Here is a 72,089-nt window from a genome sequence, read left to right on the forward strand (position 1 = left end):
TATAAATCCAATATCTTCTTCTTCTACCAATCTTTCTTTATTAGGAGACCCATTATTTTCCAAACAAACATATACAAACTTAGTGAGCAAGCCTGTTGTCAGTTACAGGTGTACACCCAGCTGGCTTCAGTGAACAGATGAGTAAGGAATTAATCCCAGAAGCAGCATTTACTTGGTGTCTATGGCAGTTCTGGTATGCCATCTCTGTGTACTCTTAAAATTCCTTATGCCTAATGGTTTAGCACAAATCTAAACCCTGTAACATCCTTAGCCATGCACTAGTTAATTGGAAAATCTAGAATATGTGAACAATGATTTCTATGAGATCAATACGGACACTGGGATTTTGCTATATCATGTAAGAAAAAAAGCTCTTAAAGGAATCACAGAGATAATTTGGATTTTTCTCCTCACTACTAATCTCCTCCAAGATTCTCTCATAAATGTATACCGTCTCCTGCCACATTCTTTTTAACAAACTTTCAACTACTCTCACTATTCCACATTTCTTAGGGCATGCTCAGTCAGCAGACTAATTTTCTAGACTTTTATTTTACATACTTTACAAAATTGTATTTCTCTGGGTATCAGGAAAGTCTCTCAAATACACAAACTTTTGTTAGAGGTAGCCTGGTTTTGCTTATTTTACTGTTCTGCTATTATTAATGGTGCTGGATATGGGAGGGCATGCTTCAGAGGAACCAATCAAGCTTGAAGCCAAGTAGAGAGTTTTGATCAAGAATAGCATTTCTGAGTTGCTACAAGCACTGCTTTCCAGCTGTTCTGTTCCTACCTGTTTGATTACCCACTACAAAGAATAATGTTGATTAAAGCATCCGCAAATGGCCATGTAGCCATAGTAGGTAGAGGAGTGTTCAGGGTGATTTCTATTTCCTATAGTCTATATGTAGTGTCTCATGAGTATATATTTAGAAAGGAACCCACAATTCTTTTCCTTTCCCTCTCTGCCATGAAGTTGCCTTAAACTGAATCAGACCACTGGTTCATCAGGATCAGTGTTGTCTACTGAGTGGCAATGGGTCTCAAGGAAAAGACTTCATGCCAAGCACAGGATAGGTGAATGGTACTAATCATTCCAATCACTCACTGGGCAGTCTTTCCTTTTGTTTGTCCTTAATCTACTGCCCATCAGCTTTACTGTTTGTCCTGAAATTCTAGTATTTTGAGAGTGGAAGGAAGTTATCTCAATCCCCATTCTACACTGTACATCATTTTACAATCTCTTTCACGAGCCCCTTCCCCTTAATCATCTTTTCTCTAACCATAAGGTCCCAGACTCTTCAAGCCCTTCCTCATAGCAAAGTATAGAGTACTAATGAAGTAGCCAGAGGAAGTACACTTAAAATTCATCCATCGGCTTGAATTCTACTATTCTATACCCAAGACTTGGGAGTCACATATTGTTTCCATAGCACTTTATGGCATGACAACATAGATCTCTGTTGGTAGTTCCATACTTGCAGCTTTCAGCTGCACATGCTAAAAAGTTCCTCTCCTAAAACTGTACACAACTGCAGGAAGGAAAGGCATTTCCCTTTGAACTCTGCAAACAGAAACAAGACAAACTAGAAACCAGCCTAAGTTTAAAGAGGTTATAAGATGTATACACAGGGCTCAATTCAACATGGCCCCTTTAGTTTGGGGACATGCAAAACAGCTCAGTATTGCATCGCATAATCATGTAAATACAGAAATGAAACCACTATCTTCCAGTGTTGCCTGCTACCACACACCTTACATGATCCCACGTTGCAGCTTCTGGCAGCTATCATACAAGAACCAAAAGGTTTCTGGTATAAAGAATATTCAAGCCCAGCAAGCCATTTTGTTCATGTGAGAAGTGCATTATCAGCCTTCCTGCTGTTGTACATAAGCATCCACCAGGGGTCAGTCATAGCATATCAAACTTCCACAGCATGGTATGTAACTTTATTCTTCTATCATAATAATTTAAAGCATTTATACACCGCACAGTCACTTTTTAAAAAACACATACTTATTAGTTTATCCATGAACCACATCTAAAAGGGCTTTGCAAAAGACTGGGCACACTGTGGGGATTTTCAAGCATAAAAATAAGTTTGAAGCCTTCTAAGAGATAGCCATTTGGAGTGTCTGTGACAACCAGTGTTCATTCTAAGTGTAAGCTTCCCCCAGAGACCTTTCACTAGCTTCAAAATATCCATATGTTTGGCATTAACTAAAGCTCTCTTGGCTGTGGTGAGCTTAAAACGCCAACATGTGCAAATAACATTTTCTCTAGAAATCCCACAGCAGGAACAGAATTTTAAAAAACAGAGAAAGAGACAGACACTCCAGGTATTCTAACATTTCTGAAATATTACTTATCTCTGGGCTTCACAATTTAGATATTGGAGTACATATATACTCACAAGGCTTGGGAACACAGGAAATTAGTTAGCACAGAGTTTACAGTGAGCTCACATTGCAGTTGCAACTCTAGGCTCGTCTACGGACTTCTTCCACAAATACTTTTCCACTTGGCACACAAAATGGTAAAATTCATCTACTCTAAATCTAACATGTTTTTCTCCGTACAAGATGGGAACACAAGGGGAGTTTTTTTTTCTTGCTCCAAATTCTATGGTACCCTACCTAAGAGTGAATTAAAGCAGTTATTTTAAAGATTTCAAGACTGCATAAATTAACTGATTCATCAAGGATACACAAATGAACAGCAAAATATACTGAGCAAATGTATTCTGATCTTGCATTCTGCCCAGAAATTTCACCTGCACCTTTCAACTGAGGTATTGTGTCATTCCAGTACTACAGTGATCAACATTATCATCAAATGTCAATTTGTAACAGACTGAGGTGAGTAGCCATGTTGGTCTGAAGTAGCAGGACAAAGTTTGAGTCCAGTGGCACCTTTCAGTTCAAGTTTATTCAAGGTATAAGCACATTTCTTCAGATTGCTTGCACCTTGAATAAAACTTTGTTGGTCTTAAAGGTGCCACTAGACTCAAAATTTGTTCTCTGTGTTAGGCTGCTATCTATTTTGTGTGGTGGTCTCTCAGACCTATAAAAAAAGCCCATATAGTACCAATATTTCAGATGAGAGCTATGAAATAAAGGTTTACTTCAGGCCATCAATAGAGTATACAGCTAAACCAAGTCTCATTAGCCCAGTCTTAACAAGCCAGATAGCACCTATGTGTATGCTGAAGGTCCCTGTTTCAATAACTGGCATCAGTTAAAAGGGTTTCGGGGGGGGGGGGGGGACTTTTATCAAATCAACCAAACTAGGCCAGCTGGACCAAAGCTGACTTGGTATAAGCTAACTTTGTGTATTCATAGAATGGTGTCTTTTTATATAGCTGCATTAGGAATAATGGAAGTTCACACAGCCTTAGTACATTTAGCAGTAGTCTCAGTTACTCCCATCATCTGGGATTAGTGGGGCTCAGCACCATGCTCCTACATAATTCTGCAGCCAACATTAGCAACCAGCACCAGCGCTGACATTCTCATCTCGGGAGATCTCCAATGTGTCAAAACAGACCTCCCCAGGTAAAAGGAAGCACAGATTCCCTTCCAGGTATAATTAAGATCAAATGAAACCTGACCCAGCTGGCAGAACACACTTTCAGGTGGGGGGGGGGGAGGGTAAACAAATCAAAAGGCAAGCTCTGCAACTCCTATAGTACATGGTATGTGGGTGTGTTCGGTATGGAAAGAGAGCCAGTTTGGTGTAGTGGTTAACTGCACAGACTCTTATCTGGGAGAATGGTGTTTGATTCCCCACTCCTCCACTTACAGCTGCTGGAATGATTAACCATAGTTCTCGCAGAGCTGTCCTTGAAAAGGCAGCTTCTGGGAAAGTTCTCTCAGCCTCACCCAACTCACAGGCTGTGAGTTGTGGGGGAAGAGGAAGGTAAAGGAGACTGTACGGCAGTCTGAGATTCAGAGTGAAGGGCAGGATATAAATCCAACATCTTCTAAAAAACAAAACCGCTGCAAGAATATGGCCTCCCTATATCGCACTCATGAAACGTGCTAAAGATTGGAATGAAACCAATGATGAAGCAACCTAAACCCTGTTTTTGTAACTGCTTCTTGATGAAAGCCACTGTCTCTGTTCCAACTACTAATCTGTTGAACAGAGTGCTGGCTTCCTAATTTTCTACCTCTCTTTAGACAAGACAATAAGATTAAAGCTTTGGAATAGAAAAGTTTTGCGCTTTTTTTTTTAGGAAGACTGAAAGTTTCCACATTTTGGGGGAGGGAGGAATCAATCTGACAGGGCCTACCACTATTGTAAGGGTGCACATTTAATACAAACAACTTGAAGACAATCATATTTATATATAATTCAATCAGGGATGGGATCCAAAACCATAACAAATCTGGCTCACACTCATGTACACTGGAAGCAAAGACAATGTTTTACACACATTATGTGTGCCCTTCATAATCAAATATAAAACTTAGGTCTTTTTGTACTTGTATATTTTAACCCAAATACAAATTGCCACATAGAAGTGGTCCTTAGGGTAAAAAAGCAAAAGCCATCTGCACCAAGAACAAACAAGATGCAGTTATGAAAGATCTAATTAGGAGGGACAATGCAAATTACTCCTGCTCCTATGAAACAAGAGATGACATGTCCAGGAGCCAAAAGAAGAATCAGCTCTTCTTGGACCTATTCCCATCCAGTTTCTTGCACTGCTTTTACTGGTCCAAGGAAAGGCCAAGATAGAGGAGAAAGCGACCGCAAGAGATCCTAAGCATGCTACTTAAGCTAAGTAATACTTAGAGGGAGCACTGGGTATGATATATGTACACGTGAATATATGCTTTACATATTACCTAGATACACATAAATATTTAATATATAAAAAATAAAGTGCTTTCTATTGGGTCCTGATGAAAGGACATTATAAAATATTTCACCAACTGCAAAGCAAAAAAATTATTACAATCAAAAGAATATTACATCCAACATACATGAAAAAGGTAACAATATTTACATTCTGCTGGGTGTCCCAGGACAAAAAGCATCCCTTCATATACATGGTATATACATTATATACTCTTTACTCAATATATTATGACAATATATATTTTAAAACCTTTGTTCTTGACAAAAAAAATACCTACAAAAACACAACAAGCATCAAACACACAAGTCCAAGACTAAGAGACAACCCATTCCCCTGGCCAAGGCACCCACTGCTGGGGAAGATGTGCCATCGCTCTTTCCTGGGGTGCAGTGCCTCGACATCCTGCAAGGCACTATGGGCAGCTGCTGTGAAATTGGCATCACCTGTGGTGAGCAAATCAAACACACAAGAGTGAAAATAGATGTCCTTCACCAGCATCTTCTCATGGCATTTGGTGGAAGCATTCTCCAGTGTGTACATATTCCGGGTTTGACTTGATGCACCATGAGTGAGGGCCTGTGCCATCACTGGTAAAGGGAGATGTCCACTGTTGTCAATGCGTTCACTTGATGGACAACCATTCACGCAGAGCTGTAGATCCTGGCTCTCTTCATAAGCCATGACTAGCTCTTCCGGCATGCGTATGGCTAGTGTTAAGTAATGTCCTAGCTGGCGTACAAACACTGTAGTCCCAATGTATTTGGCATGCATTTCCACATATCTGCCACTCACTCTCTCCACAATGCGCAAGCTCTTGGTGTCGCCATCACCACCACTTGTTGTGCCATCTACAAAAGCTGCTGGCAAGTCATCGGTCACTGCCTGATACACCTTCTGATCAGTACAGTCTTGGTAAGATTTAAAGATAATGGTTATCTGTAGAGCAGAAAAGGGCAGAGAATGGAGTTAGAACAACAGTATATATCACAGCTCTCCATTTTGTGTCCCAAAGATTTGTGAATTCCCCTGATACCTATTGCCTAATGCTAAAACTAAACTCTTCTGCATTTAGAGGCAGGCAATAAACCTCTGAATACCAATGTCAGGAAGCAACAGCAGAGGAAGCCTTGGCTTCTATGCCCTGTTTGTTTAGCCCTTCAAGGAAACAGCTAATCCACTGTGTGAGACAGAATACTGGATTAGATGGACCACTGACTGGATCCAGCAGGGTTCTTTTTACATTCATAAATTCAACATCTGCTAAGATGTTACTGGTAAGACAAAGCAGAAAAATGCACTCTCAGACCTATGTCTGGGATTTAAAAAAACAACAACCCAAAAACATACACAATATAGGTTCACAACATTTCATCTATGGATTATCTTGTACTCTGCAGCAAACACCTCCTAGATTTCAGAAGTCATAAGCATGTCTGTGTGAAGAATTTCAGAAGTAAGATTCCCAAAGCTTAGTCTTCCACTCTAGCAAGTCACACTTACTCAAACAGGACACTTTGAACATATAGAGCAGTAGAAGTACAATGCAGGAAACTTCCCAGGTTGACTGTTTTCAGTATAGTTGCCAGTTAACCAACTATGCAAAGATGGAAGCACATTCAAGCTCCAAAATTATTTTACAATACAGAATAATAAATTCCTTTGAAATGACATGAAAATGACCCTGTGCTATAGAGAACAACACTCCAATATGGCCCTAGGAAGGTACACCAACACCAGTTTATTGCTGCTCCAACATGCTCGGACTCATTTCTGGGCATGTTGGGATGAAATTACATGAAAGTCTGAGGGCACCAACAATTGCATCTATTGCTTGGAAGTATCCCTGCAGAACAAGAGTTCCCCATTATATAGTAAAAGGTCTATGCAAGCACTTATCTTGGAAAAGTGGGTTTGTGTTTTGGCTTAGGTAGCAATGGAATAAAAGATTATTCAGAAATTCATTTTCCTGAATGTCAATTTCAAAATCTCTCCCCTCTTCAAGAGCTATACAAGGTAGCAGGTAGGAGGCTACTTAGGATTTATATTTTCTCTGCGGGCAGAGCAATGCTATACCATAATCCAAGTCACTTTTCACCCAAACACACACTATTTTAAATATCATGAAGCCCATCTTTCAGCAGCCGGCCACAATCAGTTAACTTCCAAAAGGAATTCAACCAACTGATGGTCTCCAAACAGAGCAGGCCTGTTATTCATTCTCATAAAAAATGCAACTCACTTGGATGCCATGCCACTGCCTTGCATATTCTTAATATATGTTTTGACACTGCTAGGCATACACACAGAGAGAAACTGTCAGGACATCCTCCCCCTTTAGCTGGCACTAACTGATCAAATGCGGACAACTTCTTGCCTACAATTCCTATGGGATACATTTAGCCAGAAAGAAGAGACTGTGTTTTTTTCTCCAGAAGTTATTGTTATTCTGGCCATTTTACAGTTCTTTTATCCCTGCATATGCACGCCTCAACCTGAGTGGCTTGCATGTCAAGTGGCAAGCTAGGATAGCAGTCTGGTCATCATTTCATGGCTTTTAACTCCCCCCATTCTATAGTCATTTCACTAGATGAGAGAGGGTAGAAATTCAGTTATACAGCATTCAGAGGCAACTTTTAAGCATCATTCAGCTGGGGTGCACAAGAACCTGGTTTACTGTCAGGCTTGAATACATCTGGCTACTACCATGGTTACAAATTTACCCATGATAAATGAATAGAAGCCTGCTGGATGACCACTTACCTTCCTCCTAAAACTAGTCTGTTGTGCTTACATCTGTATGTTACACAAGAAGCCACAGTTACTTTTGAACTGTAATTATGGAGGCATAGTGTGGGGAGTACGAGTCTTGCAAGAAGCCAAATTGGAGCACATCCTAGGCTAAGTGCTAGCTCAAAGTAATGTCTGTATGTATGCAGCCTTATACTGTTGGCCTGGGAACTCTACCCTCAGCTTTGCACATCGAGGGCCCAAAGCCTCAACTGGCATATCAGACTTTGCATGCTAGAGAAGGAGTCAATACTGTGACCCATAGCCTTCCCCTATCTATCCCCCAAACTTCCATAATATCATCTTTACCTAAAGAGCCAGCTTCTACAACCACATGTCAGAATTCTTACCCATGTCAGCACCACTGGCATTCCAATCCTAGAATGAATCAGGAATGAATCAGGAGCTTGTACACGGCAGAACACCTCTTTCACTGAAGAGCTTTTTTTATAAAAGCTATTATGCTTCATAGGAAACCTTAGTTTTAAATTACTGTGCCCAGAACCTTCCAACGGGCACAGCAAAAACCTCATTTAAGGTTATCTCCTACAAACCTGTACAGAGGGCATAATGAAAAAGAACAGACCCTCTAACTCCATATCAGCAAGGCTGAATAATTCTTTAATTATCTCTTTCACACTGGACACAGGGCAGTTCTGAGCACAGGCCCATAACACCTGGCACTGCCTGGCCCATCCCCACCCTCTTACTGCTTTCTTTAGCCCCAACCCTCCTCCCAACACACATACACACCCCTCATTATTTTAGCTTCAGAGGCTCCCAGTGGTGCAGTCTGACTGGAATTTTCCAACAGTTTCCTTAGTTTAATCTCTCAGACAGCTAACTCAGGGCCAGCTGCAGTCAAGCAATCTGTTAAAAACATCACCATGGGCCACAGCTGGGACTGTTGGACTTTGAGGGAGAGAAAATTTACTCATAAGTCCTCTGGTTTTCAGCAGAGAGCGCAACCTTTTTTATTCTACTGGAGAAAACTGAAATTCTTTAGAATCAATTATGTGAGGGTTACAAGACTAAACTGAGCCTGAGGGAAGATATTTTGGAGGTTGCCTCACAAGCAGTTTGTTGTGTAGACAGTAGTTTCCCCCCTCCCCCAATGCACACAAACACAAAAGAGTGAAAGGCCTGATATGTGGCCTTTAATGGGACAGGAAATGGATATACATATCTAATAGTACTAAACACAAAGGTGCATGATACTGGAACCACTCTAAAGGCACACTAGTGCCACTCAGCTAGAGAAAATTATTTGACAGTCCAGCAGAAATAGCAGTTCTGTGAACGTCTGCTCACATCTAAGCAAGAGATTAACTGCACAAATTACTCCTAATGAGACACAAAACTCTCCCCCTTTCCTTCTCTTCCCCACAGCAGGGCTGTCTTCACTTTACAAGTGCAATAAACCTGACACTGTCCATGATAAAGAGGAACATTTTTCCAAGAAACATTCTCTCAAGCTTTCCCTGAGTGGTTTCTTCAGTTCTGTCAATTAGACAGCTAGCTCCACCACTGGAAGAATCTGTGGTTATAGGTTTTAGAGGCACGATTTTTAAAAAAGAAAGAAAAAGCTAATGCATACTTGCCTCTAATGATAGTTTTAAAAGAAATCAGAAAGGGGAGAAGAGGACAGTGTCTTCTGTTAACTTTGGGTTTGTGCTCACTCATAACGTGCAAGTTAAAAGCAAAGCAAGCACAAACCTAAATAAAGCCCTGGGTTATGTGCTGGATGATGTGATGAAGTGTTCCCATTGATGCCCCCAAATTCTAATCTCATGCCAAATTTCTCAACAAAGACAACACTACATTTTTTCCCCAACACAATGTGAAAATTTGATTATCCAAGCAAGTCAAAAACTGGAAAGACAACACCAAGGATCATGCCCACAAAAGGCCATAAATGCTACATTGTTTGCCTTTTTGTATGAGTGTTGCTCTTCTACACAGACTACACAATACACTCTTTCCAAGACTAGCATTAAAAAACTGGATATATTATGCAAGACAAATTTTAAAAGCCACCTCTCAACTTCATTTGCAAACAATAATGCAGTACTATGTAAAGTAAAGTGTGCCAGCACTGCCAGTTAAGAGAGTGTTTGGCCTTTAGCACAGCCCTGCTTATTTTCTTAAATATGTATCAGTGAGCTGCAAAACCACAAAGAAAAAAGGGTATGTTTGCTTCTGCAGGTGGTAGAGAGAAGTTTTTCAAAACTGAATACAAAGTTTTCTTTTCAGCAAACTGAAGAACAAACGTTCTTCTAACACATAGCTTTTTTAACAGCTCATCATAGAACCTTCATGGCTTTATACACAAGACATGAAACTGTGGTCCATAAGAAAGTAAAAGCTTTTAACTACCCTGTCAATCAAACAGCTGCACCTGCGTTTAACGGGGGCCCACATAGACAGGCACACAGCCAAATCATGCCTGTGGATACGTGGGATAATACCTGTACATATTTTTCTTACAATCTTAACAGCTGTAATGGTTAAAGCAACCATAATCAGAAGCTAACAACAGTGGTAGAGTAATCAGGAGTAGTGTGAATGCTGATAACTAGAATCATAGAGTCAGAGTTGGAAGGGACCTCCAGGATCATCTAGTCCAACCCACTGCAAAATACAGGAAACTCACACGTAGACCCCCCCCCCCCCCCAAGTTCATACCTCCCCACTAAGTTCTGCCTAAGCTCATGGAATCAGCATTGCTGCCACATGACCATTTAGTCTCTGTTTAAAAACCTCCAAACAAGGAGAGGCCACAACTAGCACTGGTCCTTTACTATCAATGATGTTAAGACCACAAGAAAACACATTCCTTTACAGAAATCGGAAGCCACTACAACCACTGTTAACTTACTTCCACTAAAACATTAGACCTCCCTCCCCTTGAAATCTGTCACATGTAGAGATGCGGCCTGGAAAAAACCCAGAAAAATTTGGGGAAAAAAAATTGGTTTTCCAGTTTTTTTCCTGGTCTTTGTTTTTTCCTGAAAAATTGGAAAAATATAAAAAAAGAAAAGAAATTGATTATGGAACATTTTATTTTAACATGATGAATGGTTTTTAAAAAATTGTATTTAATACTGTGGAGAGGAAATATGAATAATTTTTGCTTCTGGATTTTTAAAAATCATTTTGTGGAGGTTGTTTTGTCTGTTCCACATAAACTAGTAAACAGTTCAGGAGATTGTTGCTCCATTTGTTACAATTACAAATAAATATTATTTTTAAAAGTGAATTCTGTTTGTAATAATTGTTTGGATACCCTATATTTTAACATGCTAGTTGTGATAATTTCATGCCAAGTAAAATTGTCCATAGTCATATTTTATGTTCCTAAAGTAACAAAATGACTTTCAATCTGGAAAAGAAAAAAGAAGTGCTAATGTAGCATTTTTTTTTCAAATTTTCCAAAAATTTCCATTTTTTTCAAGAAAACCTTGAGCTTTTTCCAAGCTTCAAAATTTCTGGAAATTTCACATTTCTAGTCACATGCCATCACTGGATGAATTTATCTAGTTTAACAGGCATTGGTGGGTGGAATTCAATGTTTTTCTATCAGGTTTATGATGTTTGGTTTTTAGTGCTATCTGCTTTAGCAATACCACAGATATTGTATAACACCACTTTTTTTCTAGGGCACATGCATGTATATATTAGGAGAACAACACTTCCGTCTTTAAGAACTCACCTCCTGACTGTTAAGAGAAGTAGAAGTCACATACCACTTTCTAGCAGAGCCCCACAATAACTCTAGATCAGGGATGCACCAGTGGAACTTTGAGAGAGGTTGATAAGACCATCCCAAAATGGCTGCCACAGAAAGTGAAGCCAAATGCAATCCCCCCCCCCTCCCATCTCATTGCCAAACAACTGTATGGCAACTACACTGGACACATAAAGCCATCTTATTTAGAGTCTAGCCATGGTTCTGTCAAGGTTAGTACTACCTATATTTTGATTGGAAGCATGGTCCAACCACTGGAAAGAAGCGAATCTGAAAAAGCAGAAGGTGGACTCCAGAATGCCCATCTTCCCTCATGTAACACCCTGGAATTTGAGATCTGAACACAGCTTCCTCCCTGCTTTGCTGAAGAAGCTCAAGCAAGTTGATCAGGCCTGGAGGAAGAATTGAACCACACAATGGCTAAGGAAAGCCTGAGTGCTTACTAGTCTTCCTGATCCTCCAGTGGCTGTGAATGCTGCTGCAGCCACAGAAAACGGTTTCATCTGAACGAGGGCAGACAATAACAAGTCTGCCTTACAATGGCCCCACCCACTTTCTGAAAAGCTTGGTAAGTGCCAGAAGTAGTGGTGGGCACCACTGAGGAACCCTGCTCTGGATGGAGTTATTATGTATCTATCTTGCAAATACTACATACAATTACAGATAAAAGGAATTGTGATGGTGGTTGTTGGATATTCCGCTAGTTTACAGAAAGATAAACTTACAATTCTTCTGTAAACGACATGCTTGGGCTACTGTGTCAATTACTGCCCTTTACACACACCACTTTCACGTTTCATCTTGTGTTCACAGATGTGTTTCAAAGTCTCTGTACCTCCAAACACCATCTGCATTGCTTACTTGTTTCTCTGACCTAATCCATAAACTGCAATAACTTACTCTGGCACATCTGCTCTGTACCACACCATTTATTATTAATAGATAATATTGCTGTACATTTAAAACATCAATGCCTTTGTTAAACATTACAGCCTCCCCCCACTCCACTCCTACCAAACTACTTTGGCTCTGCTCATTTATTTTTAATGCTTCCATTCCACATGATCCTCCAAGCTCACCAGTAAAGTACACCAGTTATAAATCCCTGTCTCTGGAGGTAGAAATGGAACACAGGTGTCTGTGTTGCAGGGTAAACATGCAAAGTTCAAATCTATGCTTCATGTGGATCCAACTGGTGGCACTGGACAACCTAATTCAAATGTAGAGTCCATCTACCACAGCCATTACACAGTACTGAAACACTTCAAATGATCCACTCCAGCAATCTACCATTTGAAAGCACCCAATTAATCAGGCTAAAACCAAGATCTCACACAAACCTTAATTTCCATTTTTAGTGTCCCAGTTCCCAGGCTAGCCTGTTCTTGTCAGACCTCAGAAACTAAGCAGAGTTTGCCCTGGATTGTATTTGGACCTCCAAGGAATTCCAGGGTCATAATACAGAGGCCAACAATGGCAAACCGCCTCAGAACATCTCTTGCCTTGAAAACCCTACGGAGTTGCCATAATCCTGCTGCAACTTGACAACAAAAAGCAAGTGTCCCAAATTCCAACTGTCTGACCTTTCAGCTTCTCCAAACCTTCCAGACATTACAGCAGCTAAACCAATGGCAACTGGGGAGCTCTTAAATGCTCAGCTACTGCCCTACAAGAGAATCAGTTACTAAAAAGAGATGGAAGTAGCTGCCAAATTCCATTTTGCTAACTTCACTGACTTGCTGGCCTCTGCACGTCTAAAATTCTTTCCCAAACAACTACTGTATAAAATAGAAGAGGAGGCAAGACAAAAGAAGAATAATTACACAAGAGCTATGCAAATTTCTTTTAGTGATATTTCCCACATTGTGTCCCAAGACTTTTGCTAATGCAAGTTCTCTGCTGCAAATGCAACTGATATACACAAGCAAAATGCAATCTAAGAACAGGTCTGTTTAGCTGGCATATCAATAGATCTTTTCAAAACACAGTAGTTGCATAGACTGCTGAATTAGCAGTTTGAATCAACAGACAATACACTAGTATTTCAGCTTCTCGCATTTTCTGATATAGAACACGTAAATGTGTACAATGGCATTGTCAATGAGGCGAGGGGTCAGGATCTATCAATATAATGAACAGAATGGGTGTTATCAAGATTTAATAGCACCCAAGATGGATTATTCCAGTTTTTGAGAAGGGGAAAAGTGAGCCAGTGTGAAGAGGTGCAAGTAGTTAAAAAACAGCAGCTAGTATTTCAAGTGATACTGTTCAACTAGACAACCTTTCCTTTGCTCCCAGTTTCCACTTAGAGGAAGTGAAACCAACATAAAAAAGATAACAAAGACATCACTAGCAGCCTGGAGGCTAACTATTATTCCATCAGTCACTGAGAAAAGTCCCTTGAAATGCAAACACCTGGCCAGGGATGCAAATATCACATTAACTGTTAGGATATGTCAAAAGGATCCAGCCGATGTCAAATAACTCTTCCAGAGCCACACTGGTATGGGAAATCAGTGTGGACTGCAAGGCACCAAAGACTTATAGTAAACCAGACCATTGATCTAGCAAAGCCAGTATTGCCTAACCGAACTAGTGTCTCAGCTTGAGATCTTTCACAACACCTGCTACTGAATCCTTTTTTAACTAGATGCTGACCCTGAACATAGGACCTTCTCATTCTGTCACTGAGCCACAGCCCCTTCAAGGGTATCTCAACTGGGGAAGGGGTCCAAGGAACCAGGCAGCCTATCTGTACTGCTAGCATGCAGTAGACAATGCTTCACAGACTGAAATCTCAGTTTCACGGCCACCATCTAAGCTGCCACACAAGCTTTGCCATCTCTGCTGATCACCAGGACCAATCTTTTTGTGCCATGCCCTTTAACTCTCTAGGCTCAGAACTTGCTTCTCAGCCTAAGGAACTCATCTCTGGGATGAAGTCCCCTACCTCCACAGCCCTTCCTGATTTTCTCCACCCTGCATGTTAAATTGAATTAGGCTTTTGGGCTGACTACATCTCTGCGTCTGGACCTCACTTGACTGTTGCCTTGATTCCCCTCTGCACCTGTACCTGGCATCACTGTGTTGGTAACCTGTCTTGGATCAAAGTGTGGACTTTAGGGAAGTCTAGATTTACAGTCTAGCTCAACAAAGATTCATCTGCCAATGTGCCAAGTCAACTACTGCTGCTGTTTCAGGCTTACTGGGACAGGGGAAGTTTAAAATGCAGCTAACATTAAGTCTGGTCCAGCTGCAAAGAAGTGTAAGTGGAGGCAAGGGTAATTCTGAAGGTAGACAATGGACAGATCTCCTTCTGGTCTCAGTTTCAAAAGAAAAAGGAGAAGATATATTTTGGATAAACTGGTAATTAATACAACCTCTAAGGTATAAGGAAGAAACTCAAAGGAATTAGTAGTGCATGTATGCTGGCTTTGCAACCTGATCTGAGGCTCATCATGAGAAATATGAAAGCTGTCACCAGTATTCCTCCAAAGGGACTTTCCCTGCCCTTACCACAACAGACCCAAAGAGCCATGGCCCCTAATCATCAGTAAGAAGAGCAAGGCCCCTTCTGCAGTATCCTACAGGTTTTCATGCTTCAAAGCCTTCACATTCAAACCAGCCGAAGCAATCACTAAGTGAGTAGGCAGCTCCTGGCATGCAGGTCAAAGCCAGTCAGCAAGACTGACTTGGTGTTTGGCAAGAACAGGATAAGGCTTTGTTACAGGAGTGCAAGTCAATGCTTGCTCTTGTCAAGAGACTGGATTGGATTGTTAAGGGGCTGCAAAGCCAGTTTAATGGTGGTGTACCTACATGCAAGGTACTCTCATGCATGGGCTCTTTCCCCTACTGTTCACTTTAAAGCACAGACATGACTTTGTGCATATTTCATCAAAGATGGTGCTAATTACTCATATTTGAGTTAGAATTTTCAGTTCAAAGGGGTGGGGGAATTGAGGTCATTACAATCACGTTTCACAAGAAAAGATGTGGAATTCTGTGCCTTTGCAAACAGAGATACTAAAATCAGCGCAGCAAGCCTATGTCGATTAGAGTAGTTTTACAGGACCAAAACTAGTTTATGACCCTGTTTAGAATGTTAGCTGGATTAATAAGTACTCAAAATGCATCAGAAGCAGCACATTTCATGCCGGGGTGGTGGAGGAAAGAGAGCGCCCATAAATAATATACAATTCTGAGAAAAGTGATAAATGCCAGAAAAGGAAACTGATCACCCCCATCACCTTACAGTTAATTTTCAAAACACTGTTTCTTCATTCATGCATGGCCATTTTACTTGGTTCTACCATTTCCCCTCTCCCAACACTTTTAAAGATAATTGATACATGGGGGTAGAATATCTTTCCCTTCTTTAATGATTTGATTCCCAGCTGATGTCATGAAGAAATCTGCTGCTTCAACCATTTCAGCTGAAGTCACAGAACATGAAAGTGTACAGAGAATAATTCATTTAGTACAAAATACTGCAAATATCTCATCAGATAATTAAGTGGCATCATCTTCCTTGAGAATACGTTGGTTAGACATTTTTTAAAAATAATCACTAGAGATCCACAACACTTAAGGCATTCCGCTTCTTTCAATCTATTTGTAACTCTGCACTTGCAACCAGAATGAATAAGCTTGTACATTTTTATCTCACCCTTCCTCCAAGGACCTCAAACAACATCCACCATTTTTCCATTCTCATTTTGTCCTTACCACACCTCTGTGAGGTAAGGATGGAACTGGCTCAAGGTCCCCCAGAAAGATTTATTACAGAGTAAGAAATTTGAACACAGATCCCCAAATCCTAGTATAACACTTACCACTATACAAGACTGGTTCACCAACATTAGCTAACTCAGATCAATAGAAGCACCCCACTCAATCCTCCCTTTTCCCTTATGATGCTTGCACATTAAGAGGTGTGTAATTTGGATGGCTCTGTACAGCATTCTGAAATCTCACCGGGCCAAGAACAAGAATAGTTGTCACTTGCTCTTGGGTCTCTTTAGCAAGCCAACACAGCTATAATAACTAAGGAACCTTTGCTATCACAAAGCTGATCTCGAAAGCTTTCACAAAAGTTTTATCTACAAGTAGCTGCATAAAGCACAAATATAACCCAGAAAAGTAAACATGAGATATAATGTAAAGCACTTTCCATCTAGCATTGAAAAGTGAGTCAGAAGTCAAAGGCTTCAAGTAACACATTAAATCCTTCCAATGGTACAATCTGCACAGCTTCCATGGCAGCAGGACTGTTGTATGAATTCCCACAAAGGTGTTCTGATAAAAGCTTAATTGCCTGGCAATGGAAGCAAAACCTCTAGGCTTGTGAAGCTTCCAGGACAATCACCACTGCCAAGAAGCCTCTTTTCAGACATCCTCCAATGAACGCCTTTTTACACACATACCATTAGTTGCTTCTGTCCATTTTAACATCCTTGTGGATACAGAGAATCAGATTAATCAAACATGGATGACAGAACTTTTTTTCCTTCACTGTTGTTAAGTGGAAGGGTGTGGAACCCAGCACTTCTTCCAGAGTTTTGTGGCTTTGGTGAGGAAGAAATGTATCTCCACATAAGCAAAAATTACTCATTAGTCATCCAATTTATTCTCAGGTAAGTCGATCGCTCCAGTCTTTGCAGTCATTCACTATGAAAACAAGTGTCAGAAAATGACACAATAACTATTACAGTATCAACAGAACAGAAGTATAGTGTCCAGATCACGCGAAGTGATGGTATTGCTTTACTCTGCTCTGGTAAGACCTCACTTAGAGTATTGTGCTCAGTTTTGGGCACCACATTTTTCAAAGGATACAAATAAGCTGGAACACATCCAGAGGAGGGCGACGAAGATGGTGAGGGGTCTGGAGACCAAGTCCTATGAAGAAAGGTTGAAGGAGCTGGGCATGTTTAGCCTGGAGAGGAGGCGGCTGAGAGGTGATATGATCACCATCTTCAAGTATTTGAAGGGCTGTCATATAGAGCAGTGGTCCCAAAACTTTTTGGCACCAGGGACCAGCCGGCCCGCCCACCGCAGCCCCACGATGTTAACCCAGGGAAAGTGCCTTCTGGGCTCTTTAAAATATCACACCCCCCCGATCAGCTGATCAGTGGGGGAAACAACAGTGCCCTTGCCTCCGGAGGCAAGGGTAGTGCTGCTTGTTCAGCAATCACTCACCGCTGCTGCCGTGGAGGGGGGTGTGTGTGTGTGAGCTTTTAAAGAGCCCGGAAGGCGCTTTCCCCAGCTTAACATCGTAAAAACTGAGGGAGGAGGAGGCGCCGTGGAGGGGAAAGGCTGCGGGGTGCTACCGGGGGGGGGGGGGGGGCAGCAAGGCTGGCAGCCCGGTTACTGATGTATCACGGACTGGCACCGGTCACGGACGGGTACTTGGAAAACTTCTAAAACCATTCAGGGAGAGGACTCAGACACGGACCTTCAAGGCTCACTATTGTCAACTGAATACAATACTCTGCCTCATTGTTTTTATATAAAATATGGGCTAAATCCATATTTGAATGAAGAAAGATGTCATTCCAACCAACTAAAAAATGTAACTCAAATCACTGTCAAATATAGTAACACAAACCATTCTCTTTTCCCAATTTTTAATCTGTAACCAAGTTTCCAATATACCGTATTTTTCGCACCATAAGGCGCTCCGGAAGATAGGACGCACCTTCCTCTTGGGGGGCAATCCGCTGCCTCTTCCTCCAATCCGGCGCTTCCCCCGCGCCTGCTTGCCTGGCTCCATCTTCTTCAGGCAAGCGTGGGATTGCTCCACGTGGCCCCAGCGCTTCGCAAGCGCCGGCTGCGGAGGGGGCAGCGTGCTTCCTACTTCCCTGTGTGCCTGCCTTCAGCTGTGATGTTTAAAGCAAGCGCTGGGATCGGAGGGGGGAGGGAGCTGAAGGCAGGCACACAGGGAAGTAGGAAGCACGCTGCCCTCTCCACAGCTGGCGCTCGCAAAGTGCTGCGTTTGCGGAGGGGGCGGGTGCTTCCTACTTGCCTGTGTTCCTGCCTTCAGCTGTGATGTTTAAAGCAAGCGCTGGGATCGGAGGGGGGAGGGAGCTGCCCAAGGCTTCCCCCAGTTTGAAGCTCGAAGGCTGACCAAGTTCACTGCCTTTTCTGCCTTGTCTTTGCAGGATGCAGCACTGACAAAGCTGCAAGGAAAATGTGGAATGGACTCTCCATCAAAGCTGTGGAGAGGATTTTCCATTCAGATCTCTGTGTCCTGATAGATAGGGCCCAGGGACCTGGAGGGAAGATCCATTCCACATTTTCCTTGCAGCTTTGTCTGTGCTACAATGTGTTTCAGGTTCCTATATAGACACAGATGAAGCTCAGGCTTCCTGGAGCTGTGTCCTTACAAATAAAAGGTTGATGATTTGAGCCAGCTTGTCTCTGCTCAATGGACCAGACTTAATGAGTACTCTAACCTGGTAACCTACAACCAAAGGGGGATATTATATTGGAGCACCATTGCCAATCTGAGTAGACCTAGGTTGGGAAGGGGGGGGGGGGGAGAGAAGCTTGCAATGCCATTTCATTGTTTTTCCAGCCTCAGAGCATTTTATATTTTTAGTTTCTGCTGTGATCCTTGTGTTTTTTCATGTTTTATTTTTTAAAATGCATTATCAAATCCCACTATTCCCTCACCTTTCCATTTTAAACAAAACTTTGCAAGAGTTTTAAGCATGTCTTTAATTGTGGCTGTCTGTGTCCCTTATAAAGTTTATATCTCTGCTACCTCACATTACATTTTATGACACTCATGGCCCAGCCCCATAAAGTCCCATTTGTGTCAGATCTGGCCCTCCTAACAAATTAGTTTGATACCCCTGGTTTAAATGGGGTTTTTTAATCCTTAGAATCCTCATGTTCCAGTGATAGGTTTTAAACTTCCAGAGCAACTGGCTTTCTTAATAGTTAAGTCATAACTAATCTGTGTTAAGGTTATCTCAAATTTGTACAGAAAGAACATGATGCTGGAACAGACCAAGATTCATCTACTCCACTATTTATTTCCAGAATTCCAGTAAACAGCAGAATACTATTATCTACCTTCCGTCCACTACTGATTTAGACCATGCACAATGAAATCATTTTTCCTATGATACAATGTCCTCCAAGATAACAGGAAAGAATGCTTGCATCCCCCCCACCCCGCGCTTTCATATATACTTGGGAGTGGCCAAACCTGGTTAATTAAGAGCAACTCAGAAATCAGATGTTTGAGAACAGCAAGACATGAATGTCAGATGCTGGAGGGAGGGAGGGAAGGAAGGAACTTTAAATACATTCTTCTAAGCCACTGGCTGGCTTGGCATAGGGAAATGATGGACAAATGCCTTCTCCAAGCTGGCCGATGGGGCAGCTGGGGCTTCGAGAGCCACACAATATGTGTGAAAGAGCCACATGTGGCTCCTGAGCTGTAATTTGACCACCCCTGATATATATGAATCATTACTCAACAGATTCCAACCCTAAACGGTCCATCAAAGGTTCTAGATCTATCCACCTTCAAGAAACTAAACAAAAGAATGAATACCCTTCAATGGCCTTATGGACATCAAATCTGGAAGTCAGCTACACAATAGCTAATGTGTGCTTGCTATTGTCACTCTATCTCCCCAGGTATGCTCCCCACCCCCAAAGTGCCATGCTATGACCACTTGGGGTAGGGCCGCTGTCCTTAGCATGCCCACTTTTCCATAATTTCAACAATGGAAACCATAGTTTACAATAGTGTTGCCACCCTCCAGGCATGACTGTGGTTCCCCCTGAAATTACAGCTCATCTACACACTACAGCTTCCCTGGAGAAAACGTCTGCTTTGGAGAGCAGACTCTATGGCATTGTACCCCACTGAGGTCACTGTCCTCAGGCTCCATCCCTAAATCTCCAGGGGTTTCCTACCCTGGCAACTCTACCCCCCATTCCCCGCCAGTGGCTAGGGGGGACCTGGCAACGCTAGTTTAGAAACACTTGAGTGCTAGTGTGCTTGGCATAGTAACAGAACAGCTTTGTCTAGAGAATACAACTTTCTGAATAGATGTTGGAAAACAGCAAGATGTTACCTGAGGCTGTTCAGTCATGCGCATGACTTGTAGAAAGTACTTGCTTTGGATTGTGCTTGATTTACTATTCTTTTTAACCAAAAGGCTTTCCTATAAACAACATTTCTGCACCTTGAAATTATATACACATTTCTGAAAGGGGCATGTGTGTACCTTATTAGTTGCAGTAGCACTGGATCCTGGGACTACTGGCACATTTGTTACTTGCACTGACAAGTAGTTGTTGTCTATAAGAGGCCAGGCTCCTTCCACTTTACATGTCTGAAAGTGATCCCTAAAAGTCCGCAGATGTGGATCTCCAAACAAGCCACAGAAAAGATAAGTTGGAGGTATTTGCTCTCCTCCCCGATGGTCTCTGGCTCCCTGGCGGCCATTGTAATTACAAGGGTCATGGGTAATCTCAGGATTTGTAGAGGATGTTGGGCCGTCCTTGGAACAGTTTCTCTGACTCATGAGATCACTGATCCCCAGCACAGCAGAATGGTAGACCAGGTTTCCACGGCAGACTTTGGAATTGCGGTAAGTGCAAGCAGAATACGCACGCAGTGCTTTGCAGAATTCCAAATCAAAGCCATCAGTGGCAGAGTTTAGGTGAGCAGTTAATGACACAAAGTCCGTGGTGCACTTCTGGATTCGACATTGTGTTTGTGGCTGGCAATCCCCTAAGAACAAAAGAAGAAATGTAATTTGGCATAACAAACTTTTCTACAGCATGAAAAAGCCCACTATTTTGAAGTTAATCATACGTGGTCTCAGATTGCATTATACACACTGACTGGAGTTTATTTCTTTTCAACAAAGGCATGCTCAAGATGAGGTTCATGATCAACAAGCTGCTCAAACAAGTTGATGCCTACTACATTAGACAACTAATTCCCAATCGTGTGTCCATTTCCTCATAACCAAGGCCCCACTGGGTATCACAACATTTTTTCAGTAAGCATTCCTAGTACTTCAACCACAGGTGGCTTATAGGTAATATTTTAAAAGCATCTAATGCAGATTTTCCAATTTCAATTTTTTAAAAAAATTAATATTTTAAGACATATTAGCTATATGCTTCAAACATCTATCTCAGTTTAAGAACTAATGTCAAATAGATCTGTTTAATCTGTGCACACACCTCATCAAGATAAAAGCCCATTTTTAATACCCAGGAAGCCTAAGATTCCTGGGTGTAAAAAAAAAAAAATCTGGATTTTAAAGAGTGAGGTGGGTTTGGCACACACTATATACATATCTTTACACATTCAAAAGACTGGGAGGCTCTTGCTTGTACACCTGTGTATTGTGAGGAAATCACAATACAATCATAACAGAGACACACTCTAAAACCATGAAAGTAAATGGACTTAGAAGAGTAATTCTGCTTAGAATTCCACTGCCAATGTCTTTATTCTACTTGAAGATCTCAGATTTACACTAGCATTTTGTAAAGAATGTTAAGTGGGTGACAAAGTTACAGGACAGAAGAGGAGAAAGGCATGGAAATGGCACATACATAGTAAGAAGAAGGGTAAAAGGAAAGTGCAGGAACAGCAATCATAGGAGGAGCAAAGAGAGTCTTAAACCAAACCCTCTTTTGGTTGGGGCTTCCTACCTAAGCCTCATTCTTCTAAGCTTCACTGCAAGTCAATTAGGCTACTTTAAAAAGAAAACAAAATGGAGCTCTGCAGGATTCTCTGTTCATAAGCTTTCAGTTTGAGCCAACTTCGGTTCACCCAGCACTCATTACACTGTTTCTTCCTCATAGTTGAACACTATGAGGGGATACAGACTGGGCTTTGGGGCTCTTGCTCCTGTTTTATGGCATGGCCTTCTGGAGACTGCACGTCAAACACCTTTCTTTTTAGAACAAAATAGAAGTCAATTGCACCTTTAAGACCAACTTAGTTTTATTCGGAACATAAGCTTTCGTGTGCTCTTTAAGCACGTGAAAGCTTACGTTCTGAATAAAACTAAGTTGGTCTTAAAGGTGCAATTGACTCCTATTTTGTTCTACTACTTCAGACCAACACGGCTGCCTACTTGGATCTACCTTTCTTTTTAATTCTAAGGAGGACCTGCCAGGTGACACAGTGCATTTTAAGACTGTGGTATATCACTGGGTATTGAACAGAGTTTTGAATATGATTATTGCTATTGTTTAAGTTGTTAGCCAGCATGACTCTTTTTGAATTAAGTTCTTTAAAAAAAAAACTTACGATCCTCCAGACACAGAAAACCTGCAAATCTCAAAAGAAGTGAAATAAGCAAAAAAAAAAAAAGGCAAAAGTTGCACAGACTTTTAGAACCAGAAGCTGCAGGAATGGATATGCAGTTTGCTTTCCTTCCTGGTTGAAACCAGAATGCTTATTTTCTTTATGAAAGAGGAGACTTCACCCCACCCAACTGCCATAATTACTTAAAGACACGTTTAATATTTGTAAAGTGTAGAAATCACATATTGAAACTATGCTTTGTAGCCTGAGGGGAAAACAGACTCATGAAACACAGGTGGTAGATTTACAAATCCGTTCACATAAAACCATAGCCGCTACTAGACTCGTATAACATCATGATTGGCTAGCTTGATCAGTGGCTGTAAAAACCTCAAATTTTTCCACAGACTGAGGCAGATATAACTAGAAATGAAGTAACAGCACACTTTCTCCCAAACATACAAAGTTCAACCAAGCCTGCATTTTACGCAAAGCCTATTAATGTCAAGAAATCTGAGTGAGAGCACTGTCTCTATACTTAGCAGTCCTTCCCTCCTGCCTCTTCAGAAAAAAAGCAAGTGGACAATAGCCAATAAAGTCAGGAGGAAAAGTGGGCATAACACAATACCCTGGGAGGTTCTGCTGCTCTCTTTCAAAATGGTTACTGGGAATTTTACATTCTGCCAACAATACTATCTGTGCCCTGCAACTTACAAAGGACAGATCTATAACACATGGAGTCTCTTAAACTGTTTATACAGAAGTTTAAAATATCAAGAGCTTTAAGACTTTTAGATTTAACACGATATACTTTTCATGCCTGCCTTTCCTTGAAGTCCCACCAAAATTGACAGGAATAAAAATGATTTAAACTGTGCTAGATTGTGCTCCCATATTCAAAAAACAAAGAATTTTAAACTTTTGAAACCACAAAGCATTGATGTTTTGTTACAAACGTAGTCTCAAAAATGTTCTTCAGTACCTTTTAATCAGAACTGAATACGGTGATTCAAGAAGTTGATACAAAACCTACAGTTTAAAGAAACATCATAATAAAGTCAACCTACTTTGCCTGAGGAATTATCACTTATAGCGTGTGTTTTGACATCCATCTTTTTCTTCCCCCTTGGGCAGGGTTATCAGTGCTAACCAACAATAATGAAAATTTAAAATGGCTACTACTCTAAGTTGACAGAAAATCTCCACAACAAGTGGTCAGTAGCTTTCAGCATCCCTGTGAGAGAACTAAGGAACAGGAAACATATGAGATGACTATAGTGTATGTATAATCTGAAAGTAGTATAAACTAACATAAAATCTACTGCAGTCCTGATTGAAAGTCTAGCCATGCTCACTCAACAATTCAAAGACACTGCATTTCTATTACATTGCTTACTTTAAAATGTACATTTTAAACTACAGAGCACATTTTCTTATGTCACACTTCCAAGTAATATTGTAGTGCATTTTGTTCTAAAAGCTCCACTCTTGTCTATTTTACCCACATAACATCATGGCTATGTTAAATGAACATACAGTCCAAGGACTTCACATAGGACTCATGCTTCTCATTAGAAGAGTGTATTGTTTCTTTTAAAAGTGTAAAGATCAGTGGTGCTCATTTTTGTAAATAACTTTTAAACTGTAACCAATAAGAGTAGGCATCTGTGTTTCATGTAAACTGAGCACAAGCACACACACCCCATGCCATTTCAAATGCAGCCTTTTCCACAATCCTCCTTCCCTCCGCAATCATTTCCCCCTTGTAATTAACTTGTTTTCATGGACGCCAGAAAGCAATGGCAGCTTTCAAACTCAGTTTAAGCACAAAAATGCACAAGGGAATAAAAACTATGGTAATCAGGGTACTTGGATGACAGGATCTTCAGTGTGCTTGAAATGATTATCAGAATTATCAGGAATTGATCAGAAATAATTACTTATACTAGGATGTACAGATTGGTCCAAAAAAGAGCTAGCCTCTTGTTGCAAAGACAATCAAGACACTGGTGTCAGAGAACCTCCTTAGACTTTCAGGGACATTTTAGGGGGGACATGATGATGATGATGATGATGATATTAGATCTATATCCCGCCCTCCATCTCAGAGTCTCAGAGCAGCTCACAATCTCCTTTACCTTCCTCCCCGACAACAGACACCCTGCGAGGTGGGTGGGGCTGAGAGGGCTCTCACAGCAGCTGCCCTTTCAAGGACAACCTCTGCCAGACCCAAGGCAATTCCAGCAGGTGCAAATGGAGAAGTGGAGAATCAAATCCGGTTCTCCCAGATAAGAGTCCGCACATTTAACCACTACACCAAAATGGTTCAATAAAAAATAATCTGGCCTCGTCCTTTTATAGAGCATGTTGCTTCTTGTCTCTCAGACTCAAGTACATTTATACGTTTCTGGCCTGCAAAAAAAAAAACCAGGGGGGAACACACATATTAACAGGCCATCCTATGCATGTTTACTTGGAAGTATGAGCTACTGAACCCAGTCAAACTTACTTCCAAGAAGTGTACCTGGGACTGCAACCCTGGAACATAATCATGAAAGGCAAGGGAAGGCACAGCATTGGTTCTAGTTTCAGAAATGCACACCCAATAGCAAAATTTTAGTGACTGATAGCAAACATATTCAACCCTGGCTTGGGTTTCCTCAGTCTCAGATTAACACTATATCAACTGCAACTGAAATGTTAAGCATTTAGGTGCTTTTTTCATTCTTCAATACTATGAGCACAACCAGAAATACAAATAGAAACAAAGTAACTGATTTCACTTAGCAGGTTTTCCAAATAATTATTTTAGTATTAAATTACTACCTGGTGTTGTGAGACAAGAGTTTTAAGCCTGCACAAGTGAGAAAATAAGCAGAATATGTGTAATAAAACATATGGCTAGCCACTTGCAAAGGAGGAGAAAGGGCACTCTGCTGAATCCCCTGCAATATGCTATGACAATTCACTTAATTTCAGAGAGTCCCTGTGATGACCACCTAAAAAAAAAAGTTGTTTTGCCAATTCTTGTTGTCTGTCTAGTAAAAATTACCAACAAAAAACAAACCACCACTTTTACATGTCTTTTTGAAGTTGACAGTCTTGATGTGCCGTCTTGCACCTATCTGGTTGAAATATCAGGCTGTATCAGGGAGTTCTAGGTTGGACTTCCCCTCTGCCATGGAAACTTGCTAGATGAGCTTGGGCCAGCCCACCTCACAGGGTTGTGAGGATAATACAGAAGGAAGAGAATAAGATAAGCTGCTTTGGGTCCCCACTGGGGAAAGTGGGGTATAAATGAAACAAATGAATATAGAAATACGTTAGTAAGAATAACCATAACATCAAGAGCTGTTTTTAAACATCATTTAGAAGTTCACAGTCTTGATATATTATCTCACATATATTTCATGGTAGCAGTTTGCACTTCAATAGTATAAGTGCTTCAGTTACATTATAAGCACTTCAGTCAAAGGCTGTATTTGTAGCATTTCAACTCATAACAACATGCAAACATTCACAATACGGAGGCAGGTACAAGTGAGGACATCCAGTGGCAAGCAGAGTGACTATGTGTGAAAAAGAAAGAAAGAGGTTCCTACACCCATACATGCTTGTGACCTTGCTAGACAGTAAAACGCATGTATTATATTGAGATCAGGATGAAGTATCACAAATACCTTCCCATATAATCAAATAAGTGTAATAATATTTAAATGCTTCCATGTGAACCAGAACTGAGTCAGTTGGTTCAGAGGTGCTGACCAGAACCAGAACACCATCAGTCATGTCTGAATTTAATCCAGAACTGAACACCATCATCACCACAGTGGTTTGGCTCCATGATGAAAACACACATTAAGAGTACTCAAGCAATATTTACTTTTGATTAACAAAGAAAACTAAGCCAAGTTGTTGCAAATAACCAGTCTGGCCAGTAAGAGTGCCTAATCTTTTATCAGATTATAGTCTGTCCCAGTTCCAAACATTTAAGAGCATATACTGAAATCACTGGATTTTCAATCCAAAGAATGCCATCTGCTCAAGCTCTTCTGCCTTGAACAGGCAATACATAGCGGTACCTAAATTTCAGTTTCTTCGTGATTAACATCTATAACAAAGCTTTATCAGGATTTGCTCTAGGACTAATTTTGTGAACAATAACATAAGTTCTAAATATAACCAATGGTTCCTGAATGTTTAATAAAGAAAGCTACCAAATTCCTTTGGTGTTTGTTCATGACCAAGTAGTTAGTACTACCTACCCCCTTTGTAAACAAAGCAAACTTTACACATTTTACTACTGCTGGGCTAGTAACTTACATACACACAAAAAATCACAAGTAGGCTGGCTCCAAGCTGGAATAATTTTAGCTTGTTTGTGTACTGAAAGTAACCTTGCATATTTCTAGGGCAGCCTTACAAATTCTTCATCCAACTAATTTTTTGTAACATGTGAAGACTGAGATAGAATTAGTTAAATCTAAAGTTTCACTAAATACCCCCTGATTTGTAATTGGCCCCAAACTCTGCCTGTGCAAGGAACATGAGAGGTAGAAGTCAAACACTTTAAATGTATGTCAGTACAACAACCTTTATTGTTGTTGATGATGTATGTCAGTAATTTGAAATTGCTTACCTGCTGTAAAAAAATTAAACAAGATTCCAGCAGCAACTTAAATATCAACAAAAAATAGTTCCAGCATACGTTTTCAGGAGTTGGTACTCACTTCATCAGATGCATTGGAGTTTATATCTCAAGCAGCCTAACACATCTCTAAAACCTACCGCCTTCCTTAGGGCTTCTTAAGAGTGTGTGTCCCCCCCCCCCAAGCTATGCTCTTCTGTCTTGTTACAACTGCTTGACAAACAGGACAAAACTTTCCAAAAGTATGCAGATATGGGATAAGGTTTTTTCTGCAGAACTTCTGCTTACACCATGAAAAAATCTTGAAAGTGGACATGTTAGGAGCAGAACAGCTGACAACTCTAAAACTTCCATACAAGGTATTTAGTACTGGAGTATTTTATATTAAGGAATCGTTGCTCCATATTCAAATCTCAACCTCTTAAAAGAGGAAGATTTGTTAAGATGGCAGAATTCCAATTCTCTCTTTCTTCTTATCAACGGATTTTATTTTTAGCTTCTTAAAGGCGCCAATCAATGCCTTAGAAAGATTACTTTTTAGTCAACAGTTTGCCTAGATAGGACTTCCATGCAAAACTTTCATCGGGAAATAAGGGAAGAAGGCCATAGCCCCCTTAAGAGACGGAGGTAACAAAGGCCAAAAGAAACATCATCATCACATCACCATAATGAATTGCTCGCAGCTGACAGACGGCGGAATCCTGCAGGAACAAACAGGGTGACAAGCCTAATCAAGCCCTACCAAAGAGCGCTGGGAGGGAGGGAGGATGAATTCCAACCACGCAAACAAGTTAAAATGCCATTTGCAAAGAAGAACCAGCGACTTTCTCCGGAGCTGAGTTCGCCTTGCCTTCCCCTTCCAAGATCCTCCAACGCCAGCTGCGGATTACAGGAGGCCGCACTCTCTTCCTGCCTGCGAAGGAGAAGGCGGCGGCGAGAGGAGAAACCTGATCTCGGCGCTGACTTAGTAAACAGGCGGCAGGCAGGGAGGGGGTGGGGGGGAGCTGTGCCAATCAAACTCGCCCAGACACCGCAGCCCCCTCCCCCCAGCGGGCCAACTCCGAGGCCTCTCACGCTGGACTGCTAAATAGGAGAACACTGCTCGGCTTCATCAAGGAGAGGGAAGCGAGCGGAGCCTGCGCCGGTGTCAACATTCCCCAGCTTTCTAAACAGGCGTGCGACGCGCAGGGCTCCGAGGGGAGTCTAACTGGGGCCACAAGCCCCGCCATCCCGCCTCCGGGTGAGTGGCACACGCACACACCGCTTCAGACGGAAAGCTGCTTCGCCCCGACACATGGCCTTAAGTCCTCTCGCCTTGCTCCCAAGGAAGTCAACGGAAGAGTCGCGTGTTAAGACAACCAAAGAAAAAGCGTGTCCAGCCCGCCCCGCTACCGCCGGACTAGTATCCCTCCCCGGCCCATTTTCCCCAAACACCCCCCTCTTGAAAGCTTCCCTCCCGGAAAGGGGTCAAGAACAGGGAGCGGAGGAGGGTGGGGGCGTCGGCAGTACCTGCGTGAAGTAGCAGCCCAAGGCTGAAGAAGACAGCAAGGGCAGGCAGGGGCTGGGAGCGACGGCGGCGCCACTCTTGCTCAGCCCTGGCGGCGCTGGCGCAGAAAGGGGCCGCTCTCCCCATGCCCGTCCATGCAGCTCGTCGGAACTCCAGCGATGGGGCGGGGGCGGCGGCGGCAGGACTGCTGCATGAGCAGGCGATCGGGCCTCCGCGCTTCCTCCTCTTTCTCCTTGAGTCAATCCCACGGTGGGAAGAGGCCGCCAGGCCACACGGGAATGGGCGCAGAAGCCAGCCAGGGTAGCATCGCGATGGAGGGGAGGAGAAAAAGAAACAGACACAAAAGCCAGTGAGCGACTGAAGGCGCACCCGGGGCGATTACGAACGCTGGGGCTACTTCTCCGTCGGCCTCGCTCTGGGCGCAACGATCCCCTGCAGCTGAGAAGACCGTCACCCCCCGCACTGGAAGCAATCTCAGCTCGGCACACAGGGCCAGCTCTCGCAGCCTCCCTCCCCTTCTTCCCAGAGCACTACACTCCTCCCGACACGCTCTCATTGGCTCAGCCCGCCCGTCCAACAAGACAAAGGCAACCCTCATAGGAGGCCGGAACTTACATCCGCCCTCCACGTCAGCCAATTTCTGGAGTAGATTTGCAAGGAGCCCGCTGCCGAGGTGTTTACAGCTTGCAAGGGCCGATTGTTTTAAGGTACAGAGTGGGGAGGGGGGATGTAAGCAACCCACCCCAACAGCAACAGTCCATAAGAAGAACAACATGTCCCTGTTCTCGATTTCTTCCCTACCCGGAGGGAAAGGTCTGCCCACTCCTATGCCGCTGATACTTCTCCCCCCCCCCCCCTACTGATGCGCCTCTTTTCCACCAGCCCACAAACTCGGTTTAACCAAGTCTGTGCAAGAGATTCGGCAAAGGAGCGCTCAGTTGGCGTAATGGAAGCTGTTGTTCTGAAGTCACGTGATTCAACTCTGTTCCCTTCGGCAGAGCAGCCAATCCCACCCCTGGTAGAGCCCAGCAGAGAATTCTGCTTTGGAACGGAGGCCAAGTTGTTTTGCGCAAATCGGAATGCGGCTACAAGGTTACAGGCGGCCTGACTGTGCAGCGGCCGGAGGATTCTGCCCAAGGAACACAACGCGCGCTGTTGCCGAGCTCATCTCTCGGCACTCGGGACCTCATAAATTACAAACTACTATTAGACTCCTTTCAAGGAGATCCCGGATTTGAATGCTACTGCCCCAGTGCTAATGAGTCAACATGAATAGGATCGTGTATTGCAACTTGCTTATAGGAATAAAGTCAAGTGACTAGGATAGCTGCAGTCCGTAAGTCAAACAGCTGGTCTCAGGGAAAGTGCGTGTTCTTAAAAACAGGTCCGTAATTAGTATTGACTCACAAGCTACAAGCGGGCCTGCACTGGATCCACAAATAACTAGTTCCGGTCTATTCCCGAGTATATTTACTCGGCAGCAAGCCACGCTTTGTTCAGTGGAACGTTTGTAGAAGTGAGAGTGGTAAGGTAGGTGACATGACAGTGCAATCCTAAACACGGTTTTTCAATCGGACTTTTCTCTAGGAAAGCATTTGTAGGATTCCCATGTAAAACTTGTTAAAATTACGCAAGAATTAACTGAACTGTGTGGTAAACTTGGCTGGGAAAGATGAGCTGTAGTAGGGGATTGAATGCTACCTACCAATGTTGGATGAGCTCCATTTCTTAAGCTTCCCCTGTGCAGCTAGTGGTATACTAACAAAAAGTATCTGATGAATGTGAGCTTTCACACGAAAGCTTATATCCAGAATTAAACTGTGTTGATCTTAAGGGTGTCACTAGACTCAAACTTTGTTAAATGGCAGACAGGAGCAGCCTGAAGAAGGGGGAAGACACAAAGCCTTCAGGTAGGAAGGCGAACAGCCTCCAATTTCCTTATCTGTGAGTGTAAAGTGGAATCTAATCTTTGTGAATTGCTTTAACACTTCAGTACACTTTCCTGTTTGTCGGCTCTGGCAAGCAGCTCTCTCCTTGGGGCAGCCAGACAAGAGGCTTTTATTAACCCCCTTCTTCCCAAACTGTTGATCTGATGCTTGGAGAAAATATTATGCAAAATTGAAGAGTGACAACTGGTACCCATGGTTTGAGATTAAGAAACCGGAAGAGTTTTACAGGGTTGGTTCTCAACAGCTTTCTCTTTTTTCAAGATATATCGACTAAACACAAGTCACCTGGAACCAGTTTTCCTCAGATAATCAAAAGGAAAAAGGCTTTGCTCAAAGAAAATTATATCAAAACAAGTAATTCAAATTGCCCTTTAAAATTGGCCGGGTAATTTATGCTGGACTTTTTAAAACACTAAAAAATGGCAGCTAGATGATTACACTTAGGACAGTACAGTTTTCATAAACCAGCTGCAAAAGAGCCAAGCAAATGCTACAGAATTTCAAAATAGCCCTATCTGGTATCCTGATCTTAATAGCATTCAAGTCAGGGAGACTTGTTTTGCAAGTCAACCCTAAAGCTATTTTTCTTTGAGGGTCAGTTCATAATAAGTCTTCTCTATCCATAGGGCTATTGTATTAACAGGCCTTGTACTGAGCCTTAAACCACAGCCTGGTCTATACAAATGCACAACAGGAAACTTCACCTGTTTCAGGCAGGAATGAGTGAGGTAGTAACAGCCCTTTTGTGAGCAAATGTCCCTGGGGACACACTGATGTGGATAGTCTTGGTATTAATAGGGCAGCAGTTGTGGTCAGGAGCAGTTCCTGTGATCCTGCTAACCTGAAGAGTACCTGAGTTACGTATATCAAAGATGATTCCTGCAAAAAGTACTGATTTGGCCCATTTCCTACTAGAATAATTGCTGACACAGAGAGCCATTCATCACTTTGATGGCAGCATCAAGAATAGAACTGGATGTGTGAATTAAGCAATTCCAGTTATTAACACCATCCTAAACTCAGTGGGTTGGAGCCAACCAACTTTTCTGCTAGTGAAAAAGAAAGGGTTTATTTAAAAGAAAAAAGAAAAGGAAGAAGGCTATGCTGAGAATCATGGGACTTACATATACAAAAGTTTCTACATGTAGTCATTCTACCTTCAACAAGGGGTCAAGCTTGTAAACATGCAAATGTAACTGTTTATATATGAATAAGTAATCATAGTGTTCACAAACTAGATCCAGTTATCAAATTTCCAGACAGGCATAATTAGAAATTCTACCAAATTCCATAGAACTAATAGTGCAGTCCTGAAAATCTAAGCCCATCAAAGTCAATGGGCATAGAAGGATGTGACTGTTTAAGTAAATTAGCTGATAATCTCAAGTACACTGACTATGGGCTCAGGCCCATAGACCACTTGTCTCCACCCATCTATTACAACTGGGCTTACAATAAAGAGTTCACACCTTGTTCTAGAACTTCACCTGCCACAAACCAATTACAGTATTACTGGGGAGGGGTGTGTGATTTTGTTAGTTAGCAGGTTTCTTTCCCCCAGCAGTTATACCTTTCCTTATTTTTTACTGAATTTAAATGAAGAGCTCAGAATGAGAGATGCAGCAGAAATACCCCACCCCTTCAGATTTAGCAGCCAAAATAGAAGGGCACCCAGTCATCTTGCTGAATCTCATACATCCATGTTACAAATAAGGAATTCTGTAGCAGAAAAAATACTGAAAGAATTTATCTTTCCTCTTTAGAAATGCCATTTTCCAGTAGTTAGCCTGTTCCCAAGTAGTCCTATGAAACCCACTACTGAGGGCGACATTCACAGCAGGCAAGCTTGGAGTTCTCTCTGCTGTTCCATGACAGCCCTCCCACTGCAGAGGGCATTCTTGAGTTACTATAAACATTCAAGTCGTGAAATGTTACAGCTCTCATTAAAAGAAGCTACATTTCATACAAGGTGTTTTATTGTTTGGTTGTAAAATTGGGGGATGGGGGCTTTTTTTCTGATCATTTCCTTTTGCATCTTTTACAATAATATAAAGAATGCTGAATTTGCTTTTAAAAATTTTGTATAACAAAGTTTGAGTCCAGTGGCACCTTTAAGATCAACACAATTTTATCCAAGGTATAATGGTCTGTGTGCAACTTTGGATCTTGTAACACAAACACACATATCACTGTCTCTGATAGACTGCCATATCTACCGTCACTGAAGACTGGGATCTTTTGAAATGCTGACATATCAAATGGATTGATGAGCTTGTAAAGGGGTCAGCAAAACCAGACAGCTAGTGCAGGCCAAGAATCTAGTCCCTGCTCTGAAGTCAGATCCTCTGTGTTTTGACAGATTAGCCAATAGCCCTACTACTCACTCTCAACAGTATACAAGAAGCAACCCAGAGATTTTCCACAGAAATAGCTGTCCCATTGACAGCATGATTTCTAACTCCTTAGACAGTGTAACCAACTTTAGACCTGAACTATGTGTTTCTTTAAGGCTAAGAAAGCAAGCCAAGAGAGATTTAAGCAAGGTTCAAGCTGAAATCCACACCTTGACTTGTACACATACTAAAGGCTTCAATTGTAATTTGAATGGACAATAAACAATCAAACAGTCAATGAGTTAAAACTTGTTCTTCAAAACTGTGTAATCTCTTTGGCTTGATGGACCTCTGTTGAAAAGCATAATGATCACAACCTCATTTATTTGGAAGACTCTCCCACTGGTTTCAGTAACAAGTGACTTCTAAGTAAAGAGATCAGAAACCTTTGACCCATTTAAGCTAAAAACAGGCTCAGTTGAAAGCAGTCAGTGGGAGTTTCCAAGCAGGAGGTGTGTTCAGAGATGCCAGCTAGTTTTAAAAGGGAAAGTCTCCATCCTGGCTGCGATCGTTGCTCTGCAACCTAGGAACAAACCCGTTGAACTCAATGGGATTTAGGACTGGGTTGTTAGTTTCAAGGAAGGCATCAGATACCAAAGTGGGTTGGTGGGCGGGCATGAAACTGACCATTTATAAGGAACTTTAGTAGATTTAAAGCAAGCTGCAGGTTTCTTTGAGCTATAATGTATTCCCACCCCCTTGCTTCCAGGTTGTTATTTTCGTTTGCAGAAAGCCTTGCCAACACGAATATCCTGGAAGACTATTAACCGGATCTGTGGAAGCACAGACGGCTTGAGTCTGTTCAGGGATCGAACCCGGAGCCTTCCATTAGGCGCACCTCCCTTTCTTGCTCCCGCCATTGTTTTGCTTCTCCGCCCTTCCTCGGAGTATCCGCGACACAAACAGCGCTTAATAAATCGGCCTAGAAATACTTGCGTACTTACATCATCTTTAACCCTTCTGTCGCCGATCGGATCCTGAGGCTCGTCAATCCTGCATGGTAGAGGATGAGACACTTGGAGATTCAGGACCTGATCAGCAATTATAATAAAATTTCCCCACCCACCCCCCCTCAGAAACAAACTCTGAAGCTGCCACAGGCTCCTCTTCGGAGGCCAGGAAAAAGGATTTCTATCTAGCCTGCCGGGAAGGAAGTGATGCGATCTTGGGGATTGGAGCGGTGAACTGAAAAAATGCAGAGTAGCAGGTGCAAAAAGCATTTGAGAGCCTCTGGCCAGAGCAGGGGAAGCGATTCGCTTCCTGCTCATTTATCTCAGGAAACCAGCGCGCTTGTCCCTGCAAAGGAAAGTTAACCTCTTATTAGCCAGTCAGCTTTAAGCACTCTGCCGGCATCTTAACGTGTTTAGCTTTCTTTTTCTTTTTCAAGCTGGCAAACGTAGGCTTGATTATGGCGGTCGGGAGGAGGCAGGCAGCTCTCGAGCTGCTCGGAAACTGGCAAGGAGAAACAAACAACCGAACTCGTTTCAGGAAACTTGGCTGGGTTACTCTCTGGGCCCGGCTCGGAGAACCCCTGAAACGGATCTTCAAGCTACTGGCCACCCGTTCTGCTCTTGAGATCCTGAGCACCTTTTGCCTTGCTAGTGAAGAAGAGCCCCGCTTTAAGTCTACAGGACTTCTTGCTTTCAAGGAACTCTGGTTTGGGAGCTGTAGACAGAAGAATCGGCCCCCTGAGAGTCAGGTACACGGTACACCCGGGGAGAATAGTTTAAAGATCGGAGCCTACTGATGCACGGATCCTAGGCTGGGATCATAGCAACTACCAGGGCGCCTTTCCACCAATTCACTCCAGCCGCCGTCCAGCTAAACCACAATTCGCTGTAGACTGAAAGCCACGAGGCTTACTTCCAAGTAAGTGTCTGGGGCTAAGGGAGCGATCAGAAGCAAATACCGTGGACTGTATCTGCACATCTGGATGATCAGCTGGCCCCTTGCAGGATTTACTCCCAGGAAAGGGTCGCTAGGTTTGCACTGTAGGAGCAATGGGGCTGCACACCCCACTTGCGACTGACTTCTAGAGAGCCACACTGGGCCCTTTCCCGTCTAGCTCTTCTCTCGCATTTCTGACACGCTACCTTCCCCATTCCCCAGCAAACCGAGCCAAGAACTAAGCCGCGGCGAGTTTCTGAGCAATAAACTGACAAGGTGTTCAGAAAAACCGCCCCTGTGACTAGGAATCCCCCGTGAGTGTCATCGCTGGAGCTCTGCAAAGCGCCCCGGGCAGCTCTCTGGGGATCTTTGGCTGCACTCCTATGCACCGGCGAGCGAGTCGCCTGGTGTTCAGCGGTGGGACCTCTTGGCGCGTAAGCAGCAGAGGCTTGCCCAGGGGCTCCTGCAGGATTCCTTGCCGGCCTGGGGCTGGGCATAAAAAGCACCAGCCCTGCCTCCGCCCAGTCCTTCCTTCCCGGCAGCCGGAAGAGCGGCAGACCGAGGCTGCTGTGGCGAGTCTGCGACGCAACCCCCTTCCCGCCAGGTGTGAGGTTCGCCCCAGGCGCCACAAGGGAGGGGAGGGGCGGGGGCGGTGGAGGCTGGCCGTCTTGCTTTGCCCTGGCGCCGAGAGCGGAGGGAAGCCGCGACCTCCTCCTCCCGCCCCAAAACACGCAACTCACCGCCAGCATCGTCTCGTCACTTTCATCGCTGACGTTTGCCCAGCTGGAGTCGCCGCAGGGCCCAGGCCGGCAGCGCTCGCCCGGGGAGAGGGGACGGTCGAGCGGCGAGCCAGCGGCTGACCCGTAGAGCCTGGCGCTGCCGCCGCTGCTTTCGCGCGGAGATCCGATACAAAGGGAGGCGAGAGGAGGAGGCGCCTTTCATGACAGCGGGATGGGCTCTCGCCAAGGCGGGAGGCAGAGGCGCGGGCAGGGCAGGCGGGGGGGGGCTCCCAGACACTCGCTTCTCTCCTCCTCCCCCCCGCCGCCCCTCCAGCGGGAAGAAACCGCTGGAATGTACCTGCACATCTGGACGATCAGCTGGCCATTCCTTCTGGTCCCTTCCTCAGCCATTATACAAAGAAGGCTTTCTCTGCCTGCCTTTTACAAAATTTCCCCTCCCTCCCTCCCATCTCTGAACTAGCAGCGCAACCGAGCCTCTCCCGCTTTGAATCCCCCCCCCCCGCCCCGCTTTTATTGCCAGCGCACCACCTCCGTCTCCGGCCATCGGCCGGCTGGTTACTTTTGTTGCAAGAGTTTATGTGCGGACCGCGTTTCTCCCCCACCCAAGTCCCTTTGTTCGCAGCCAAAGCCTCTCATTCTGCGATGCCACCTTCCTGCAAAAACTTCCCCCCTAAAAGTGGCTTTCTGGCAGGCGGTCGGAAGCAGACAGGCAAGTGGCGAACCTTCGGGCGAAAGTCAAGCGAGAGGATTTGCTCTCAGTGGCTTTTCAAATCCAAAGGTCACTGGAAACGGCACGCAGCGCTTTTTCCCACCTGCATTCTATCCCCTGGAAGAATAAATAAATCAAAACAAATTACTCCCCCTCCAATGACTTTCTCTTGGTTTACTTTTATATTTACAGCCACGTGGATTCTTTCTAGACCTCTGTCAAGAGCAACCCACCCAGGATCTCTTCAGACACCGACCCAGTCCAGCTGCCTCTTGGCCTCAGTACCAAGGCAGCCTTGAACTGAACCGGAATGCAGTGGTCTAGCCAGCTCTGCTTTCCCCCAGGCTCTTTGGCAACACCTGCTGCCCAAGAGCCTGGGCATCCAGCATTTTGAACCTGGGACCTTCTGCAGCCCTCTGTGTGAGCAAGGGGCCCCTAGACATCTTAAGGCAGGTTTGTGAACAAAGAGCCAGTTGTGTTCAGCACCAGCTTGCCTCATACCTGACTGGACGCTATGGGGAATGAGCTTTCAAGTATGCTCAGGCAGCAGACAAAGCTGGAGCATTTCGGAGTGATGTTAGATCCCTGGCTGGGCAAAACAGGGCTTTATCAGTGACTCCCTCAGTGCCATGAAATGGACTTTCTAGCCATTACCCTGCAGGCATCTGAGGCTGGAAAACCTTCCTGCTGTGGCCAGCCTTCCTCATCCAGCATACACTTAGATGTCTGATTGCCAAGTTATTTCACAGAGGCGGCCTAAGCTCCTTATAACCAACCCCCATTTAATGGATGAGCTGCCACATTTGGAAACAGCTGGAATCTGTACATGGTTTTCAAAGACCACCCTTGGCCCACACAGAGTGCTTTGCAAATGAGGATTTACCAAGGCATGTAGGCAGGTCACCACTTTTCCCAAGGTGCAGCTGGTGGATTATCCCAAAGTGCAGAAAGGCACTTCTGACCACAGATGGCTACCTGGACATGAAAAATGTTCGGTGATTTTTGAAAATTTATTTATGGAGAACCCAAGACGGGTTCAGAAAACTGCCTCGCCGTTTAGAGTGAAGGATCATGACTGCCTCCTCCAGGCTTCCTAGCAAAAGGGCCAAAACATTTCCTTCTCACATCCTCTGAGAAGTGTGGATCTGCTGCTTGAGAAGGGTGGGACAGAAATAAGGGTGGGTACATTCAAAATAGTTGGGGGAAAAGAAACAATCTCTGCAGCTGCCAAAGTAATAATGAGATTCCAGGAACTTAATTCCACCCCCCCCTTGCAGCTGCAGTTCAAGATTGTCTCTTGCTGGTAATTTAGCTTAATGTTTCTAAAAAGACACACACACACCCATTTCCTACCTTAGTAATTTTGAGAAGCTTTGTGACTGAAAAGCAGCACACAAATAATATCAATATGTAACTTGCCTTCTAGGTGAGCTGTCTGGTGATTCCTCACTATCCAAGGCAATTCAGAGTTTCCAGATTAGCCCAAGGGGACCTAGGAAAAATAGCTATAAATTGGTTTCCCAGATTTCATACATAATAAAAAGTGCAGAAGTCATTTTCTCCTGTATTTTCAATGCACCTTTCATCTCTGTTCTTCTGCCTTTTCATTTCCACTTCATCACTCTCTGAATGGAAAATTCAAGTCTGAACCAGCGAATTGTAGTGGTTGCAGAACTGGGCTAAGATTTGGAAGACCCTGGTTCAAAGACCCATAAAGCTCAGTGGATGACCTGGGGCCAGTCATATACTTTCACTTTAACATCCTTCACGGCATTGTTGTTATAAAAATAAAATGGAAGGGACTGAGGAGAAAGAATAATGCTGCTAGCTGCTTTGGGTCCTCTGTCAGAAAGAAAAGAAAGGTACATATATCAGAATAAATAAATCATGTGTCCAGGGTTTCCCTACATCTTCATATTCCCAACAGTCTTGACTGACTAGCTTATGTGAGCCATCTGGATTGTTCTTACTGAAGCTTTTCTCAAGGGAACTCCAATATGACTCTATATTTTTGAACAGTTGCCAGTTTTCTTTCCCTGTCATGTTTTTTTTCTTGCACTTTTAATGGATGCGGTTCAACAGATTCCATCATTACTTCTCTCAAACAGACCAAGAAAGCTGTCCACTTTTGTTATGTTTTCAGAAAAGACTTGGATTTTAGCAGCATGGGAATATACACACACCCTGAAATCAGGATCTTATATTACAGTTTGCCATCCTAAATGTACTAATTTTGGTAGAAGTGCTATTGAAGTCAATATTGCTTCTGCATACATATCTTTAGGATTGGCTTCTTAGTATGAATGACAGAGATGTTTCAGTTTGGAAAATTTAATATAGGATACCAATCTGGATCCTTGATCTATTTTGCCTGGCTATTGTCCCAAAGTTTTATTGGATGCCACCACAGGTTTCAAGAAAAATGTAGTCAGATGATTTCTTCTAAATACGTTGAAAGAGAGTAAGGATCATTGCATGTACTTGTGAATTGGAATGCCAGAGGTTTTCATTTGGGTGCCCCAGCACTTACTGCTTTTAAATTGCTTCTCCCATCCCAATCAGTCAAAGGAAACAGGAAAAAAAAGCTACTCTCAACGATAGAGGAGCTCTTCAGCCTCTTCCAGTAGAACCAGTGGATGGAAGGACAGTAGTGATCTTTTGCTCTTTTGTGTGTGTGTGTGTGTGTTGAATATGCACTTAAATCCATTCAGAAGGGGAGATTTGTGGGATAGACTGCAACCAAAAACAATGACCATGAATGCGATAATGAACAATAAATAGCAAACAATAAAGTTACCATACAATTTTTAAACTATGCATTTCTGAATAAATTTTGATGAAAGAAATCATGAGTACACGTCATTAATGTATAATAAATAGAAGTTCTTCATACAAGTTGAAACATCATACAAACACACTTTCAATTCATATACTAGCAGTTCATCCAATAAATACAAATAACAGTCTCTAATGCCTCCAAAGTTTTTAAGAGTAGCATAAAGTGTCAAAGTTCCTCGATGAGTTAAAGGGCATATAACCTTAACAATGAAAAAAGTACTTGTGCAAACAGCTTCATGTATAACTTGGAAGATCAGACTCCTCATTGCCACCTCTAATGGAACCCTGCTGGCTTGAATAGACTAGTATATGGTAATATTATTGTTAACAATTTATTATTCATTATTCTGTTCACAATCATTGTTTTTGGATGCACTTAAATCAGCAGTAGGTTCAGATATAGACCCTCAGGGTCACACCTTGAATAAAACTTTGTTGGTCTTAAAGGTGCCACTGGACTCAAACTTTGTTCTACTGCTTCAGACAACATAGCTACACACCTGACCCATTCCATGTTAATTTTAGAGTACTGCAGCAAGAAATAATTATTTTGTTGGCTGCCAGATCATGGACAGGGTATTGTGAAGCTCAGTAGATAGCCACAAAAGCTCTCAGCTGTGCTCATCTTAAAGAACTGGTGTGAAGATAAAATGGGATAATCATATGCACACAGTACCCTGAGCTCTTCTTATGTAAACACACACTGTGGGCTATTCCAAGCAGCTGCTGCAGCTGAAGCTGAGGTGAAAGAAAAGATTCTTTGAACATGGGATGGAGATGCAGAGGAGGCAAACAGATACATAAACTTTTTATCATTCAATACATTTTTATCCTGCTCTTGGCACCTAGAGCAAGGAACACAATTCTCTCCATTTGATCCTCACAGCAACCCAGTTGAGCAAGAGGGACTGGCAGAAGGTCACTCCTCAGGCTTCATGGCAGAGTGGGGATCTGAGTTGGGGCCTCTCATATCCAAGTCTGACTCCCTAACCACTATACCACATCTACACAAGCTGCCCTGTATATCACATGCCAATTTATTGACTATCTGAATAGATACAAGGACAGAATTAGAAAATAGAATTACTGTGCTTGTTCAAGTACAGAGGGAATCTTGCTCTGGGGTCCATGGTATTTCTCAGCACTCCTTTTTAAAGTAATGAATTAAAGTCCCAAGCTAGTGATTGTCCCCAATTCACATGGTAATGGTTTCCCTTACGTTATTTACAAGTTATTCCCTTACGTTATTTACAAGTACAAGTATTACATTGTACTTCCTTGTATTTTCCTGAATCTACTGCCTTCCAATTTCATTTGGATGACTAGCAATAATTATGCGATTAGCACAGACGTTAATACTCTACCATATCAGGCCATCTTTATGGGCTTCTGCTGCACTGGGCAGGGCTGTGAGAGATATCTCCTAAATTTAGCCCAGCCTGTTCTTCAATTAGTCTCCCTTTAATTCAGTCCATACTCTGGACTGCTTAGGTGTTTAAGGCCCTCCTACTCCTGAGCAGCCCCTCCTGTGAACTGGCTGCAAAAGAAGACACTATAGCAGCATATGCTCTTTGAGTTAAGAGAGCTTTATTTGAACAGCTCTGCTCTTAGACCACCAGAATACTAGACTTAATCTACACAGCTGAAAATTCACTTGCAGCGATCAGGAGAGCCATAGCTTTGATTAAAAAATCCTAAAGGGGACTTTCATGTGCTTCTCTCCTCCTTCTTCCTCCCCTTTCATAAGTGTAAAGATGATCTGGCATATAAAATAATGATGAGGAAGAGTTCAAAGCCTTCCCAGAAAGCTTGCCTGTGAGGCTATAGCAGGCCTTTCCCTCCATCCTTTCCTCTGTCAAGCCTTTGCCTGGGAAAGAGAGACTTCTAGTGGGGCTAGACTAGCCCTTTCCTTTTCTCAAGGAACATTAGGCAGAATGTCTAAGTACTTAGCTTGTTAGGATGAAAATAAACACAGTAATGAAATAAACACATTGTAATTCAGCCCAGAATAGGCCCCTTCAGTTCATCATCAACACAGGGGACCTTGGCTTTGGCAGCCGCTCCACTCTTGATGTTTGTCTGATTTCCAGGCTTTTCTGACACTTAGAAGAATGATCCCCTGTGGAGTTCCCTTAGGGTTTAAGCAGTTGGAGGCACAGCAACAGAAGATCCAATGAAACCAGTCCATCTCTTTGTCTACCCTTCCAAGATGAAACTCCCCAAACATTCCACACTGACACTAGCAATAGTATAATAAACAAGCTTTTCAGAGTTCCTCTGTACATAACTATTTGAATGAACAAACAGAAAGTTAGTTACTCCTGCACATGTGCATTCTTGGTTCTGTGTTGCAATGCGTAGAATATAAGGGTTTCATATTCTGTCTCTCTGTAAAAAAATAAAGAAAAGTAAGTGCACAGAATGGCTAACAAATGGAAAACACTGCAATAGATTGATGTAGATTGAGAAATAGATGCCAAGAGTAAGATTGAGAACAGGATATTTAACTGGGAATATAATCTTAAAATAGGTTATAAATTGTTTGCAATTGTGTAAAATGTGTTAATACTGCACTCTCCTCCTCTAATTATTTTAGATATATTGTTTAAGATGAACAGAACCAAGGTGTTGATGTGGTTTTTATTTTATTAGTTGTTCACCTGTATTTTGTTACTTAAATAAAGTATTGTTAAAAACTGGGGGCGGGGGGGGTAGAAAAGAAAATACTGCAATAGAATACCAATGCTATCAACAAACAGCACCAGGTTTCAGTTCTCCTGAAGGGCATGAGCAGTAAGGGGCTGGAGTTGAACAGAAGGGAAAGCTTTTGGTGGAAAGCTGTCTAGATTTTATTTAAAATATTTTAGTTCTGCACTTCCACCTAATTTAGGGTCACCCAAAGTGATAATCAGTTAAAAATTAAAAAAATAATAAAAACATAAACAGGAGATCAGGTCAGTAAGGCAAAGCCAAAGAAAATAAAAAGGGTATTCTTCATCCACTGGCAGAAGATAATGATAGAGGGGACAAATGAAACTCCCTCAGGAGGGAATGCCACAGTTTTAGTGTTGTGATTGAGAAGTGGCCTCAGATGATGCAGGCTCTCTAAGCAGGGACTCCAGAGATGACCATAATTATTAAATAGGTTCATATAGGAACATAAGGTCCTTAAAGTACTTTGGTCCTAAACTATGCAGGGCTTCAAAGTTCAATACCAGCACCATGAATTGGGCTTGGAAACAAATGGGAAGCCAATACAGATGGAACAAGATTGGAGTGATGTGGTACCAACCCCCTGCTCCAGTCAACACTGTGGCTGCAGCATTATGTACCAGTTGTACCCTTCAGACAGTCTTCAAGGGCAGTCCCATGTAGAGTGCTTCAGAATAATCTAATCAAGAGGTTGTAATGGCATGTACCACAAAGGCAAGATCTTTTTTTACCCAGGAAAGGCTGCAGCTGACTCATAGAATCATAGAGTTGTAAGGGACCTCCAGGGTCATCTAGTCCAACCCCCTGCACAATGCAGGAAACTCAAGTCTCTTCAGTCACAGATATAAGGGGTGGTTGAGCGCTCTGGGTCCTCACATACAGACCCTTACCAGAGTGCTGGCAGGCAGTAGAAGGCCCTTTCTGGTCCCTTGCTATGTAATATATCTAATGATGATCCAGTTTCTAAGCTGTCCTCTATATATTTACTTGATGGTCCTTTCCAAGCCACACAACAGGAAGTGGGTAGCTTGGACATCGCATTTTGAATCTCAGATGAGGTAACACTTTGCACTATATGTCTGATGTAGGCAGTGTTCCCTCTAAACTGTGTTGCCTTGAGTCACAGTAAAAGTGGGATATAAATATTTGAATAAATAAGTAGTTTGGGCATATTGATAACTTTTAAGCAACTTCCTCTTTGTTAGGTTAGGCAGGGTTCTGACAGTGATTGCTCCACCTCTGTTATACTTTACCTGTACATTTGTCATATTTCACTTTTAAAAAATCCCAAGGTAGACTGCAAGAGTTTTTTCCCCTCCTAAGTGCTGGTATGCTTTCTAAGGCTCAGTGCAGGGCAATGGTTCAAGGTCTGGTCTGGACTGGAATGTGTAGACCTGCTATCTGGAGGTCAGGTCTACTAATATAGTGGAAAGGGACAGGTAGACCTGTTCTCCAGAGGCTGGTCTACCCCCATAGAGGACAACATTTTCTGTAATGAAATTTGACTTGATTCTGTTTTCTCATATTATGTTTACATTTTTCTTAAAATATAGTTTAAAGGATTCATTCAGAGATTTTTACATTATAGAAATAATCTTCTAAAAACTAATTTATGCAATAGTCAAATGTAGACTCACTCACAACTTTAATACTACCAGCTTTTTTTTTTCGCTTGTGAGGTAGAATTTGTGCTCACAACATCGTGGAACTTAGAAGGAACAGTGGAATGTAGAGTATAAGTGCCAAAATGAGCACATGCTACATGGCTGTTTAAAGAACATCAAGGCCAAACTGGAGTGCATGGAAGGAGTGTCTTGTTTCTTTTGATCGCTAGAATTTGGGTGCAGGGTGTGCGCTTTAATCTAAACATAGGTACTAAAGATGCTTCTCTTTTTCCTCTGTTGGTAGATGCATATAAGCACAAGCCATACTAATGAAGCATAAAATAATGTTGTTTTCTCTTGGTAAGAGCATCTGTGTCACATTGTTAGTAGATCTGAAAAGATGAACGGTATGTTGGGTAACTTCTGTCAAAACCATTCGTGTTTACTTTTTTCTTTCTTTTCTGAAGTACACAGCACACATTTGTTATGCCAGAGACACCTGGAAAGATTGATAGAGTGCTCAAATGCAGATCCCTCCCTCCCTAATTTGTGAATGTCAGATAAGCAATGAATATTAATACTTTCATGCAACAATGTTAGCATTTCATTAATTTCAGCTCAAATAGTCCATTATACCTTTTGAGCAGGCAAAGACCTCTCATGGGTCACCTATTCTATTCCCCAAGGGTGGAATAATTTGATTGCTATTAAACTTTTAAAAATCGATGGGTATCAAGAGTAACCTTGAAACATATGAACAGATAGCAATTCTGCAACAGGCTTTGGCAACTGATCTAAAATAATCTTTACTTGTGTTTATCTGTGTCCTTTATAAAGTTTATATCTCAGCTACCTAATCTTAAAGAGGTACACACATAGGTCAGCCTGACATGGCATGGCCTGACAAGGTCTCATTTATGTCTGATCCAGCCCTCATGAGTTCAACACCCCTGGCCTAGATGGACTGGAGCTGCTGTTACACCACTGTGGCAAGCCAGAAAGAACCTTCTTCAGTTCTGATTTCTTTTAGGAATGCTCTGGCTCTAGAGTTGTCAAGTCTAATTCAAGAAATATCTGGGGACTTTGGGGGTGGAGCCAGGAGACATTGGGGGTGGAGCCAGAAGCAAGGTTGTGACAAGCATAATTGAATTCCAAATGGAGTTCTGGCCATTACATGTAAAGGGACAACACACGTTTTAAATGCCTTCCCTCTATTGGAAATAATGAAAGATAGGAGCACCTTCTTTTGGGGCTCGCAGAATTGGAGCCCCTGGTCCAATCCTTTGAAACTTGGAGGGTATTTGGGGAAGAGGCACTGGATGCTATGCTACAGATGTGGTGTATCTACCTCAAAAAACAGGCTCCCCAGAGCCAGCCCCGTAGCCAGAAATTTTGGGGTGGGGGGGCCAGGACATAAAATTTTGTGTGGGGGGGCCATGGAGGCTTGGCTGCTTCTTCCAGCCACCGAGCCGCAGCTTTCTCTCTCTCTCACGCTCTTGGGGGTGGGGAAAGCCTGGGGAGAGCAGCAGCAGGGAGCTGCTCTCCCAAGCAGGGAGAGCTTGGGAGGCAGGGAAGAGCCTGGGGGAGTGGCAGTGGCGAAAATGGGACTGCGGGGAGAGTGGGGGAGGCAGGGAAGAGCCTGGGGGTAGCAGCGGCGGTGAAAATGGAGCTGTGGGGAGAGCTTTGGAGGCAAGGAAGAGCCCGGGGAGAGTGGCGGCAAAAACGGGGCTGCGGGGAGAGTTTGGGAGGCAGGGAAGAACCCAGGGAGAGCGGCGGCGGTGAAAACGGGGCCGCGGGGACAGTTTGGAGGCAGGGAAGAGCCCGGGGAGAGCGGCAGCAGTGAAAATTGGGCTGTGGGGAGAGCTTGGGAGGCAGGGAAGAACCCGGGGAGAGTGGTCACGGGAAGGCCTGCCCAGAGCACTAGATACCCACGGATCGATTCTTCATTATACCCTATAGGAATCAGTCTCCATAGGGAAAAATGACGTGCCCAGCAGACATTTCCCTCCCCCCACCCCAATTTCTGATGACCCTAAAGCAGGGGGGAAGGCCTTCAAACCGGGGGATCCCCTGCCCCCACCTGGGGATTGGCAACCCTATCTGGCCCAACTAGTATTGCCAGCCTCCAGGTGAGGCCTGAAGATCTCCCACTTTTACAACTGATCTTCAGCTGGCAGAACATCTCTGCCTTTCAAGCCCTCTGGACCTGTACTAGGTCCCATAGGGCATAGATGCCATTTGGCAGAGTTCCACTAGGCCAAGGCCAGAGCAGAAAAGGCCCTGACTCTGGTCAAGGATAGCTAGATGTCTTTTGGGCCAGGTATCACCAATAACTTGTTCTTAGTGGAGTGGAATGCTCTTCGGGGGACATACTAGAAGAGGCAGCCCTGTAAGTACACTGGTCCCAGACCACTTAAGGCCTTGAAGGTCAGTACCAAAACTTTGAACCTGACCCAGTATTCCACTGGAAGCCAGGAGAAGAGAAGAGAAGAGAAGAGAAGAGAAGAGAAGAGAAGAGAAGAGAAGAGAAGAGAAGAGAAGAGAAGAGAAGAGAAGAGAAGAGAAGAGAAGAGAAGAGAAGAGAGAGATTGGATTTATACCCTGCTCTTCACTACCTGAAGGAGCCTCAGACTGGTTTACAATCTCCTTTTCCTTCCCCTCCCCACAACAGACACCCTGTTAGGTAGGTGGGGCTGAGAATCTCTCCAAGAACTGCTCTTGAGAGGAACAGCTCTGAGAAAGTTATGACTGACCCAAGGTCACTCCAGCAGTTGTTTGTGGAAGAGTGGGGAATCAAACCTGGTTCTCCCAGATAAGAATCTGCACACTTAAGCACTACACCAAACTTGCTCCCTGGTACAGCTAACACAGGTTGGATATGTGCTGCCCATGGCGCTCTCATCAAGACTTGTGCCACTGCGTTCTGGATCAGATGAAGTTTTCAGATCAGTCTCAAGGGCAAGCCAGTGTAAAATGGGTTACCTTAATACAGTCTGGAGGTGACCGTTGTGTGGCTTACTGTGGCTAGGTTGGGGTGAGACAGGAAAGAGGCCAGCTGCCACACTTGGCATGATTGGAAAAATGCCAGCTTGGCAACCATCATGATCTTGGCCCCCATAGATAAGGAGGTATCCAAGACTATGTCCAAACTTCTGACAGTCTCTGCCAGTGTGATTGGCACATCGTCAATGGTGGGAAGTTGGCACCCTAGCCTTGACTCTCCCCTGCCACAGAACCTCCATCTTAGTTGGATTCAGTCTCAGCCAACTCTTCTTTAACAATCCCAACACAGCCTCTAGACCCTTGGCCAGATTTTGCGGTATAGTGCCTGGGTGGCCACCTATTAACAAATGTAGCTGGTTGTCATCAGCATACTGGTGACACCCTGGCCTGAAACTCCACACCAGCTGGGTGAGGGGGCACATTTATATATCAAACAACATTGGATAGAGAATAGCCCCCTAAGGAACCCCACATATTAAGGGGTACCTAGTTTACACTCTCTCCCCTACCCTCTGGTGTAAGCCAAAATGCCCTCAAAAGAGGTTGAGGAATTGACAGGTGGGCACCTTTGGCTTAAAAAGGACCTAGAATCTATGTATACAGGATTCCACTTTCAGAAATTATTGCTAAATTTACCAAGGACACTAATTAAGTAAAACAATTATGATTTTATTGCAGAAAAATATAGAACACACACACATACAAGATAATAGACTCATATAACATACCTACAGACCTAATAAAAATAGAGAGAAATGCATAGAGGTAACATAAGGATGGACAAACAGGGTGATAATTACCAATCGTAGTCTTTAAGGAAGGCTCCAATGGCGACAAAAGAGGACTATGGGGAAAGGCCTTCAAACCGGGGGGGGACCCTCAACTGGCCAAGAATCGGGTTTGTATCTAAACATCAGGAATGGGGTACTGCTAGATGCACACCTGTGGGGAGTTGGGACTGTGGTTATAAGGACTATCTTGAGCCCTTAGGGGGTAGGAGGTACAGGGGCGGATGAGAGGTGGTCAGCTGGTACATGACCTCAAAAAAGAGGAGGCTCTGCAATGACCATAAAGGCTGGACTTATGCGGTAGGCAATAGCCAGTTTATTGGGGGCACCTAATTGGATGCCCGTACCTGGCCAATGAGCAGACTTGGCCTTAGTTACCTGATTGGACTTCCAGGTAACAATGGGCCAAAGGGGGAGGCTCCAGGATGACTATTAAGGGAAAGAATGGGTGAAATTATTGGGGTGGAAGTGATTAAAAGGCTATCAAAACTTATCTAAAAGGTGACAATAGATGGCCAAATTGCTACCTAAGGTAACACACGATCTATACAAAGAAGCTTGGCTCTGGATGAAGATGTTCTTCCCCTTCTTCATTCCTCTACTGGCACCATCCTTTGTCTTGGGTTCTGTTGGACAAAGGCTTGGGCAGTCTGACAGGATCCAAGCATAAGATAAGCTTGATTGCCTTATGCATAGGTGACATCTGTTGAGTATGTGAGCCTTCCACTTCGCTGTAATGGAGTTTGGCACTGCAGGAAGATAGTTGCTGGTGAAGTTAGCCTCCCAAAGTGGATTCTATGGTCAAGGCTGGAATCTGCTTGCCCGGACAGTTCCTGGTGGCGCAACTTCTTCCGCTGTAACGGCCAAGATGGTGCAAGCATGGAGCGGCTGGAAACCCATCTGTCCTCCTGGTTAGCACTCTTCCAGAGATACCGAGTGCTGTTGCAACACTGTGGCTGTTAGTACTCACATAAGTCCCTTACATTCTGGTAGACAAAACCCACATTCTCCTGGCAGATGTGTGTGAGTTGAATCTCCAGGTACCCTGGCAACCAAACGGGTGACTATGATGTTCTGAAATTAGGGGTCTTTTTCTCACACTGGCCCCAACCAAGGAGAAATAAGAATTTAGGGTTGCCAATCCCCAATTTGAACAGCAAGAGATTCCTTGATTAGTCGTGTGTAAGGATTGGAACATTGATGATTGGTAGCAAATTACAGTTGGAACAGCAAAAGACTCCTTGATGTGAATGTTAAATGTCAATGTGTAACTTTCACTATTGTAACAAGTCACATCTAGAAAAACCATTGGGGAAACAGACCACAGGTTGATGAGTTTGTTGGCGGTGACTACAGAACATCCTTGCCTGGTTCCCTTGGACTATTATTAAAATAAGACTTTGGACTTTAAATATTATTAAAGAGGTCTTCATATATGGCACACATAGCAATGTTTGCTCTTGTTGTATATGATAATATGAACATTCATGATTTTAACATTTCTATATGATAGTTATAAGTAATAACATGGTGGAAGGTGACATATAAAGACTTTTATGAATAGTTTTGAGATATTTTTAAGCTTATGGTTTAGTGAAGAGTGATTGTGACAGACTTTTGGCATTCTGTACTTAAAATCCCTAGTTGAGGTCAGGACCTCTCCCCACTTCAGGATTATCAGAAAGTGGGGGGAGCGGGTTTGAATGTCTGCTGGGTACTCCATTATACACTATGGAGATTGGTCCCCATAGGGTATAATGGAGAATCAATCTGGGGGACTTGTTTTTTTGAGGCAGAGGCACCAAAATTTCAGCATAGTATCTGATTCCTCCTCAAAAAAACCCAGTAGGTCCAATTCTATAAGCCCCAAAAGAAGGTGCCCCAATTTTCCATTATTTCCAGTAATGTGAAGGCATTTAAAAGGAGTGCCATTCTTTTAAATGTGATGGCCAGAACTCCTTTCAGAGTTCAATCATGCTTGTCCCAACCTCCTGGCTCCATCCCCAAAGTCCTCAGATATTTCCTGAGCTGGAAGTGGCAAGCCTAAATCAGACGTAGATCAAGAGTAGAAGAGTTCAAAGTGTTTCTCTTCTCAGCTCAGTTATATGAGTTTGCTAGAGTATTTAGATATATTTTTAACATATCATCTATATCATTTTTAGCATTTTAGTATAATAGTTTTTACATAGCACTTTGATTGCTAGCATTTTTCAAGTGCATGGATTTTGAAATTAAATGGGGTTCAGTGAGTCTGTGGTAGGTTGATTTAAATGCAGAAAGCTTGTTCCAGTTTCTTATTATAGCTTTAGTTAGAAAGTGATATGGGTCTTTGGGGCTTGCCTCTGGCAGAATGATCAAAAGTTGAATGAGACACTACAGGATTTAAAATGCAAATGCTTTTCATAATTGGAATGGCCTGGAGTGGGCAGACCTCTGAAATGGAATTTCTTTTCTTATTTCAAAATGGTTATTTTTTATGCTTAATTGTAAATATGAACTTGCAACTTGCTGTTATACCACTGATAAAAGTAAAAATCAATAGTGAAATAGTAGCAACCAAATACGCTTTCTGGTTACAATGGTAATGAATACAGTCCTCAGAAAGGGTCTCCCATCAAAGCAAAGCAGATTCGTTATGGATAGACAGCATAGTAATAAAATACAAGTGCTGGGGATTTCTCAGAATCCATGAAGATTTTTCTGCATGTACTTCAGAAAATAGCCCAGACTTTTAAGAGGGGAAAGGGGGGAGGGATCAGACCAAAAAAAAAAAAAAAGGATAATAGACTTGCCAGTCCCCAAGCAGAGCATCCCCTAGTTTTGCAGACTCCTCCCTGCCATCAGCCAACTGGCTGGTAGGGGGGAGCCCTGCCCAACAGAACATAAGAACATAAAAGAAGCCATGTTGGATTAGTCCAGTGGCCCATTCAGTCCAACACTCTGTGTTACACAGTGGCCAAAAAATCCCAAGTGCCATCACAAGAGGTGGTGGTGGCTACAAGCATAGACAACTTCAAGAGGGGGTTAGATAAAAATATGGAGCCGAGGTCCATCAGTGGCTATTAGCCACAATGTGTATGTATGTATATATATATATATATATATATATAATATATATATATAATATATCACTGTGTGACACAGAGTGTTGGACTGGCTGGGCCATTGGCCTGATCCAGCATGGCTTCTCTTGTGTTCTTATGTTCTTAAGAGGTCCACCAGTGGGGCTAGAAACCCTTCCACTGAGCCCCCCCCCCTCAAGCACAAGAATACACAGCATCACTGCCCCAGACAGAGAGTTCCAACAATACGCTGTGGCTAATAGCCATTGATGGATCTCTGCTCCATAAACTTATCCAATCCCTTCTAGAAGCTGGCTATGCTTGTAGCCACCACCACCTCCAATGACAGTGAATTCCACATGTTAATCACCCTTTGGGTGAAGAAGTACTTCCTTTTATCAGTTCTAACCCGACTGCTCAGCAATTTCATTTAATGCCCACAAGTTCTTGTATTGTGAGAAAGGGAGAAAAGTACTTCTTTCTCTACCTTCTCTGTCCCATGCATAATCTTGTAAACCTCTGCCTTGTCACCCCGTAGTCGATGTTTCTCTAAGCTAAAGAGCCCCAAACGTTTTAACCAGTGGTGGGATTCAGCAGGTTCGCACCAGTTCTATGGAACCGTTACCTAATGTGCCATCAGTTCTATAGAACCGTTTGTTGGTCGGGCGCCTGCTGTTAACCGCCGCCTCCCCCTTCACCGCTGAGCAGCAGGAGGAGGAGGAAGGGGTCGCCTTTGCTTTCTGCGCCCCGATGAAGGTGAGGCTGGAGGAAACGGCGGGCTCCATAGGGCAGCGAGACCAGGCAACTCATTCAGTAGTTCATGGAGAGCAACATCTACGATTGCCATCAACCAAAAGAGCCATATTTATTTCCATCCCTGGCAGGAGGACTGCACTTTAAGGAGGATTGCAGCTTACCTGTTCCACTGGTGGCTATTTCAAAGTGAGAACCAGCTATCAGCCACAAGCCCCATTAGGCAAAGTCTTTGGTCTACTTTCCTGAAACATGGGCCAGGTCCTGCACTGGGGAACAGTACTCAGAAAAGCATACCAAAGAGCCACATGTGGCTTCCAATCCATTGAGTGAAAAACACTGATCCAACTGTAACGATATACAACTGGAATCTTTGTGGCAGGGTGCAGCTTTTAAAGAGCTCTTCTACACAATCCTTCAGAGCGCTCCCTAACCTGCAGTGCTGGTATAGTTTAGTGGCTCAGCCACAAACCACAAAGCTCCAGGTTCATATCTCACCTATAAATGAATTTAGTGGGTGGTCTTATGCAGTGGTGGGATTCAAATAAATTAACAACAGTTTAGTTGTCTTTACCACTTTTACTGTTCTTATTGCAGTATTTAATGCGTGAATTATTAAACTACCTTTCAGTATATCTTTTGGTATAGTTAAAATAGTCATTAGGACATAGAACCTGTTGTTAATTTATTTGAATCCCACCACTGGTTTTAACCTTTCTTCATAAGGAAAGTGTTCCAACCCTCTAGTTGCCCTTTTCTGCACTTTTCCCAGTGCTATAATATCTTTTTTGAGGTGCGGTGACCAGAATTGTACACTGTACTCCAAATGAGGCTGCACCATCGATTTATACAGGGGCATTATGATAACGGCTGATTTGTTTTCAATTCCCTTCCTAATAATTCCCAGCATGGCATTGACCTTTTTTATTGCAATTGCATACTGTCTTGACATTTTAAGTGAGTTATCTACCACGACCCCAAGATCTCTCTCTTGGTCAGTCTCTGCCAGTTCACACCCCATCAACTTGTATTTATAGCTAGGATTTTTGGCCCCAATGTGCATTACGTTGCACTTGGCCACATTGAACCTCATCTGCCACGTTATCACCCACTCACCCAGCCACGACAGATCCCTTTGGAGTGCCTCACAATTCTCTCTGGTTTTTACCACCTTGAACAATTTAGTATCATCTGCAAACTTAGCCACTTCACTTCTTACTCCCAACTCCAAATAATTAATGAACAAGTTAAAGAGCATGGGACCCAGTACTGAGCCCTGCAGTACCCCACTGCTTACCATCTTCCACTGTGAAAATTGCCCAGTGCTTCTCTCTGCTTCCTATTAATTAGCTAGTTTTTGATCCACAAGAGGACTTGTCCTTTTACTCCATAACTCTTGAGCTTACTTTGATGAGGAACTTTGTCAAAAGTTTTCTGGAAGTCAAGGTGAACAACATCTATTGGGTCCCCTTTGTCCACATGTTTGTTCACCCCCTCAAAGAACTGTAACAGGTTAGTGAGGCAAGATCTTACCTTACAGAACCCATGCTGAGTCTTCCTCAATAACTTGTGTTCATCAATGTGCCTACTCATTCTCTCTTTGATAATGGTTTCTACCAACATTCCCAGTATTGAAGTCAGACTGACTGGCCTGTAATTTCTCAGATCTCCTCTGGAATCCTTTTTAAAGATGTGGGTAACATTTGCTACCTTCCAGTCCTCAGGAACGGAGGCAGATTTCAATGAAAGATTACATATTTTTGTCAAGAGATCCACAAGTTCACCTTTGAGTTCTTTCAAAACTCTTGGATGTATGCCATCCGGGCCTGGTGACTTATTAGTTTTTAATTTGTCTATCAGTTGTAGGACCTCCTTTCTTGTCACCTCAGTCTGACTCAGGTCTTCCAAAACTCCTTCCAAAATTAGCCGTCTGGAGTAGGCAAACACTTCTCACCTTCCACAGTGAAGACGGAGGCAAAAAATGCATTCAGCTTCTCAGCCATTTCCCTGTCCTTCTTCAGTAATCCTTTTACCCCTTGGTCATCCGAGGGCCACACTGCCTCCCTGGCTGGTTTCCTGTTTCTAATATATTTGAAGAAATGTTTATCGTTGGTCTTTATGTTTTTTGCATTATGCTCCTCATAGTCCCTTTTTGCCTGCCTGATCACAGTCTTGCATTTGATTTGCCACTGCCTGTGTTCCATTTTATTAACCTCACTTGGACTAGCTTTCCATTGCTTAAAGGAATCCTTCCTTTTATAGCTTCCATTACTTTGTTAACCATGCAGGCTTTTTCTTATATCTATTTGTCTTTCCTAACTTCTGGTATATATTTTATCTGAGCTTCTAGGATTGTAGTTTTAAATAGCCTCCAAGCTTCCCCAAGGGGTTTGACTCTGTTTACCTTTCCTTTCAGTTTCCTTTTTGCATGCCTTCTCATGTCAGAGAATTTACCCCTTTTAAAGTTAAAAGTGGTTGTGTTGGTCTTTTGGGGCAACTACCTATTTATACAAATGGTGAAATCAATAACATTATGGTCACTGCTCCCAAGCGATGCAATCACTTTTACATCTCTCACCAGGTCTTGGGCATTACTTAGGACCAATTCCAGGATCACCCCACCCTTGGTAGGTTCTGTGACCATCTGCTCCATAGCGCAGTCATTGAGAGTGCCTAGAAACTCAATCTCTTTCTCCCGATCAGAACACATGTTGACCCAATCAATCTGTGGTTAGTTAAAATTACCTATTATGACACAGTTTTTACATTTAGCTGCTATCTAATTCTTTCATCATATTATAATTGACCTCTATCTTTTGATCTGGTTGGTGATAACAAACTCCTATAGTTAAATTTCTTTTGGGGCCCACTATTTTGACCCAAAGCATTTTTAGAAGGGAATCTAATTCTCTGACCTTCTCAGTCTTACTGGACTGTATAACCTCTCTGACATACAGAGCCACCCCACCTCCAACCCTTCCCTCCCTGTCCTTCCGATATAAATTATATCCAGAAATCACCGTGTCCCACTGATTCTCCTCAACAGCTACAAATGTCAAGCATGGAAGTTTCAGATAACCAAGTAATTGTTTAGTACAAAGTTTCAGTTTATTGATAATCCATTGTGGCTTCAAGGTGGAACACCTTGAAAGTGATACAAAGTACTGTAAGGCATGAAGCTTTAAGGGTTGCATCAAAGCACATAGGACTGATACTTCAAAGACATAACAAGGACGTGTGAATTACTACAAATATGCAACTTGCTATCTATGCGGTTAAAACTTCCCTTGGTCTCAGGCATTATTATTACAGTTGATGGTTACAGCGTGGAAACCTTTCAGGGAGGCTCCTCCTATCAAAACCTGGCATTCCTACATTTGTTACTCCAAAGGTGGGAAAGGAAAAGGGAGGTGAGAACAAAAGGAGCTTTGATATGCAATTACATGGGAACCTATTCTACAAGAAAGAGCAAGACTTAGAATTTAATACTGAGTATAAACCATATGCTTGACAACAATTTGCTTTTAGATCTCAGGCAAGTTTAGAAGCTTGCAGATGGCTTGGTTTTTTGGAAGTTGTGTATGCCTTTAAATTTCAGTGAGACTGAAGCTCATGGAGGCAGGGTGAGCAGGCAGTGCCACGTGTGTGTGAGAGAGAGTGAGAGCACCATCCCTCTGTTCATTTTGCATTCCTTTCAGAAGCTGTATAGTAAAAAGGATAGTGAAAAGTTAGCTTGATCCTGATTACTGAATAGAGAAAAACTTCACCCCCTAGACCTCTCTCTCCTTAAGCTGGTCGAAATACAGCAAATTGTTTCATTCAGCAACTCCAGTTACTAAAGCTAGCTATAATATTGCCCCAGGGAGATCACAAAAATGTAGGCATGCAAACTTTATTTTGGCTGTTGTGTGTGTGTGTTCACCTTCACTTAGTGGAAGTGCCGCTGCTGCAGAACAAAAAAGAAGAGGAGGAACTATGACTGCTAATGCATATTTGTTTTGGTAAGGCAAGAGGTGATTTGTTGAGGATTCAGTACAAAGATGTTCTGTTCCGTCCTTCTCATGGTTAGAGCTGCCATCCATACCGCCCCTGTATTTACTAGTGAAAATGCAGATGGACATGGCTACTTGTGATAAATTTAGCTTTAACTATTATGGTGTGGTACATTTGATTTAGAAGGTTTCTGTGCTGCCCACTGATTGCAATTTGTGGCTGCTTTAAAATATGGGAAATTATAATACACAAACAAATCCTTACAATATAGATGTGTTGAATTATGTTAGTAAATGTCCTGGTTGCTCACATGCTCTTCAGTATAAATAACCAACACTTCAGAACATCCTTAACAAATAATAATCTGAGATGAATGTTGATAAGAAGTACTAAATAAAGAGGAGAAACATTTTATACATCATTATTGATAAAGGAAATCTGTCTACTTGGCCAACTATATAAATATAAATCCCAAGATTAAGCCATCAATGGAAGTGAGATTACTTATCCTTGTATATAGTATTGTGGTATATTTATTCTGTGAATGCATATAATGGAAGAGTTTGTTCCTCCCCTAATATCTGTGTGACTTTATTTGGTCCTATTAGGTGGAGCTCTTGTTTCAGTTTGCAGTTTTGTATGTTAGCTGAAGATATTGGTAGCTGGAGCTATTTCCTCGAAACGGCTGATGTTTTGAGCCGGCTTGTCTCTACTGAGAATGGGTGCCTGAGTGAGTACTCTAAACTGGGAACCCACAATCAAAGGGGGACATTACAAGTATGGCTATACCTACCAGTGACAGTGAGGGTCTCATTCAAAATAATTTAAGTACTATGCAGTCTTCCATTGTTTCTCTAACAGTAGCGTTTGCCAAAAAGAAATTCCCTGTACTTCACATTTTCTATCTCTCCTGAATTCAGAAAGCAGTTTATTTTAAATTGTGTAAAACTGTAAGTTATATAAATTGTAAGCCCTTAGGAAATAGATATAAAGTTTAATAAACATCAGCTGATTTAACATGCATTAATCTGGAAGTCCCATGGATTTACAAAGTTGGGCCATGGATGCATGCCTAGCACTTGATGACTGCAATGCCAAGTAGTTACTGGCATGTGTGAATGGTTCATTCCTAATGCAACACTACTGATAAACCCTCTAGATCTGCAGCATCAACTTCAGTTAAGTTTCTACTCCCATGGTGACATTTCTGTTGTCTGGGAAATCCCTGGTTCTTCTGCCAGACACCAAGTGTAGAGAAATCAAATAAAGTAAATGTCAGCGTGTTCAAGTCCTGTCTTCAGGTGGCTTACTTGTAATTATGTATAATATTTCAGCCTAAACTTATAAAAAACTAGCATGTGGCTAACTGCTTCAGTTCTAAGAACTTCAATATCGCTTACACCCAACTCCTATCTATATATGTTCATTAAGAAATAAGGCACACTGTGTTTGGTGGAATTTACTCTCACCTACATTCCATTCTGTGCTGCAGTCACAAAACCCTGTTTTTGTTCTTGGTACATGATTCCAGCATCACCTGTTAGTGTCCAAGGAACTTGTATTTTGTATCACCCACCCTTGATTGGAGTCTCAAACCCTATTTCTCCCAGCAATCCTAAGTTTCATGAAAAGTCCCCCAACATCTATGCTTCTGAAACCACTGTAACATTATCAAGCTCATAAAGGAGCTCCTAGCTCATAAAGGAGGTTCATAAAAGCAAATTTATTAATAAAAATGTTTGTTCTGAATAATAGTCTAGGAAGACCATGATTCTCTGCCCTCCCCCCTTTCTGTTTTAATGAGCATGTCTTGGCGTCCCAGCATTGCAAAAATAATAAAAGATAAAGTGTCAGTTCAAGCTCAGGTATGTGCGTTAATACCAAGCACAGTGGGTTGCTTTATGGGGATCAATTAATAATTCATAAAGTGGGGCATAATCAGAAGCTTGTTATATTTGTGTATGTGAGAGAATGTGTATGTCGGAGAGAGTATATCTTTACGAACTAACATACACAGCCATGCAGATACATACATAACACAAATGGCAAATTAGATGGAATAGAATGGAAATTTTCAGGCTCTAAATGGAAGGAACCTTGTCAGGTTCTGAACACAAAGATTATGGGAAAATTCTCAGCCCTTTATCAACCACCTACTGTTCTTGGAACAAAAGCCATATACAAGGGGAAGGAATATCATATAATTGAAGCCCTGTTCACATGTTACAGTTCAAGATATCATGAGAACTATTCAATGCACATATAGAGAAAAAACAAATGTACGCTGTAATTTGTGAACAGGATTTGAGCTGTTTCTTTTCAACCTGAAGTGTCAGTTTAGTTGCTGTTTTTTCACTTTCTTAATATAAATTTCCTTGGAAGGGGGAAAGAACTGTTTATAGTTTCCTTATTTCATAACAATTTATGTGGTGTAAAAAACATAGAAATCACCAACAAGGTTTTCTTAAAATCTTTCACACCCTAAGTTTAAGGACAGCTTTCAATAGGTATTGACTTCCCCCAAATCAAAATGAAGTAATAGCAGCATGTATGCAAGTCATTCCCAAGTATTTTACATGAATTGTCTCAGTAATCTTTACAGCAGCCATAGAAGGTAGGCCAGAATTGTCACCTTCTTATTGCAGATATTGGATGGAATATGAGACAGTCATTGTCACAGAAAAGCTTCAGGGCAATGAATAGAGGCAGTGTTATAACAATAAACCAGCAGACTTTGGTGTTATAAAGTCATACCATAAGTACCTTTAAAATTGTAACCCAATACATGTGAGAAGGAAGCATTCACTGGAGAAGACCCTGATGCTCAGAAAGACAAAAGAAGAAGGGGACATCTAAAGAAGAGATGGCTGGACAGTTAGTTACTGATGTAACTAACATGAATTTGCGTGGACTTCGGAGGAAGGTGGAAGACAGGAGGGCCTGGTGTGACTTGGTCCATGGGATCACAGAGTCAGACTCGACTGTGTGACTGAACAACAAACATGTGATTTGGTATTTTTAGCTTTCTGTTATTTAAGTGGAACTACAGCTTATTCACTTATCATTTTCCCCAGGTGCCTGCAATAGCCAAGGATGATTTGCATGTAGAAAATAGCAAGCACATATCAAATACAACAGAGTGATAGCATGCAGAATCACCTGAAATGCCAAAGCAGCTCATATTCACATGTGAGTCATTCAGTGTAGCCTCTTCACTGACGGTAGACTTTGCACAGAGTAAAATAAGATGGGGACTTTCAAAATCTGAATCTCTTAGCAATAATGGGAAAGCATACTAAGTGTTCCCATACAAGTTTGTGAGTTCTCTTGGAAGGAGGTTGGTGCACTAAAGATATGCAGGTTAGACCACAGTACTTGGGAATATGGCCAGAAGCAAATAAAATCAGATGAGAAACGGCACTGCAGATCTGTGAGAGGTGCTCTATTAATCTAGAAGGAACTGGAGAACAAGCAAGAAGAGAGGTGATTTCACTGTTTCATGATGCACTGGACTATTCTTTCTTCTCCTTCACACACCAAAGAGTAACAAACTAAGCCAAAATAGTTAGAGGAGGTTGTTAGATGACATACAACCCTAATTTGATTTCTGTATAGTATAGGGAGGATATGGAGAAAAGATTTTCTAGCTGGTGGAGATGTTCCTGTGTTCTACAATCACACCCCAAAGCTGCAGTGCCACCAACATTGTAAAGCTCTGTAAGGATATCTGTGGTATATATTTGATTTTAAATCAGTAAGCTAAATTAATTTTCATCAAGTAGGCATTTCAAAATATTTCTGTTTCTATAGATGAGATTCTTATGGTTAATGAATCAGATGCATGATACAGGAATAAATATAAAAAAGCATGGATAAAAAACTCAGAAAGGTGCAGATGGCTACAGAAAAGAATATAAACAGCAGTACTGAAGCATAAGGAAATAAATAGGGTTGCCAATCCTCAGAAAAGGGCAGGGGATCCTCGATTTGGAACCCCCCCCCCCACTTCTGGGTCATCAGAAAGCAGGAAGGGGAGAGAGAGAAGAGAAATGTCTGCTGGGCACTCCATTATTCCCTATGGAGACGGATTCCCATAAGGTATAATGGAGAATTGATCTGTGGGTATCTGTGGCTCTGAGAAGGCTGTTTTTTGAAGTAGGGCTCCAAATCTGCAGCATAGCAGCTGATGCCTCTCCTCAAAACACCGCCCCAAGTTTCAAAAGAATTGGACCAGGGAGTCCAATTTTATGAGTCCCAAAAGAACGTGCTCCTATTCATTATTTTCAATGGATGGAAGGAATTTAAAAGGTGTGCTGCCCCTTTAAATTTGATGGCCAGAACTCCCTTTAGAGTTCAATTATGTTTGTCACACCTTTGCTCCTGGCTCCACCCCCAAAGTCCCCAGATATTTCTTGAATTGGACTTGGCAACCCTAAAACGAAATGAAATTCCAAATAAGCTGATAATGTACTTGACAGTGGATAGATGAACCATAAACCACTAAAACTTGTATACATTTGAAACAAAAAGTTGTAAGCATAAGAATAAACAATGCATATTAAATCTACACCATTAATTGCCACCCTACTACCCTTCTGCTCTTCTTGTTTCAGCTCGGTTTCTTCTCAAGCAAGCTAATATAGTTGCATTTCTACCGATCTAAGAATCCAGGAGGTTGTAGAGACATGGCCCTCACAGGTTTCTGGGCCTCTCAGCTCTCAGACTCCTGAGAAGTAGGCCATTTTTAGGCTGAAAAGTTGCTTCTTCCATCGATGTTATAGAGAACATATATGTCTAGAGGGTGCTGGGAAAATATCATTCACTGGAAGTGGTACAAAATAATATTCCCCATTTACTATTTGCAGCTACTTCATCACAGCCTCAGTAGTAAGTTTGTATCAATGGCTCTGCTTACCAAACAGCCATTAGCTATTGTCTTTAAATATTTTCTTGAAAAAAAAATTAATATTCACTGTCAAAAAGATAAAATCCCACTTTGGCCAGGAATTTGCTTTGAGTTTAATTATTAGGATTTTTAGAAGAATAGTTAAGGAATCTTAGTTGTTATCGAGCTAAATCATTAATAAAACTAAGGTTGTCAGAACATATCATGGATTCATAAATAATTTAAAGGTAACTCCTTTTTTGTAAATAGTCTCCTCTTCCAATGATTTCTCCAGGTTATCTTATGGACTTAATGAGTTTTCAACTTAAAAGGGAATTTACCAACATTTGAACAAATTTTCTATTATTGAATTGATCATAATCAAAGGCTTGCAATTGCAGGTATGATATTTTGGTGCCATAGATATTTATTAGAGAGTAAGAGGTTTCTTGGGTTATTTTATTTCATTGCTTACAAAGATTAGATTAAGAAAGGATAATAATTATTACTAGGGGACAGATACAGATATCCTCAAGGACAAAGCGTATCACTTCAGTTATTAAAACAAAATTACAACTATCTGTTTAGACACTGGGTGCCTAGTAGGTCACATCTCTATTCTAGATCAGTACATTTAACAAATTTATTGCATCGATGCTAAAGTTGTACTTAGCATTAAGGTTAATCAAGAGAGGTTTTAGAAAGAGAGTGAAGACGTAGATGTTAAATTTTGGGTTAGATTTATCCTACTTCAGTAATTGTAACTTTTGCATTTTAAAAAATTGTTACTATTTTAGCATTCATTTGTATTTGATATAGTGTTGTTTGCTATGGCTTGTGAGCAAGCTAATATAATAGCATTTACTAATTTATCCGAAGTCTTTTCTTATCAGAGTGATAAAAACAGGTTATGGCTGAACTCATTATATAATATCAACAGTAAACATAATTTCCACTCTGAAACACTCTAATCTTACCTGTTTACATTGCTTCAATGATAAAATGAAGGTTATCCAAGAAACTGAAATGTTTCTCTGTGAATATGCCATATACACTGGCTATCCTTTGTTGAGTATGCTGCTGAAGGGGAAAAAATCCCTGAAATTCCCACTTGTAACTACTTAGATAAGTCTCTTTGAAGATTTTCCATTTTGAATAATTTGACTTAATGGGAATTTTAAAGGACATGGACATTTATGATCTGAAAAGTGTCTGAATCATTTTGTAGCAGAAAGCATATTAACATATCCCTTGAGAATGAAGAGTTTCTGCATGAGAGGATGAGTCTTTCAGGTTGAGAGCATTGGTTGGCTTCATCAAAGACAAACTCACCCTGTAATCCTTTTCCAAATGGGAAGTATTCATAAAATAACAAGCAGCAAGGCCAAATATTTGGCATCTTTCAGTATTACAGGCAAAGCTGTTTCTCTCTGGCTGAAAATATAAGAAAGGAGTTTATTTGGGGGAAGAGGGTACTTTTTTGTTGTTATTGTTAGAGTTTATTTGTTAAATTTGATATAGTTTACAAAAAGCGTACAACAGAAAGCTATAATGTTCTCTGTAACTCACAAGATATGATATACTTTGTTGGATCAAGAAGTTGTTGAAATGGCTAGCAACCTTCCAAACCTCAGAGGTTCTTCAGTTATACTAGGATTCACAGCAAAAACAAAACAGTAGTTATATGACTAGCTTTCTGATTATTCTGTTTTAAGGAAGAAAAAGACAGATCACAATCATCTAATAATAATAATATAATAATAACATTTTATTTATATCCTGCCCTCCCCGCTGAAGCAGGCTCAGGGCGACTAACAACATAATCAATCTATACAATAAGTTATATAACAATTTTAAAATCAACATTCAACATGAAACATTCCAATTTAAAATTAACATTTCTGGTGCTATTCTATTAAATGCAAGTATGTATGATGGCGGAATCATTTAAGACGAGTCCATCAATCATTCAGTCATGTAAAGGCCATCCTAAAGAGGATCTGTTGTCATAGACTAGGAACCTTGCTGGAAACATCTTCCCTATTCTGTGGTGAGACCAACCATGGACACGTCTGTGGTTAGCTATAAAATATTTACTAATGGTAGTGATTGTTTATGAGACCTGGGTAACTTAGAATATCTAAACCAGTATAATTTAAAAGATTGTTCTCTTGATAGCCTTGCTTCTGTTTGCTCTGGGGCTGCTGTGATATCTAAGATGGGTCATCCTATGTTGTGTCCTCTTTTATTTATTTAGAGAATAGAGGTTGCATTGAAGAATGAGAGGTCTCATAGCCTGACTTTCTGTATCTTGATACTATATCTCAGTGCTACCAGTGGAGTTCTAGATGTAGATACTTCTATCCACTTGCTCTATCTTTCCAAAACAAAGGCAAAATCACTTTCCACCCAATTTGTCCTCTGTGTCTTGTTTCTTTCTAATCATGTTGAACATTTATGAACCAGTGGATAGATAATGAAAGAAAGAACAGATAAATTACCCAGGTGACAGGTCATACAATCTTTGTTCTGGATATTAACTGGGAAAGCAGATGTATGTTACTTTGTTTTTTGGAGCATTAAATAATTTGTAGTTAGCAGTGGATAAAGGCAGAACTGTAAATATGTACATTTATTTATGTATTTAAAAGATTTATTAGCCACCTTTCTACCTAATAGGAACTCAAGGTGGCTTACAGTGTAAATAATAAATTACATAAAATATACAGAAATCATTAATTAAAATCAATAGTTTAAAACTGCTGGCAGGAGAGTTTATGCAACTATAAGAAACAGATTTGGACAGTTGCTACTCTAGCAAAGGGCAAAAGTAACTTTCAGACAGAGTGTACTTTGATGGGTCCTCTTGAGAGAGAAAACACCAGCAAGCATATTATATGTTGCTCAGATCAGACACAAGCCTGTCAGACAGAGTTCAGACATGGGTGTTATTTTTGCTATCTCCCATTAAATCAGTTTAACAATTTTCTGACCCTGATTATACATATGGGCACGTTTGTATCCCATTAATCATTTCAGAGTGGATGCTCAGGCAAAAGCAGCTGAGAGAATGCAGGCTCTTAGGCACTCTAAACTTATTCTGCTGGCTTTTTTTTTTTGCAAGGCAAAACAGGAAAAGAAATTATGGCTGAATTTTCTTGCATTAGTGAACTGTGGGCCACTTTTGATGTTACAAGTTTCAAGAATGCTTTTTGTGTTACCATGCTTTCTGTGTGAAACCTAAAGAAAGAAGTTCTAAATGTACTTTTGTCTTCCAACTTTTTAAAAATTAATTTCTCTTTCTTCCAAGGAAAGGAATATGACATGGCCATTAACCCATAGTTCTCTGAAAATGAACAAAGGAGTAAGAACACTGCTATGTTGCATAGTATGGAAGCAAGAGATAATTATATTGATTCTGAAAAATAAATGATTGTGAATACATTCCATACATCTTCCCTAGAAAAGAATGCATGCTATAGGAATAGTAATCATAGTGACACATCATGCCAAGCAGTCCTTCTCTTAAATATGTTCGTCATTGATGGGGAAGAAATGGACATTAACAGCTGTACTGCAGTGTATCTTTCATCATATATACCTGTCACGGTTGGGAAAACTAGAAAGGTGATTTTGGCTGCACAAAGTGGTTTCTAAAGCGCTAGTAGCAGGTAGCCCAGGCTGGGTTGAGGGATGAGCTAATCAGGGTCAGCTGTGGTTAATACTTTGATGAGAGACCATCAAGAAAGTCTGAGATTGCTAAACAGAGGCAGGCAATGAAGGTCTCTTGCCTTGAAAAACCTTTGGGGTCACCATAAGTCCGCTGTGACTTGGTGACAAAAAATGAAATACTGCCTTGGGGCTAGCACTGTCAGCCTGTGTGCTTGCTTTTGGGCCCTTGTAATGCTTGCTCAGATTGTTCCACAGACATCCTAACATCTCCAGTTTCTTTTGAAGGAAACAAATCTGGTTGGTTGCCATAAACATCCTATTACTCATGAATGGGAAAGTGGAATGCTATTCTAAGGCATGGTACCATAGAGTTTTTTTGTGAGTCCTAGAGTGTCCCTGGTGCAATGTCCCCAGTGGCGATGATGCCACTTCTGGGTGACATCATTACGCCATGCATGCAAAGCATGCACATGATAATAGTTCCCTGCTGCAACAGTGGAGGGACTAGGCAACTCTACCTGAGCCCACTGATGGAAGGGTGGGTTATAAATTGAAAACAAACAAACAAACTTGTGGCTAGCAACATAGTATTAGTGAGTACAGATGCTGCCTCCTCCATGAACACTATGGAGAAAGAATTTGTTTAGAACATTCATACTAACTCTGTTGAAAGGCTAGTATTATCAGGCCCATCATATGACAGTACTCATTAATAAGTAAACAACCGCCATGGAATACACTTGGGTAGAGTTGCTTTTAAAAAGGCTTTTGTTAGAAAATCATATTTCATAAATAGGGGTCTTGAAAATGAGAAGATCTCATTCTGTGCTGTGCATGGTGAATAGAAAACAAGAATGATAATCCAAGTTTTGGATCCAGGTGTTACACTTAACAACCATCAATTGTGCTATAAAAGGGTCTATTTTATTTAAATCCAGCTTTCTTTCAACAAGCTCAACAGTAGCATAAATGGTCCCATCTGCTCTGCCCCTTTTATCCTGTGAGGTAGGTTAAACTAAAAGATACTGCAGTTCGAAATTGCCCAATAATATTAATCTGAACCCAGATCCTAGTCCAGCATTCTAACTACTGCATCATATGAAGTGCCTTTTGTTCCCCTAGACCATGGGTCTGGGTCACATGTGCATCACTTGATCATTTACTGTGTTCTTGGTAACTAGCAGCTAGGCTGAAAAGTATTCTATTTCAAATGATGTGAACTATAGGCACCATAAAACTTTCTTCTGCACTGTGGATCAAAAACAAAAATGCCCAAAGGGGTGTTCTGTCTCTTATGAGGAGGTACCAGTGTCAAGACCTACTGATTTGCAGTCAATTCTTAAGAGTTATATCATCTAAGTCTTTTAAAGTCTTTTAAAAGGGTGTAGCTCTGCCTAGGAGGGAAGGCGACGTGGTATAGCCTGATCCTGTCAAATCTTAGAAACTAAGCAGGGTCACCCTGTTTAGTGCTTGGATCAGAGACTTCCGAGGAAGCCGGCAGCAGAAGGCAACAGCAGACCACTTTGGTTTCTTACTTGCCTAGGTCACTGTAAGTCAGCAGTGACTTGACAGCATTTTACATACACACATGACTCTGTATAGGAATGCACTGCTAGCTATCACCATGAGAGAAGGCTTTAAGATTCAGGGCAAGATTTGAAAGCAGCGTGTGGAAATGAGCAGAGAGACAGAAATATCAGAGCAACATGTACTCCTTTGTTTCCAGCTTGATTTGAGAAATGAATTTATCTGATTGCTGGGTTGGGCTGGCCCTGTTCCCAGCGGCTGCAGTAACATATCCACAAGGAAAGAAATAAAAGGTGGCTTGATATGTTGTATGGGTCAGCTGGAATTGGTGGTGTATGTTGTAAGCTTGGCATTGCACGGACACTTGCCTTGCACTATTGATACTGTGCCTGCAATGTGACATTCAAGTTCTAGTTTTGCAGCTGTGCCAATTTAGTCTTTTTATACCAGATGGACAGTATGAAACCAATCATACTATAAAGAGCAAAAGAATAGGAGAAGGTTTCATTTCAGTGAGGACTCTGAGCTGCTCAGTCTTCATGACAGTCAACACTGCCCCATTTGTCTGTTAACTGTCATAATGCTTTCAAAGGAAAATGCATGTATATGTACTCTTGCTCTGCATTAGTATCTAAGCAGGCAAATAGAAATTGCTTGTTGCTGGAGTTGGAGTTGGAAGACCCACCAAACAGTTGCTTTATTAATCCATATTTACTGTGGAAGGTGAGGGGTTATTGCCTACATTTCATGTTTTTTACAGAACATATATTGTTTCTTTTTCATCTTGGGCTTAGTCCACACAAGAACTCCATATGCATCTGGGTAATTTTCTAAAAGCGTGGATTGCTGCTTTTATGCACTGAACAGGCAATCTGAAGCATTAGTCACAAGTACAAGCCACACTTTGTGACTCCATAAAGTTCATATTAGAATGGTTTGCAGTAAAGCACTAATGGTGAGGTCTTAAGCATTTATACCCTTCTTGGCTCATTCACTTAAATTGGCTTAGATAGACAAGTATAACTTTGCTTAGGATGCTACTGCAAATTATGGGTCAACCTTGTGTTGAGTGACTGAGATGAAAGGAACAAAAGACAGAAGTGAACGGCCAAAAGAAGCCCGTTTAAAATCTACCAGGGACCGGGCCTTTTCTGTTATGGCCCCTTCCTGGTGGAACCAGCTGCCGGAAGAGGTGAGGGCCCTGCGGGACCTTGCTCAGTTCTGCAGGGCCTGTAAGACAACCCTCTTCCGGCTGGCCAATGACTAACTGGCACAAGAAACTAAGTGTGGTTTTACTAGACTTCTGCTGTTCTTAATGTTTTAAATGTTTTCAATGTTTTAACTATTTTACTGTTTAAATGTTTAAACCTTATTTATGTTAGATTCCATGTTGTAAGCCACCCTGAGCCACTCGCTGGGAAGGGCGGGATATAAATCATAAAATAAATAAATAAGTGCAAAGAATAACTTATTGCCAAGCTTATGAAGAGATAAAAGCATTCTTCATGTTGAGACAGCTCAGAGATAGCTTGGCTGATTCAGGAGTCGTTTGGTAAAAAAAATAGGTGGTGGAGCTCATTAGCATAACTCAGCATTTGCCCCCCTCCCCAGTCAAAAGCAATCTGATGCAAGAAAAGAGAGCCCCGGGAGAACGAGGACTACTTGGGCTGGCTGGAGATCTAGCCAGCCCAAGCAGGCTGCTTGCCTGGGGCTCTCCTGGGCTGCCCCCCCCCATCAAAAAGCCACCCGTTGCCCAAAATCACATAAGAAGTAGAGAAAGGATGGTGTGGGCTTTTCCAGGGGTTAATGAGGGCTTCTAGGGGCATGGCAAAGCCTCTGATGGTTGGCTGGCTGCCCACTCTTCTAATCCAGGGATTGTTATGCAGCTGCACCTACTATTCAATGGATAAGATAGGTGGGGAGGAAGAAGGGGAACCATCAGAAAGGTTCAGGAGCTGTGCTCCTGTGAGCTCCTGCTGAATCTGAGGCCTGGGCTGATCACAGAGCTAAGCTGCATTAGCCAATTGATCTGAACAGTTGGACATGGTTCATTCTAAGACATGAAGCAAAAAATGGGATCCCTGAAGGGCCTGCCAACCATATAGTCTCTCCTGCCATACTACTATTGTATCACCTCCAGTCAACATAGAACTAAAGGTACAGAGACTTCTGAGACATATTTTTACTAATTAATATTTCACCCCACCCCCCGAAAAAAGCTCTGTACAGAGGATATCTAGAAGCAGGACAGAGAAATCGGGGGATATTTAGCCACTGCCTGTGTGTGTTCTCCATATATTACACCACAAGAGTATTGATGATGTCCAGGGCTTTTTTTGAGCAGGAATGCACAGGAATGCCGTTCCAGCTGGCTTGGTGTCAGGAGGAGGTGTGGCCTAATATGCAAATGAGTTCATGCTGGGATTTTTCTACCCCAAAACCATGTGTGAAACAATGGTGGTGCCAGGGGGTTTGACCTAATATGCAAATAGGTTCCTGCTGAGATTTTTTTTACAAAAAAAAGCTCTGCTGATGTTGATATGCATACTAGCTAGTCCTTGTGTGTGGGTTATTTTCAGTTGGGGCCAAAGTTTTCTGTAAACCAAGCCTGTACACTTTTTTCATGAAGCAAATTTTGTTCTCTTGTATATTGCTTTTTATCAATCACATACAAGTGTCATACTTGAAACATCCTAACCTGCCTTTCATATTCACTTAACAGTGCATTTGATGAGGGACAAAGTTTGAATTCAGTAGCACCCTAAGACCAGCAAAGTTTTATTCAAGCTATAAATATGCTTGTGCTGGATAGGCCTCTGATTTAACAGTCCCGAATTCCTTTTAAAACAAACAAACAAAAACCCAATGACTCTCCATTGTAAGCCCTGAAACCCTTTCCCACTATTAATGGACAGTGCTCACTCTGGCCCTCATGCCAGGCATACAGGACTCTTAGTTATTATGGACTTTTGTTACTGCAAGCACAGGAAAATTGTCTCACTGGACACCCAGTTTGTACTGGGTCTAAAAATAACCCAATATAGACCCTTTACCTGGTGTGAGACCAAGCAGCAGCTCTCCAGTCAGGCTACCAAAGGTTCCTTGCCTGTTCCTGTTATGGGATTGATTGTTTACACTTCTCCTGCAACAAAGGTCTCCAGATTGTGCTTCTCTCAAGAGCTGCCCAGTTTGGCAGACTGTTATTTATTATTTATTACTTTAAATTTCTATCCCACCCTCTCCGCAAGCAGACTCAGGGCGGCTACCAACATTCATTTTACAAATTAAACCAATAAAAAAATAGCTACAGTTTAAAATTATTTAAAAACATTTCATTTCATGGTTAACTGTGTTCCTGTCATTTGAGGACAGTGCCAAAGAGCAGTCTCCATGGAAGCCATGTTCCTGTGATGTCCTGAAAAGACAGCTCTTGATCCTACTCAATGCCATGAGGGTGAGACGAAAGCATCACATACTCCAGACGTGCCAAGGAGATGCAAACAGAGAAGTCAGTGGTGAACAACAGACTTGCTGTTAGGTCTTTACACCTGGACAAAAGACTCCTCCTGCCAGACAGCCAAGACATTAGTTTACACAATGTAGCGCCAGCCAGAAGGATTGTTTCACAGAAGACCTGTCCCAACCACATAGATCGTCCCCATTGTGTGAGCTCTGGTGTCACAAAAGATAGTGATTGGGTGCTAGATTGACCCATTATATTTCTTTGTTTTAGCATGGGTTCACCAATAGCCAATAATCCTTTTTTCAAACTCCTCCTTAGGTGATGTCAGAGGTCACATGTAGTGATGTCAGGTGTCACCTGACAGCAGAGGACATGGATTTGGCTATAACAAGGCTGGTTTCTGTCCACTCCAGTGTGTCTCTTGTGGTACCTCCTACCTTGGCCGTTGAGCCACCCCATATACCTGATCAGTATTGGGCCTCTGTTTGGCAAGTTACACTGGTTGTTTCTTGTCTTCCCCTCTCTGCATCATCACTGCTAGTGGACAGTTTTCCTGGATTCTACAAGACTGGTAAAGTATTTCCTTGTGTGTCTTCCGTTACATGCTTCCCTATCCAATTTCATGCTGTTTTTCTTAGGACTGTGTGACTGATTTGTGTGACTATTTCTCTTGGATGTGTGAACCATTTTTCCAATAAAACCTCTTTTTGAATATTACAAATATTTTTGTTATTGTAAAAGGGTCCCTTAGGAAAACCACCTCTGATATACATAGGTTATTGGTCCTGCTTTAATACAGCCATCTTTGCTTACCTGTTAAATTCCCTCATACCTCTTTTGAGGGCAATTTTGGTTAACACCATCTATAACAATTTTTTTTCAACTTTGTTATTCAGAATTTAAATTTCCATTGTCAGTACCAAATATGTGGATGAAGATCAGTCATAAGTTAATTCTATTTTAGGAGCAACTGTCTCCTCTCCCAAGTGGTAGGGCAGAAGAGCCATCCCCTTATAGATGACATGGCAGGTTGTAGTGTCTCCTTGAAAAGATTCAAGATGAAGGCCAAATACCAGCTTCTTGGCAAGAAGCTACAATATCCTTAATCCCAAAAGAAGGTGTGGATTTGAAAGATATAAAAAACTATCATCCAATCTCTCTTTTAAATGTGGATTATAAAATCTTTGCTGCAGTATTGGCACAATGTCTGAAGAAAGTTCTACAATCTACACTTCGACGCGCTCAGTCTTGGGGAAGTCGATGAAATTCTCTCAACTGTACGCCCTACAACTTGTGATCTTGACCCATGCCCCTCCTGGCTAATTAAATCTTGTCAGAGGGAGCTCAGATATCCTATACGGGATATCATAAATAGATCCCTCTTGGAAGGGCAATTTCCAACATCTCTGAAAGAGGCCATGGTCCGCCCTCTCCTAAAAAAGAGTACAGCAGATCCGGCCGAATTGGCGAATTACCGACCGGTCTCAAACCTACCATTTTTAGGTAAGGTCATAGAGAGGGCAGTGGTGTTACAGCTGCAGAGCTTTTTAGATGACACTTCCGCCTTAGACCCTTACCAGTCCGGCTTTCGTCCGGGTTATGGGACGGAGACAGTGCTGGTCGCCTTGGTGGATGACCTCTAGCGGCATCTGGATCGAGGCGGTGTGGCGGTGCTGATGTTGTTGGACCTGTCGGCCATGTTCGACACGGTCGATCATCGGCTACTGGCCCGCCGGCTCGCCGACGCAGGGATAAGGGGGTTGGCCTTACAGTGGCTCTCCTCCTTCCTTGATGGACGGGGACAAAGGGTGGCAATTGGAGGGGAGCTGTCCCGGAGGCACCCACTAGTGTGTGGGGTGCCACAAGGGGCAGTTCTCTCCCCGATGTTGTTTAACATCTACATGTGCCCCCTTGCCCAGATTGCCCGGAGGTTTGGGCTTGGGTGCCATCAATACGCAGATGACACCCAGCTCTATCTACTAATGGACGGCCGACCTGACTCCGTCCCAGAAAGCCTGGACCTAGCATTGCAAGCCGTGGCAGGTTGGCTCAGACTGAGCGGGCTGAAGTTGAATCCAACGAAGTCAGAGGTCCTTTGCTTGGGTCGCGGTGCTCTGGGAAGGGAAATCCCCTTGCCGGCTTTTGACGGTGTGCAGCTGAAAGCAGCCCATAAGGTCAGGAGCTTGGGGGTCCTTCTGGAGCCTTCACTATCAATGGAGGCACAGATAGCGGCCGCTGCCAAGTCCACATTCTTTCATCTTCGACGGGCGAAGCAGTTGGCCCCCTTCCTGGAGCGCCATGACCTAGCAACAGTGATCCATGCTACGGTCACCTCAAGACTAGATTACTGCAACGCCCTCTACATGGGGCTGCCCTTGTGCCGAACTCGGCGGCTGCAGCTGGTGCAGAATGCGGCGGCTAGGCTATTGTTAGGGCTCCCAAGGTGGGAGCACATACAGCCGGGGCTATGCGGACTGCACTGGCTGCCAGTGGTGTACCGAGTTCGTTACAAGGTGCTGGTTATTACCTTTAAAGCCCTATATGGCCGAGGACCTGCCTACCTGAGGGACCGTCTTTCCCCATATGAGCCCCAGAGAGTGCTGAGGTCAGCTGGGAAAAACCAGCTGAATATCCCTGGGCCAAGGGAGACCAGATTGAAGGCCACCCGAGACCGGGCCTTCTCTATTGCTGCTCCACTGCTGTGGAATCAACTCCCGGAGGAGGTGCGGGCCCTACGATGCTTAGATCAATTCCGTAGGGCCTGTAAGACCCACCTCTTCAAAATAGCCTTCAACCAATGACAAACCGGGAAGTGCCATTGAAAATGCTTTTAATTACTGAATTCTGCTGAAGACCTAACGCTTAGTACCATGTTGACATTGCTATTGTTAATTTAATAATTGTAAATTGTTTTAACTGTGATTTTATAAGTAAACTGATGTATAATGTATTTTATGTTGTAAGCCGCCCTGAGCCTGCCCCGGCGGGGAGGGCGGGATAGAAATAAAAAGTTATTATTATTATACATCAAGACTAGGCTGGATTCCTTCCTAGAAGATACTTGAAAGATAATGTCAGAACAGTTTGTAATATCTTGGAATATTATGAGACCCATCCAGAGAAACAACTGGCACTAATTTGCTTGGATGCTGAGAAGGCCTTTGATAATGTCCGTTGGCAATTTATGTTACAGCAACTGAAAGGTATGGAATGTGGTGAAATTTTTTTGAGAGCAGTAGAAGCAATATACTCTCTTT

The 72,089-nt window shown here is 42.4% G+C and overlaps 1 protein-coding gene and 1 long non-coding RNA gene across 4 annotated transcripts; one reads left to right on the plus strand and one right to left on the minus strand.

Moving 5' to 3' along the window:
* Positions 1–4,330: 4,330 nt before the first annotated feature.
* Positions 4,331–34,236, minus strand: RGMB (repulsive guidance molecule BMP co-receptor b). 3 transcript variants are annotated; one of them, XM_060235644.1, is made up of 4 exons: positions 34,141–34,236; positions 28,857–29,086; positions 20,652–21,160; positions 4,331–5,804 (listed from the first exon to the last, which is right to left on the minus strand). In XM_060235644.1, exons 1-4 carry the CDS (start codon positions 34,143–34,145, stop codon positions 5,142–5,144), a joined length of 1,407 nt encoding a protein of 468 aa, XP_060091627.1. In that variant the 5' UTR covers positions 34,146–34,236; the 3' UTR covers positions 4,331–5,141. The 3 variants fall into 3 exon arrangements, with proteins under 3 accessions (XP_060091627.1, XP_060091628.1, XP_060091629.1); XM_060235645.1 differs by lacking the exon at positions 34,141–34,236 and adding an exon at positions 29,470–29,487; XM_060235646.1 differs by lacking the exon at positions 34,141–34,236 and having other exon boundaries at positions 28,857–29,206.
* LOC132569506 (uncharacterized) lies at positions 29,316–33,434 on the plus strand. The gene is made up of 2 exons (XR_009555268.1): positions 29,316–29,561; positions 29,737–33,434. It is a non-coding gene; the product is annotated as an uncharacterized LOC132569506 (long non-coding RNA).
* Positions 34,237–72,089: the final 37,853 nt, after the last annotated feature.

The sequence above is a fragment of the Heteronotia binoei genome, chromosome 4 (assembly GCF_032191835.1).
Source record: "Heteronotia binoei isolate CCM8104 ecotype False Entrance Well chromosome 4, APGP_CSIRO_Hbin_v1, whole genome shotgun sequence".
NCBI classification, from domain to species: Eukaryota; Metazoa; Chordata; class Lepidosauria; order Squamata; family Gekkonidae; genus Heteronotia; species Heteronotia binoei.

What these genes read in the sequence shown, in the direction of transcription:
- RGMB (XM_060235644.1), bottom strand. An exon ending in TGGGCTGCTACTTCACGCAG is followed by an intron (nt 21,161 to 28,856) that starts GTACTGCCGACG and finishes TTTTGTTCTTAG; the next exon opens with GGGATTGCCAGCCACAAACA. An exon ending in GTGCTACTGCAACTAATAAG is followed by an intron (nt 5,805 to 20,651) that starts GTACACACATGC and finishes TCTGCTCTACAG; the next exon opens with ATAACCATTATCTTTAAATC.